General features: G+C 33.9%; 6 protein-coding genes across 8 annotated transcripts in view; 5 read left to right on the top strand and 1 right to left on the bottom strand.

The window, feature by feature from the left end:
• The window catches only part of LOC147390348 (G-type lectin S-receptor-like serine/threonine-protein kinase At1g11300), a 3,827-nt gene extending 2,858 nt beyond the window's left edge, over window positions 1-969 (top strand). Inside the window, exons 6-8 of the mRNA XM_086417313.1 lie at window positions 1-27; window positions 149-460; window positions 551-969. The exon at window positions 1-27 is cut by the window's left edge and continues 121 nt beyond it. Coding sequence (XP_086273439.1) covers window positions 1-27; window positions 149-457 — 336 coding nt within the window. The 3' untranslated portion in view covers window positions 458-460; window positions 551-969. The remainder of the gene's footprint in view (window positions 28-148; window positions 461-550) is intronic.
• Window positions 970-6,189: 5,220 nt separating this feature from the next.
• Window positions 6,190-15,887, bottom strand: LOC147390347 (G-type lectin S-receptor-like serine/threonine-protein kinase At4g27290). Its single transcript, XM_086417356.1, has 7 exons — window positions 14,435-15,887; window positions 9,596-9,721; window positions 8,287-8,444; window positions 7,972-8,179; window positions 7,565-7,802; window positions 7,308-7,458; window positions 6,190-6,690 (listed from the first exon to the last, which is right to left on the bottom strand). The coding sequence occupies exons 1-7, from the start codon at window positions 15,720-15,722 to the stop codon at window positions 6,382-6,384; spliced, it is 2,478 nt and encodes an 825-aa protein (XP_086273482.1). The 5' UTR covers window positions 15,723-15,887; the 3' UTR covers window positions 6,190-6,381.
• A 15,821-nt stretch (window positions 15,888-31,708) lies between these two features.
• On the top strand, window positions 31,709-38,195 carry LOC147390346 (G-type lectin S-receptor-like serine/threonine-protein kinase At4g27290). The gene is made up of 7 exons (XM_086457285.1): window positions 31,709-33,179; window positions 35,893-36,042; window positions 36,572-36,783; window positions 36,909-37,119; window positions 37,218-37,455; window positions 37,535-37,682; window positions 37,781-38,195. Exons 1-7 carry the CDS (start codon window positions 31,892-31,894, stop codon window positions 38,087-38,089), a joined length of 2,556 nt encoding a protein of 851 aa, XP_086313411.1. The 5' UTR covers window positions 31,709-31,891; the 3' UTR covers window positions 38,090-38,195.
• Window positions 38,196-39,102: 907 nt separating this feature from the next.
• On the top strand, window positions 39,103-43,542 carry LOC147390345 (G-type lectin S-receptor-like serine/threonine-protein kinase At4g27290). 2 transcript variants are annotated; one of them, XR_015182497.1, is made up of 7 exons: window positions 39,103-40,893; window positions 41,618-41,776; window positions 41,853-42,064; window positions 42,171-42,381; window positions 42,493-42,730; window positions 42,944-43,008; window positions 43,146-43,209. XR_015182497.1 is itself a non-coding variant. In XM_086457286.1 (7 exons), the coding sequence occupies exons 1-7, from the start codon at window positions 39,606-39,608 to the stop codon at window positions 43,440-43,442; spliced, it is 2,553 nt and encodes an 850-aa protein (XP_086313412.1). In that variant the 5' UTR covers window positions 39,123-39,605; the 3' UTR covers window positions 43,443-43,542. The 2 variants fall into 2 exon arrangements, 1 of the variants encoding a protein (XP_086313412.1); XM_086457286.1 differs by having other exon boundaries at window positions 39,123-40,893; window positions 42,861-43,008; window positions 43,146-43,542.
• Window positions 43,543-46,781: 3,239 nt separating this feature from the next.
• On the top strand, window positions 46,782-51,279 carry LOC147390344 (receptor-like serine/threonine-protein kinase SD1-8). 2 transcript variants are annotated; one of them, XM_086457288.1, is made up of 8 exons: window positions 46,782-46,966; window positions 47,818-48,778; window positions 49,401-49,559; window positions 49,636-49,847; window positions 49,954-50,164; window positions 50,277-50,514; window positions 50,646-50,793; window positions 50,880-51,279. In XM_086457288.1, the coding sequence occupies exons 2-8, from the start codon at window positions 47,986-47,988 to the stop codon at window positions 51,177-51,179; spliced, it is 2,061 nt and encodes a 686-aa protein (XP_086313414.1). In that variant the 5' UTR covers window positions 46,782-46,966; window positions 47,818-47,985; the 3' UTR covers window positions 51,180-51,279. The 2 variants fall into 2 exon arrangements, with proteins under 2 accessions (XP_086313414.1, XP_086313413.1); XM_086457287.1 differs by lacking the exon at window positions 46,782-46,966 and having other exon boundaries at window positions 47,001-48,778.
• Window positions 51,280-53,729: 2,450 nt separating this feature from the next.
• On the top strand, window positions 53,730-57,740 carry LOC147390343 (G-type lectin S-receptor-like serine/threonine-protein kinase At4g27290). Its single transcript, XM_086459881.1, has 7 exons — window positions 53,730-55,087; window positions 55,666-55,824; window positions 55,901-56,112; window positions 56,220-56,430; window positions 56,526-56,763; window positions 56,861-57,008; window positions 57,113-57,740. Exons 1-7 carry the CDS (start codon window positions 53,806-53,808, stop codon window positions 57,419-57,421), a joined length of 2,559 nt encoding a protein of 852 aa, XP_086316007.1. The 5' UTR covers window positions 53,730-53,805; the 3' UTR covers window positions 57,422-57,740.
• The last annotated feature ends 14,097 nt before the right edge of the window (window positions 57,741-71,837 follow it).

Below are 71,837 nucleotides of genomic sequence, written 5' to 3'. Positions count from 1 at the left end.
TCCGACTCTCACAATCTTATTGCATGTGTGAGTAACTAAAACTGACCCAATTTTTATCTTAATGGAGGCCTTTATACCATTGAATTTGTTATGGATTTTATCTTGAGCTATATTCCACATTGAATTGATTTTTTTAATTTTTTTTTAGGCATGGAAGTTTTGGAATAGTAATAGAGGGATGGAATTGGTGGATCCAATGATGGGCAATTCATATAGTATGGACATATTAACGAGATGTATTAATGTCGCGCTCTTGTGTGTCGAAGAGAGTGCAACTGATAGACCCACCATTTCAGATGTTGTCTCAATGCTTAGCAGTGAGACTGCTACTCTACCTTCACCTAAACATCACCCCTATTCAACTGGGCACGTACCGATGAATTCAAGCTCGCATACAAAGGAACCCAATCTTCGTTCAATAAATAATCTCACGATTACGGTGTTGGATGGTCGGTAGCAGGTCAGGCTTCCATGATAATTGGTTATAATGTGAGCTTGTGGTCTCTTTCTGTATGGCTGCTTTCCTTACTTTTCTTTTTTTCCTATACAGTTGGAGTTAAATATGCACAACCTGGGTGGAAGACCTAGCTTTAGTAATGAAAATTTAAGCTGAAGGAATTAGTAACTTTATGTTCAAATTCCTTGTTTATAAATTTCATTGACCCAAGCCTTGTTGGAGGAGCTAGACATAGTAGTCTTTTTATTTATTACATTTAGCCCTGAATCTGTCAAATAATTTGCAGAAGGTATCATGTCATGTCCATTTATATTTTATTTTTTTCATTATGGGTTCTGTGTACAGCTGACCATGGGCTTTCGTCAAGCCAAAATATATCCAAATGAGTGTGATAAATCTAACTCCCCCACGTGGCATACTCTCTTGATGTGGCATGTCACACAGGGAGAATATTTTGAGTATACACGTGGGGGAGTCAGAAAATCATTACTCTATCCAAATTTGCATAATTTTTTTGATGAATAATGATTTTTTGACAACCCCACATGACACATTTAAAATACTCTTTTGATGTGGCATGTGCTAGAACCATAGATATTGTTCCTCGAGATACACAATTGCACATATTTATGAGGATGTGTATCCTGAGGCATAAAATCTATGGCTTTAGCACATGCCACATCAGGAGTGTATTTTGAGTATACCACGTGGGGGAGTCAGATTATCACGACTCTTATTAATACAAAATTGTCTGAATCCAACAGTGTGGCACTATTGTTCCATTTCAAGCTATTGAACATTGTCAACGTTGTAACGATCTCTGACCCATTGAATATTGCAAGATTACCATAGTTGGTGATTGTTAGAAAGCTGGAGGATGTTAGTAGGGCGTTCCTGTAGCAACCCATACTACAGTTTGCAGTGGAATCTTGTTGAACCATATATACCCAAGTAGTAATTCTTGTAGTTTGAAGGGGGAGAAGAAACCCAATTCAAAGTTTACACCAAAGGATACAAGGGTCTTTATGTTTTTGATTTATTGGCCTTATTTGATTGTATCTATGGCTAAAGAGAATTGGAAGAAAGATAAAGAAAATAATAAAAGAAAACCATCCCATAACTGTATGGAAAATGACTGATGGATTGTTGGATTTTGTGTTTATAAGGTTGGGATCATAAGTTGGTAGGATTGGGTATGAAAATATGGAACACAATATAATTACATAAGAATGCTTTTCAACCCCATCAAGCCTAATTGACTTAGTCCTGTCCTAATGTACATCGGTTGAGTTGATTTTTTTGGCCTCATACAAATATAAATTAATTTACTTTTTGAAGTCATTTAGATTTCATGCTACTTTTGAATTTTGATCAAATGAAGTCATTTATATATTTATTATTATAAAGAGAGAAGGTGGAGTAGAAGTGTCAAAATTTGAATCTCACAAATGCCTCCATCTTCACATTTAAACTAAATATAACTAAGGTCATTTAATTAAAAAATCAAGAAAATTGCAATCCATTAGACCACTACCTTATAATCATGTTGGTTAAATTTTAAAATTACAAAAATATATATTTTATTGTGTAATCTTCAAAAAAAACCTTTAATAAATTTTTTAAATTATAAATAAACCCTTTTGATACATACACATTTGTACATGCCATCTTCTAGTACAATATAATAGTAGACCAGACCGAATTGGGTTGGGAAATATTAAGCAAGGTCATTTTAATTAAAAACCAAGATAATTGCAACCCATTAGGCCATCACCTTATACTCATGTTGGTTAATTTTTAAAATTACAAAAATAATCATTTTACTGTGTAATCTTCAAAAAATCCTTTAATAAATATTTAAATTATAAATAAGTCCTTTTGATACATGTGCGCTTTGCACATGCCACCCTTCTAGTACAATATGATAGTGGACCAGACCGAGTTGGGTTGGGAAATATTTAGCCCTTGCCCAAACTGAATTTAGTGGCTGGAAATTTTTAAACCCAATTCTATCTTAAAGGCTCAAGATCATGCCCCTAAACCTAGTTCTTTTTTTAGACAGTAGGGTTAGAGGGCCAAATAGCCAATTTGACAATCTAAGTGGATGTAATACTCATAAAATTTATACTTTCCACTTTACGCAAAAATAATTTTATATCCACATTCACTATCTAAATTCATGTTTTTTTTCTTGCCTTTTAACACCTTCAACTAGCATATTCCTCCAAATTGAGATTATAATCAATTTTCGTTGAACTTGTTTAAACCATCTTAGTCGACTTTCTTTTTAATTTATCACCTACTGAAATTGAGTCAGTCTAGCTTGACTAATTTAATAAGATTTCAAATCTTACTAAAGGTTGTGAGCTTACAAGTTGGCATTTAAAAAAGTGATCCAATGTCATAGGCTTGTAGAGGATGAAATTCTAATAACTTAAAAAAAATTATTTTTCACCATTGAATTATAATTATTAGGAGTTTTGAGAGTTTGGTAGATGTCCATTTTCAACACTTTGGATGAAACTAAATTTTTTTTTTTTGTTATTTTGTTATTTTTTAATTGGAGTTTTTCCATGAAATCTAGAAGGCTATGTTGGATTGCCAATGTCCATGTGGGCCCAACTTCCCTTAGTAAGATTTGAAATCTTACCAAGTTAGTAAGGAAAATGTTTTTCATTTAAATTACTCCTATATTTTCTTTTTGAATATATTCACTTTTGATTTGATCTTTCTACATTGTTTCCCTCATCCACGTAAATTATCATCATCTCTATTATGCTATTAATATTCACTACGTGAAATTGGAAAATTTGATAGAAAAAATTGATGGGCCAAGGTCCATGGATTTTAGAAACTGAATTTTGATTGTCTAGGACTGTTGAAATTCTTGATGCTCCCAGATTTGACGGCTTAGAATTGTTGAATTTCTCCCATCCTTCATTAATTTGATAGTTTCGACCCATCGAAAATAAAAAATTGACAATAAAAAATTCGATGCCAATTCGACCCCTAAGTCCATCAAATTTTATGAAATTTGTCGGCCCAAGGCCGTCAAATTTGGCCTTTTTTCACATTATGATTCATCTTCACAAATCACTATAGCTCTTATACTAATCTTATAATTTTTATTTAGACCAATCCAATAAGTATAGGACCCAAACCCAGTCCAATAAGAATTGGATCAGACTCTTATTGGTTATCTTTTATTTATTTATTTATTATATATAATAATAATAATAAGAATCCTGATAATCTGACTTACCCATGTGGCATATTCAATGAACACCCCTGACCTAACATGTTAGGGGAAGCGTAGATCTGTATGCCTCAGGATACAAAACAGCACTTCCCCATAAAAGTGTATCCCAAGGAGTACAAATCTAAGATTCCCAAACATATCACGTTAGGGGTGTCGATTGAGTATGCCAAGTGGGTAAGTCAGATCATCACAACTCTAATAATAATATTGGAGTCTTGTATTATTAGAGTCTAAACCCATTTGATAATTTATCGGATTGGCAAGATATCAAATGATTTCATTAACAAGTTAAAAAAAAAAAAAAAAAACAACTTCACATACTTTTACAAACTATATATTATAGATTAAATAATTTCTCACCTTTCATTGGATCAGGGCCTATCGGATTTAGACATGATTGATCCATTGTGTTATCAAATCAATATTTTTTATAGGTAGAATCAGATATTCATCAAATACAATCGTTATCAAAATCTAAATCCTTGATTTAGATACAAATTTATCAGATTGAAATGGATTGGATTTCGGGCCCAACCTTATCTATTTAAAATCTTAAATATTTATTATTTTGTATATTTATTATTTTGTTAGGACACAATTTTCCTTATCAACTTTATATTTATAACATGATTTTTAAGCTTTTAAATATTGTTTTTTTTGGTCAAAAGATCACTATCCAAAGAAAATAATCCCAAAAAATAGATTTTCCCTTAAAATATTTGTATTTGTTCTATTATACATCTAGGAAACTTTCAAATGGAGTTGTTTTTATGTTTGACCTTGCAGGTAAAAAGAATTACCTCACCACATACTCAAATTTTGATGAAGATCTCATTTTCAATTCCTATAAAAAGTCTTAAATTTGGGAGGGATTTTCATATTAAGACCTTCCGACAATTAAGTTAACAAGAATCCAAGAAGGCTAAGTTAGAGAATGAATAAAAAGTCCTTTACTTGTATATTGATTCTGATATTTATAGACTCAAAGACTCCTTTTTCTTTTCGGTGACCTTTCTAACGTAAATCTTGTAAATATTGTGATTATGATCTTTCTATTCTTATCTTCGTCCATTACGTATTGTATTAGAATTCTTTTTCATCTTCATTACTTGTTGTGTAGCAACGTAATTTTTGACTATGGAAAATCTTGTTTCCAGCTTGATTGGAGTCGCCATTATTCTTTGATAGAAAATGGTGCAACTAGACACTCAAAAATGACTTTAAAAATTTGATTTTTAAGGCATTATAGTGACTCGTACGGATAGGGGTTGGTCAATCTAAAATCTAGGTAAGAAGGTTCGGTTAGAGAATGGGGAAGATGTTAGGCACCCCATTCTCTCCACCCAATGGTAGTTACCTTTTTCTTGGCCATTTTCAAAAGAAGGTTTTTGAAGGTTAAAGAAAAGATTAGTGGTAAAATGCAAATGCAGGCATGGAATGAAAATGTATAGGCATGGTGGAACTTTATAGCTAAATGTGCATGAGTGTGTATGCATGTGATGTTATCTAGTGACATAAAAAGGGGTTTGATATTTATAAGAAGATATACGGATCATCCTATGGAAGATGATGCCCTTTTGGCTGGTGTCTTCTTTTAAGATGCATGCATGGATAAGTGATGATGTTGGCCTAGGCTTTTAGGTTCATTCCATGTATGGTATTCCCTTAATACCATGGTCTTTTTGTTGTAAAATGTATGGGGATCATCTCATGAAAAGAGATAACTTTTTTTTTTTTTGGGAAAGTCATCTGGATTGAGGCAGTCCTAAACCAACAACAACATAAGAAAAACAAAGAGAAAACAATCACATCCTTAGGTACCTTGTACCGCTACAATCCTGATTCATGAAGGAGAAACATATGTCATTATTATGCGTTTTATGTATGCAGGCTTATGTAGACATGATTAGAAATTTAGTTGTCTTCCACATAAAGAGGGACTCCATTTATCATCATTGCCATGAATAATGAATACATGAAGAGTGTGCATATATATGATGAAGATGGTGAGATGACATAGGACAAGAGGCTGCAACCCTCACCCTTTTCAATTAAATGGCCTTGCACATTTCATGCACAAGGTTTAGGTCTAACCTATTTTTGGAAGGAGGGTTTTCCATTACATCCTAAATCTAAGAAGAAAAATAAGTGGGTGAGGAAGGTAGAAGAGGGAGACGGGAATGCAACATAGCTAAAATGTAAACAACCCTAACTCACCTTGGAGATTTGAACTCCTTTGTCCTCTTCTTCATTTTCTTCTATGACTTTAATTGGGGTGAAAAGTAAAAAAGTACTACAAATGATCCGCTCCCCCTTCAATGGCATCAATTATTTTTTATGTTAAAATAAGTTATGTTTATCTTGAGATGACACATGTACGTTAGGGGATAAAATCTTCTGTGCTCCCACACATTTTATAAGATGGCGTTTAGGGATTTAGGCATAGAGTGCATGCCTGAAATAATTTCAACTATTTCATAAGTTACAAGCTTTATTATCACGAGTCGTAGGTTTTCGGGATTAATACAAAGGTGTAAGTTGTTTCAGAATTAAAAGCTTATCTTCCCTAGTAGAAACATTCAGTTAAGATATATACATTTGTGGATGGCCTAATTCAGATCATAATCATCTTGTACAACTGCTATTTGTAGCCCAAAACAAGCATTTACCGACCCTCCAACAACGTAACAGTTATATCACTCGAAGCGTGAGATTCTTGATCACTTAAATTTGGATTCGCTTTAGTGGAACTCCTTTCAGTGAAAAAACCTGGTTGTTGAGGTTGGGGCAGCACCACACTTTCACTACTCAACATCAAAAGAACAGTTGACATAGTTGGTCTGTCTTCTATACGTTGTTGAACGCACAAAAGACCCACATGAATGCATCTTAACACTTCAGGCCTATAACATGAGTCGCCCATCCATTCGTCCACCAATTCCATGGCCTTGTCTTCACTCCAAAGTATCCAAGTCTAAAAAAATTAAAGTTAAAGACTCCTAAAAATGTGAATTTCAAGTTTATGATTGCATATCGTTCCTAGAATACTATTTTTTTTTTTTTCAAGGACGAGTTCTCCTTAGATGGGAAAATGTTTTCCCATTCCATCACCACCAATAGGGCTTCATCCCAAAGATTTGGGGCTGACTAAATGAATCCTTGTCCTATATTCCAATTTGTCCAGGGCCAAGTCTTTTGTTATTGACGGAGTTGATAACTACTTTCATTGTCTCCATTCACATTCTTTCAGGTCTTCCAATTAGTTGTTTAGGAAAATGATATTTTCATTATTTTCCACGGAATTCATTTTCTCTCGATGATGAATTTCGTGCAATCATATATACCCCAAATTATGCCATCTGCCAATATGCGATGGCATATTTTTGTGTGCGACAGCATATGCGATGACATAATTTTTTCAATTTTTTTTCTTGCAATATATGCCACGGCTTAAGTGATGTGCGAAATCGTATATGCAAACAAATTTTGCTGGTCGCACATAGTCGCATATGCCATTTAACAACATGGGTAGAGACAACTATTCATTTACTTTGAGAAAGATGAAATAATATTTTCATTTGCCAGACTTACATGCCCGAGAAGGTTAAGCTGATGGTCAGGATGATAGAACCCTCTATTCTTCTTGCCGCTCACTATTTCCAAAACTAGAACTCCGAAGCTAAAGACATCGGATTTTACAGAGAAGTGCCCATCAACTGCATACTCGGGAGACATATAACCACTGCATGGCATCATGACATAGAAAAAAAAAAATCAAAATGGTCTCAAAATATGGGGATAATAGATTCTTCAATCTTCATGATGTAATAATATTAATATATACTTACTATGTTCCAACCACTCTGTTTGTATTTGCTTCAATTTGATCTCCTCCAAACATTCTTGCCATGCCAAAATCTGATATTTTGGGGTCCATCACGCTATCGAGTAAAATGTTGCTTGCTTTGAGATCCCTATGAATAATTCTTAGTCTCGAATCTTGATGAAGATAAAGGAGTCCTCGAGCTATTCCCACCACGATGTGGAAGCGCTTTTGCCAATCAAGTAATATGCTTCTTACTTCATCTGTATCAGTTTTGAAGTCAATGGTTTAGTTTTAGGGGATTAGTAGTTTAATGATTGTTTTGTTCATTTACATGGAAATTTTTTTCCCAAGAAAAAGTTTTCCAATCTTGAGACTCTTGGTGGGAAAATATTATTTGACTCATCTGGACAAGAAGTGCAAGGAACGAACCGAAAATAAATGAGTCCAAGCTTCTGTTGGGCATGTACTCATAGATTAGCATCTTTTCTTCACCTTGAATGCAACAACCGAACAGTTTAACAAGATTTCTATGTTGAAGTTTTGAGATTAATATAACCTCGTTCTTAAACTCGTCAAGGCCTTGTACAGATTTCTTCGAGAGTCTCTTCACAGCTATTTCTTTTTCTGGTAGAGTACCCTAGAGATTATAATTAAATTAACAAAATTAATTAATGTTCAAATATTAAAGAAGAAATGTCTCCTACATTTGCATTATATATAGTGACTAAGCTAACAACAATTCACCTTATAGACAGGGCCAAAGCCACCTTCTCCAAGCTTGTTTTCTTCAGAAAAGTTATTTGTGGCAACTGATATGGTTACCAAATCAAAGAGAGGTAATTCAAGCTCATCATTTCTACTATCATCCATGCAATCTTTGTCTTCAATGTTCTCCTTGTAACCTATAACTCAAAAGTAGGAAGAAAATGAATCCTGAATTGTAATTAGACTTCTCAGGCATGTTTGGGTTCAAGTATAGTGTGAGAAGGATATTCTAGAAATATATATGGCACATTCAAATCTTGTTTAAGACAAAAATAGGGCTTTTGGTGGTGATGCATTGTTTCTAATAATTGCAAATAAATTAAAATATGAAACTTTTCTTTTAAGTCTGTATGTTGTAAATGAATTTATTTTCAAGGGAATATGAATTCCTTGGAAAAATGGTCATGGGAAAATGAATTCCCCCCTAAGTGGTTTTTAGTTTTTGGCCTCGTGACAGGATAACATTAGGAGGAGGGAAAATCATTTTCTTGGGGGTGTGGGAATGGAAAATATTTTCCGTCCCAGCTTGAAATATCACTTTAGGTGGGAAAACGAATTCTAGGAAAAATGCATAATCATACATTTGAAAATTGACTCAAATCTTTAGGAAAATTATCAGCTTTCCCCAAGAATAACCCTCCAGCTTTGAAGCGGCCAAGTCGATTCAAAATTTTTTGGAGGAACCATCATGTGCAGTTTTTGATATTTTCATCAATATTTGAAATACCTCCTTGGAAATGCCACATTTAAACCAAAGGAGAGGGTTCTACAGAAATTTTGAGGTGGGAGAGCTATTTCAAACTTTTTTCCACTTTATGCTCTTTCTTCTTTTTATCCCTTTGTTTTTTTGGTCAAAAATACCTTTCAGTTTTATAAATTGTTTTTTCTTTTTCAAAAAGTACCATTTTAACTTTATTGCCTTTCCTCTTCTACCCTTTAACCTAGAGAAGATGCCCGTGCCTACTATCATTGACATACTCTAGTTAGTTCATAATAAAAGTCAGTGTGCCAAACCCGTCTTTAAAATATTATGCATAAGGGGTGTATTCCCTTTTCAAAATAAATCTTTTTCATCATTTAATTTACTTAAACCATTCTTATGAACTTCAAATGAAGTACATTTGTAAAAAGTTCAAAAGAACAAATATATATCCTTTTTTTACTTCCTTCACATTGAAATAACCATTTTTATGAAACTAATTATCAACTTATAAGTTATAGCAATGGAATGGATAAAAGGGTAAAATAAATATACTAAGCATAATGACAAGAAATAGTGATCGTGTACCTTTGTGTTTTCTCTTCTTCTTCCAAATAAAGTAGCTTAAGAAAAGCATCCCCATGGTAGCTGCTGTGATGGTGGCGATCATTATTATTTGTTTCTTCGTATTTGAGAGGCCACCCATGGAGTACTCTTCATATCCAAATAAGTTTTCATTAGTAGCACTTCAACCTCAATGAGTTGTGCTGGAGTGACCTCAAGTTTGTACCTCATATCGAACATCCTGATGTGAAAGTGTATATGAAAAGCATCTATGGTTCGTATACACTTTCATGTCAGGATGTGCGATGTGAGGTACAAACTTGAGGTCACTCAAGCATTATTTAATCTCAATATATGCAAATAAAAGAATATGATCATCCGTGCATTCGGTGTAGCTCAGATTAAATGATCTCTCTCTCTCTCTCTCTCTCTCTCTGTTCTAGGAATAAAAAATAAGGAAGACAACCAGCAAGAAATGGAATGAAATATCAATACTGCTTGTGATTCATACATCCAAGAATAGAAAACAACATCGAATCTAATCATCATGGCTTGATGGAAGTTATTTTATTTTTGTAGTTACATCAATAAATCCAACGATGTGGTATTAGCTAGAACTCCAGTGCTCTAGACCATGGTGGTTGACTTATTTTTTATGTTTTAGGGTTTCTAAGAATATAGATTAAATTTTAAGATTCCTATGGATTTTAAATAGCAATACGTTTGGGGTTTAAATAAAATAAGCTTTGTGTGCAATTATTGTTTATTTTAGATGTTAGGTTGTACTAATTATTTCTTATCCATTACTCCAGGTAATTTTGATAAGAATAATGATAAACTAACTCTTAAAAAGATATTTAAATATACTCAATTGACGTAGGACCATATATTTTTTTCTTGTGTATCTCAAGGAAAAAAATCTATGATTCTGTGCACATGCCATGTCAGTTGAGTATGTTTTTTTTAGTTAGTTTATCACGACTCTTTTGAAAAAAGTCATATAACTTTGATTTTTTCCTCCAAATACTTTGAAAATATTTTTTTTTAGAAAAAAAGCAAAAGGGTTAGTGGCTAGTAATCAGTTGGTGAAGGTGGGTTTTAAACCCAGACCATTTGGCCGTCGACTGGACCCCCGTTGATCGATGGAATGCTAGACCACCATCAAAGACCATTTCCGATTGGCTGCTAGTGTTCCACGCATCCAATTATGGCCTTGATGAATAGGGTTTCCAAAACCCTAGCACTGTATGGAAGAACACAGGAAAAGGGCCTTAATTGGCCCATTAGACATAAAACTAATCCAACTTGGTCACGGATCGGTTGACTAGACTCAATCTGTTCCAATGGGTCTAACTTTCACCTAGATTGTATATAGAACATGTGGATCGTATCAGACTCATCAACTTGACTTGTGATTAATTTTGTTATGTAAATCTAAGAATCCATTAAATTTGTTAATGTAATCATGTTTTGATAGTTTTCGGTATATCTATGTTTTGATTAATGGACTTTTGACAAACTATTCATAAATAATTATGTTACAGAAAGTGTTCATTTAAAGAAAAACAACTATATCTAGATTAGTGGAAGGCAATACTCATTAGATAAGCGGGTGTCAGCTAGCTTAATTGATAAAGTCTTTGAGTGATGATACAAGAGATTTGGGTTCAAATCCCACCAACACCGAGTTAATGAACTCTTTAAAAATAGGCTTACCAGTCAAAAAAAGAAAAAAAAAATCACTAGATGATGAGTATGCTTCCATGATCAATATATTGAGTTGCATTAGGTCTTGTGGTTCCATTGATCTATGCATTAGGTCTCGTGGAGATTCAAAGATCTCTTTCCTTATTTTAAGAAATAAAAATAAGGATCTCACCCTCCCCAAACATTCTGATTAAACAATTCCACACTTTTATGCAAACAACATGAAGCAACACAACCCCGAGGGGTAGGCTCAATGGCAATTTCATACCGATAAGCAATTATTGCCCATAGGTCATGAGTTTGATACCTGGTATGAGCATTAATTCCTTTGGGACCACCCACAAGGGCGCATCCTCACTTACCTGGTGCATGTGATTTGTGGGGGTTGCACATGCCCTAGAACTAGTCCTTGGACAAGACCATGGTCTATGGATGGGCAAAGCCCATATATGGACCCGGTCCACTGTCTACAGGAATACCTAGTTATCAAAATATATATATATATATACAACACTATCAAAATTCTAGCCATATCTGCCCGAGACGAACTTATTAAAGATGAAATTGTAATAAAAGATATCAAACTACCCAACAAGCTTAGCTCTCAAGTCCGAGCCTGATGCTAACTAAATGGGCCTACATGATTTTATGTGTGTTTAAGTTGGTGGGCCCAAAATTGGTGGAGTGTACTATACGTTGGATCTGGAGTCCTTTTCTCTAATCTTCTAGGATGTATAAAACACATGCAATGGGCCCTAAATTCCTGTATGTTCTTCGAAGGATCATCACTTGTATTAATTTCGAACTACCCATAGTTATTGGGTGTACCATTTTGAGGTTACGTGTATTAATTGCTCAAGACTTCAACCAATTTCCATGGTTTGTGTGTCCTGCTTTTTCTTTACCTTTACGAGAAGAAATAGTTTAATACCGTAAAATATCCTTTTCGAAAGGTTAAAAAATGTGAATCTTCATCAAGTGTACACATGACATTAAATGAGTACCCTTGAGCATGGTGACAATGATAGAATATCTTCAAGTCTATTCAAATTTAGATGGACAAGACACATGGAAAGACCATTCTAAGGTGGATGGGACCTTAGAAAAAAAAAGAAAAAAAGAAGATATGCTGAGTGACCTCAAGTTTCTGTCTCACATCGCACATCCTGACGTGAAAGTGTATAGGAACGATACACTTTCATCGTCAGAGTGTTCCTATACACTTTCACATCACGTTAGGATGTTCAATATGAGGTACAAACTTGTGGTCACTCCAAAAATATTCAATCTCAATATATGCAAATAAAAGAATATGATCATCTCTGCATTTGGTGTAGTTCAGAGTAAATGATCTCTCTCTCTCTGTATTCTAGGAATAAAAAATAAGGAAGACAACTAGCAGCAATGGAATGAAATATCAATATTGCTTGTGATCCATACATCCAAGAATAGAAAATAACAACGAATCTAATCATCATGGCTTGATGGAAGTTATTTTATTTTTATAGTTAAATCAATAAATCCAACAATGTGGTATCAGAACTCCAATGCTCTAGACCATGGTGGTTGACTTATTTTTTTATGTTTTAGGGTTTCTAAGAATAATGATTAAATTTTAAGATTTCTATGGATTTTAGATAGCAATACGTTTGGGGTTTAAATAAAATAAGCTTTGTGTTATTCTTTCCTTGTGTGCAATTATTGTTTATTTTAGATGTTATGGGGGTAGTAATTATTTCTTATCCATTACTCCACGTAATTTTGATAAGAATAACGCTAAACCAATTCCTAAAAAGATATTTAAATATTCTCAATTGACGTAGAACCATATATTTTTCCTTGTGTATCTCGAGGAAAAAATCTATGATTCTGTGTACATGCCACGTCTGTTGAGTATGTATTTTTAGTCACTTTATCACGACTCTTTTGATAAAGTCATAAAACTTTGATTTTTTTCCTCCAAATACTTTGAAAAAATATATATTTAAAAAAAAAAACGGCAAAAGGGTTAGTGGCTAGTAATCAGTAGGTGAAGGTGGGCTTTAAACCCAGACCATTTGGCCGTCGACTGGACCTCCATTGATAGATGGAATGCTAGACCACTGTCGGTGACCATTTCCTATTGGCTACTAGTGGTCCACGCATCCAATTATGGCCTTGATGATTAGGGTTTCCAAAACCCTAGCATTGTATGGAAGAATATGGGAATAAGGACTTAATTGGCCCATTAGACAGAAATCCAATCCAACTTGGTCACGGATCGGTTGACTAGACTCAATCTGTTCCAATGGGTCTAACATTGTCATCTAGATTGTATACTTGTGATTAATTTTGTTATGTAGATCTAAGAATCCATTAAATTTGTTAATGTAATCATGTTTTGGTGGTTTTCGGTATATCTATGTTTTGATTAATGAAATTTTGACAAACTGTTCATAAAGATTTATGCTACACAAAGACCTTACTTTGTGACAAATTAATGACTTATTAAAGGGAGAATTTGTCACTAAGTTGGAGAATTTTTCATAAAGAATTATGGTACACAAAGACCTTACAGGATCAGATTACACTTTACAAAATAAAATTTAAAACTCCAGAAATATTAAGACAAACTATATTTACAGGATCAAGATTAGTGGAAGGCAATACTTATTAGATAAGCAGGTGTCAGTTAATTTAGTTGGTAAAGTCTTTGGGTGATGATACTAAAGACCTGGGTTTAAAATCTGTCAATACTAAGTTAATGAACTCTTTAAAAATAGGCTTAGTAATAAATAAAAAAAAAGGAAAAAAACTCATTAGATGATGTTGAAGAAAGGGATCCTAGCATATTCCAAGAATCACGAAAACGACGACGGTTACAACCAAACAAAACCCGAATTATATTAGAGAAGGCATTGCTTTGAGAGAGTCTACGAAACTTGGTCCATCCGTACGTAGAAAGAGAAAAATAATTTTATTCTGATCTAAACATGTATATTCTGTGAAATTGAAAATTAACTAGTACTTGACTTCTTGTAATTTTGTTAAAAAAGATAAGAGAAGACAACCAGACTAACAGAGTGACCTAATCATCAATGTCTCATAGCCCTATGAGTGAATTTTTATTATTATTTAAATTTCGGATGAAATTTTAAAAAAAGAAAGCACACATACCTAAATCAGAAGCTGCCATCCGAATATAGAGATCCTGTCCAGCATTGCTTAACTGTCTGATGTCTAAAAGATCACCAAACCAAATCACACAACCAGTACCACCTCCATCAATATCCGAATTAGTAAAGCCCATACAAGAACAATTCTTCAAACATTCAACCCTGCAATCGTCAAGATTCATGCTTGTGTTCACCCAAGTACGCTTCGTATCGGGCAATTTCAACCCTTTAAACTTCACAAAACCCTCTCCCTTACTGCAATCCAATGGTGTCTTATGTACACATCCCTTAGACCAATCCATGCCATTCCAATCCTTCGTTGTATTCGGCTTGAAACCCTTCAAACACTGACAAACCGGTGCATCATTCATGTCACAAGTACTAAATGCACCACAAAGCCTATAATGATCACAAAGATCTCTAGGAACCGATACGTAAAGAACCCAACTACGACTCCGATCGACCCATGTTAATCGCTGAAGTGCGCCACCATCAATGGTTTCGTTTAAAACCAACCTCGAAATCACAGAATTGTCGTTAAGTTCGTACATGAAATACACTTCATCTTCATCATTAATAAAACTGAATCTGAAAACCGGGTTTGGCTTCAATCCGGGTGCGCCACTATATCGAAGTCCATTCCATGGTCCACTTCGATAATACTCGATCGATTTCTTCTTCATAACTACTCCAGGATATCTATAAAGTTCAATCTCATAAGTAAGATCTCCATTAGATGGGTCATCAAAATTCTTCCACGCCGATAAATATCGGTTTAGCCCAGTCTTCAAATTCCATCCAAGTTTCATACCAGGTAACAAAGTATCTGAAGGATAATTGAAGCTTTCCCATAGATAGATTTCTGAAAATTTTCCATCATTTTTGTCTATCAAGACTAGATTTCCAGATTCTAAGAGCTCTACAACTGGATTCTGTGCTTTTTTCGATGAATTCGATGACCATATAATGGTTCTAGTCTGATTGAGAAGAACAAGATTACCCTTTAAGCCTATCATGAGAATTCCTGATGAATCATTAAGTGGGGAGTCTCTATTAGCAACCCAAACTACTGTTTGAATTGGGATTTTCTTGTACCAGATTCCTATGTAACGGTTTTTCGAATTAGTGGGACTGAAGAAGCCAAGTTCAAAGGTTCCATCTTTGGAAACTAAGGTTTGCCCATCAGTGAGAGATTGAGATGGAGTTATGGTGTGGGCAGGAATGGAGATATCTTGAGAGAAAACACAGAGTAAATTGGAGAAGAAAATAAGAAAATAAAGGAGACCCATTGATGGGTTTTAGCACTAATGATTCTTAAATTACAGATCTAAGAATTTGGAGATAAAATATGTTTCATTTTTGTTCACAAGATTTCCATGAATTGGCGTGTCTGGAAGTGCAAGTGAAGAAAAATAGCTGTTGACTTTTGTTGACCAAAAACTAGATCTAAAGTCCAAAGAAATACGGATGGTTGCAGGTAGGTTTAGTGGCTGTAGAAGCTTTGTCAAAAATCGGTACTACCTGGAAGATTAAAACTCAACCTGAATGGATTATTTCAACCATTGGATGGGCATCGAGATTTTTTTTCTTAAGATATTCTATGCCACATCAACTTTTACTAAGAACACCCCAATATGTGCTTTAATTCTTAAATGATATCATATGAATATGAGTTCTCTTAGCCAAAGTTGGTGCTTTTAGTAAAGAGTCGTGATAATTTGATTGTCCCCTCAGACATACGCCCTCATCACAAAATCATAGATCATTTGTCTAAGGATAAATAAGAAAAAGATTTATAATTTTACATATTTGAAGACAAATGATCTACGATTCAATGATAGGGGTGTAGGGGGGTGCATGTCAGAGAGGGGAGTCAAAAAATCATTATTCATAAGAGAAGAACGAGGTCAAGGAACATGTCATCAATGTTAAAACATGTGGGTATTTGATCAGAAAACGTGGAGGGGTGTGTGTCCTTCAAAGCTTTAAAAAAGGTATTTTAAGCATTTTTCAAATGTTGAAATGACACAAAGTATTTACTGCGATTCTCACAAGTCTAACGTGGGATGTGCACATAACCACAGATGTATTTCCTCGCGATATGAGTAAAAATCATCTATGATTATATATGCATGTCCACATCAGAATTGTGTGAATCACAGTAAATCCTATGTCACCCCAGCACCACTCTTTTTCAAATAATACTTATAAAAGTCTTTGTAAAGATAATGTTTTAAAATATGGGATTCAAATTGTCCGCATTTTATGCCGAGTGATCTTGCCATTCATAATTTAAAAAATATGATTTTTGAAGTCATTTCTTCACTATTTTTCAAAAGCCCTACTCTACTCTAATAAGGCATATAGTCCCAATCAGATTGCTAGCCCATAAAATGTAATAAGACATCATATTCCAATATCAATTCTATTGTGCTACGTACAACAATTATGATGAATAGTACAGAAAAGAGAAAAACAATTAAAATACAAGAATACACATATTTAACGTGATTTGACGGTGTGCCTACATCCACAAGAGCGAAGAGCTAAATTTTCACTATATGTCAAATTAGGGTAATATCATATGAATTTATAATAAATTCTAACCCTACAATAGGTATTAGAAAATTTTAATAATATGAATTTATAGTAAACCCTAGTCGTTCCGCTCCGATTCACTCTTAGCATCAGTCTGCTTTCTCTGTATACGTGATCTACTTAATATGAGCCACATACTACAACAAGTTCCCTTTTCAACCCTTTGAATTTGAGATATTTAAGTGGCTTTGTTTCGTGTATAAGAGCAACTTCAACACACTTGGGCTCGAGCTCTGTATCCTCCCCCAACTATCATTTTACTAAGTCAAAAGTATTCTAAAAGCACTCCAACACACTTAAACTGGGACTCTCTACTTTGAAATATTTTGGAAGGAGAAAGTAGGAGAGAGAAAGGAAGAGAGTAAAATTTTCTCTCTATCTGTTGGCAATAAAAAACAATGGCAATTGTGGAATGTTTTACGTAGTTAATTTTGTGGAGAGTTGTTTTGACTAATATAGTTAGAGTGCAAACCCCTTGAACAAGTAAAATGACTCCCAATAATAAAATACCTACAAATTATGCCTATTTGCATTGAAGTTGCTCTAAGCAGTTCATTGAGAAAAAACCGATGGATATTCACAATTTTCATCAAGTCAATCAAGTTTGAGCTTAATGTTCAATTTTCAAATCCTCTTGAATCCAATAATACATGTATTGTTGAACTGAGATACTCTTCTTTTCAGAATATTAGAATGAAAGCAATGAGACTAGAGAAAAGAAAAGAAAAAGAACCAGTCTTTGAGGCATGTGGCATGTTGAAGTCAGTGCTTTCTTTAAATGTTTTTTGCCCCCTTTTGGTATGAATCACAAATGCAAATTGAGTCGTTAGTAATTACATTCTAATGATACAACAACCACCGATCTCTTTTGTTTGACTATTTTTTAAAGAGTCGTGATCATATTACTCGTCAAGTGGCATATTCAAATGATTACATGACGCGACAAGTTTGGGTACTTTAGATCTGATCATCTTTGGATACACGATTGCACTTTCCCAAAAAATAGTGTATCCTGAGGGAACCGTATATCCCGAGGGAATTGTGTATCCCAAGGCATACAAATCTACGATTCCCAAACTTGTCCACGTCATGGAGTCATTTGAGTATGCCATCCGAGTCATATTATCAGAACTCTTTTTTAAATACATAACTAACGAGAGAATTTTTTTATTTTAAAGATTCCAATAATATTCCTTTTCAAAATTAAAATTATTAGAACATTTTCAAAATTTCTCTATTTTTCAGCACTAAAGGCTGCTAGTTTGGCCTTAATTATGGTTTAAGGAACAACTCAAAGAAGCCACATTGTTGATTATGTCATACTTGAGCTCAAGGGCCTGGTCGAACCTTTGCTAATTTTTTTTGGCTAATGATCTTGATGATCAGAGATTTGTTGTTTTGAAATTTATGTGCAAAGCTGAAGAACGAATGGCATGGCACCATGTGTACTAAAAAAGCAGTAAAATTCAAGCACTTAAACTCCTCCGAAACTTTCTCTCGAATTTTTTTCTCCAATATCCAATCACTGTTGCTTTTTCAATACACGTGGCACAATGCCATTGATTCATCAGCTTAGCACCTAAATTTCCTAACAGCCAATCTCTGTTCGACCTTGATTGGGGATCAAAATATTTCATGGGAGGAAAGACACACAATCACACTTACAAGATAATGCTTTGATGAGCAAATGATGAGAAACCCTTCCCTTAGGCAACATAGATATCTATATTTGATGCATCGATGTGGTAAAAAATAATTGAGTATATAATTGGATCGGAAATGTGTTAAATTGGTTTGATTGCAGTCAGAGCTTAATTTAATTTGACTGGCTCCATTTGGATTATTACAAAAATTTAAAAATATGTATCATTTTTCCGAAACTACCCAAATTTATTTTTCTGGCACTTCAACAAACTGAAGATTCATCAGATTTAGTCTAAAAATCTGGACACACTACTTAAAATATTGTATTGAAGGGACATGTTTTTGCCCTTATTTTGCTTGGCAATTTGGTATCTAGTAATTGTTTGGGATTTCTTGCAATAATCTGGGCCAAATGATTTGCGATTTTGCCTTTTAATAAAGCAATCACGGCCAACATGACATCTCTTAAGGTTATGATCTAACATATTGAAGGGATTTTGTTGAGTTTAGTCTCACATCGGACACTCATTTCTTGTCTCTCTCCTTATAAACTCCTTGATCTCTTCATTAATTTATTGTCAATTGATTTTGAGTTGGACCCATAAATTTATCATTATATCAAAGTTCAAGTTCCTCTAAGCACATCGATCTTAGTGTGCCGTTCTTCGATGATGATGCCACCTACATCGCCAAACCAAAATCATTTTTTTTAAAACTTTATTATTATTATTCTAGTTTTCTTCAATAAAACCACATCTCCTTTTTTATCCTTATAAATCTCTCACGTCTATCTATTCATCTTTTACGATCTCAATTTTTTTCTTATTTCAAATCTCTTCAATGAGAGTTCTTTCATTTAAATGTCACAATCCTAATTTTTATATTTTTGGGAAAGATTATAATAGACCTAATCTCGAAAATCATCGTCTTCGACAAATTAAAAAAAAATGGAATGCAACATTGATGAACATTATAAATATGCAGTGATCACCAAGAAGCACAATTGGATTTTGGGTGATATAATAGTATGTCACTTAATGAGATCAAGAGAAATTATTCAGAGAAATCAATTGCATATTATTTTTCAAAAGACCATGCAATTGCATGAGGGTATAAGAGAATATGATACATGAGAAATATTGTATCATTATCAATGTATCTCACAACTAAAGGAAGGTAGTGATAGAAAATAATATACATATATATAACAATATCTATATAACAATATCAATTAGGATATTCTACATTAAGAAATATTAATAAATTAAAATATTTATATTAAAATATTTTCATATTTTCGTTGATGTAATCTCTATAAATACCCTATTAGAGTTCATATATTAATTATCTAAGAATAAACTATTTCTTCTACATGCCATCAGAACAAGACTTTTTCTTCTTCACGTCACCTAATTCATATTTCAATGTGCTTTGGCCCAGTCCGGCCCACACATGCGGAGGTGTGTTGAGTTTAGTCCCACATCGGACACTCAATGCCAATTGATTTTGAGATTGACCGCAAATTTATCAAATTTGTTTTCACGTAAATATTATAGAATGAAACAAATTTTAAATCATACCTCTAATCATTATCTATTGTATGTTTATAGACTTGTGGAGCACGTGGGGTAAAGAGTCAAAATATTTCCATAGTCGGTGGAGAAAAATTTGAGCTAAAAATAAGGTTCAAGAGCCACACCCCAAAGATCAAGATGACTAAGATAACTACTTCCCACCCCGTCTTTGTCTAACAGTTTCTTTCTTTGATTTTCATGAGATAATAAATAGAAGGATAATCTAACATCGAAGTTAGGCGATTAATAGATAGTATTATTTAAGTAGAATGTACTAGACTTGAAAATCATACACTTCCGTCACATTACCTTTATTTTATAGATTTTATATCCTGACTCCTTTTTTAGAGTCAGATCCAGTTAATATTTATTTATTATTTTTTTAAAAACAAATACTTATTTGACTCAATTAAAAAATAAAAATATTTATATTTTTGTATTTTATATTTAAGGGAGAATGACTCTAAAGGACTCTTTATTGAGAATATTTATGAAATAGTCTCCTAATAAAGAATACAGATCATTTTAGTCCCACTTAATAAAATATTAATTTATTAAGAATCTTTTGAAAATTTTATTTAAGAAAAATAACTAAAATTCCCTTTCAACAATTTTACATAGTGTTTGATATAAAAGAATAAAGAGTCAAATAAAGAACTTGACCAATATATATATATATATATAATATTTTATTTATTAAAAATTAAATTCAATATAATTTTATTTGACTCATTTGTGCCGACTTGCTAATTTTTAAGTTGAGTCAATTAGATGAACATTCAAGTCGAGTTTTTAATTTATGTTTTAATTGTTTATTTATTTTAATAAATCTAATATACATAGATCAAATTAGTTTGATGATGATTATGTTCATCTCCATCATCATCATTGGTGTAATCATCATCATCTATATGATTTAAAGATTACTAGTTTTGGTAAGTGAAATATTTTTTTTTGAAAATTGATTTATAAGAGATGATCATAATTAATGGACATGTCATTAATTACAAAATATAAGAGTAACTCAAATATTCTTAAATAAATAGGTTTCTTTAATCTTTAAAAATCATTGAAAGGGTAATTTTGATAATTTCGTTTCAAAAATCTTTTTTAGACTAATATTTGATAAATTTGATACTAAAGAGTCCATGTTCCATATGTTTTTAAAAGGAACTGTTGGTACATATTTTAAAAAATAGGCCTTTGTGGTCATTGTCCCTATATTTTAAAGAGAATGAGACAGTTAAGAAACTTTCTCCTAAAAAGATAGTTCCACTTCGAAAAAAGAGAAGACTCTCCTTGAGGTTATATGGTATCTCTCATTCATCTATTTTGGTCATAATATAATCCGGCGCACTTTGCACTTGCATGTACACGAGTGAGTTTTTGCTCACAACCCAGCACCCGTTTGACATTTGGTGCATATGACATGAGCAATAAAGAGAAAATTTCTCTCCCCTATCTGTACTTCCTTTGCTCACAAATTTTATTTTAAGATTTCAAATTTTACAAAGGATTGTGGGACCCACGTAGATTATCATCTTGGCAATCGAACATCACAACCTTCTAGATTTCATGAAAAAACTTATGATCATTTCTTTTGTCGAAAAAAAAAAAAAAATTCAAGATTGATCCAATATGTTGAAATGGACGATTATCAAGCATTCATGCTTAAAATTAAAATTCATCAGTGAAAAATAACTTTTTTTTTTATAATTCATATAATTCGTCCTCTACAACTCTATGGTAATGGATCATGTTTTTAAATGCCAAAAGGTGATCTAATCAAGAAATTTGATATTTTCACCATAACAGGTGAGAGAATTTTCTCTCTTATTGCTCATGTCATCTGTGCCGTCAAATTGGTATTGGGTTGTGAGCTAAAAAATCACTCATATATACACATCTTTTTGGACTATGGGATTTGAGCATGTACAAACAACTTAACCATTGGTCAAGCACGTCATCTGCACCATATGTCAAATGGGCATTGGGTTGTGAGCATAAAATCACTAATAGATAACTGTGGGATTTGAGCATGTACAAACAACTTGACCATTGGTCAAGCACGCATCTGTGCCATTTGACTCAAATGGGTATTGGGTTGTGAGAAAAAAAAAAAAAATCACTCATAAATACACATTTTGTTGGACCAGGGGATTTGAGTATATACAAACAACTTGACCATTGGTCAAGCATGTGTTCTCATGGTTCATGAAGCATTCAAAGGCCCTAAGGAGAGTTAAACATTTTTCAAAATAGGGTTAGAAGTTTCGAAATAAGCTGATTTTTTGTGAGGATGATCTTTATGGTGAAGAGATCATCTTAATCAAAAATTGGCTTATTCTGAAACTTGTAATCTTACTTTACAAGTTGAATAATCGTGGACCGTCTGACGTTTGTAAATCACTTTTGAGGAGATCATCCTCACCCAAAATCAGTCTATTCCGAAACTTCTAACCTATACATTGAATAAATATTTGGTACAATGTTTGACTCTCTTTAGAGCCTCTGAATGCCACCCGTCAAATACAACTCTTTTATTTAAAAAAAAATACAAAATTGGGTATAATCATTTTTATAAATATTTAAAAACATTACTGATTTGATATTACATTTACAAAATATATAATTATTTTAATAATTTCGCCATTGTAGAACATTTGTCACACTTGGGTGCCTTACCTTAATGATTAAAATTCAACCTGGATGTGGATGGTTACAAACATTGGATGGGTATCTTATGATTTTTCTACATCTTGTCCACATTTTGGTGAATATTTGAGAGACACCCATGTTTTCAAACTTATGATATGCCTCCTTGACCTCTATCTACTTTGAAAGATTGATAGAAAATGACTTAAATGCCCTCATCTTCAACGTCAAATTAACCAAAACCCTTGATTTTTCTCCCAAATACTTGCCATCTTCAAGCTCTTCAATGCTTCATTTACTTTCATAACATCATGTAGTGCCGGCTCAAGCATAAGGCCACTTACGCAATCTCCCAAGGCCCCACAACTTGGAAGGCTCCCCCACCCCCCTCATTGTTATTTTTGGGACCGACAAGTTGCACACAACTAGTAGTTGGTTGCACACCAACCTTAAAAACTAATATTTTTTTATAACATCTATTTTAACCTACTAATTGCATTTCATTATTGGTAATATTAAGATTTAGGGTTATTCACTTTCTCATGATTTCGTCTTCTTTGCTAATGTAAATTGTAATCATACTTGTTATATGACCAAGTGTTTCTTACAAAAATTATTGAATCAACAATTATTTATGTGAAAATGATTGAAGAAGAAGAATAAGAACGAAAACAAAAAACAAAGGAGTGCAGTATTGTTATTTTAGTTTTGAGTGCAATCATTCAAATGAAATGCAAATGGAAATTTTTAAGTGATGGAGTGCAATTGGTAGAATGTGGTGTGCAACTAGTAACATTTTACCTCAAAAGTAATACAAATAAATTTTAAATATCATTTTATTATTTAAATAATAATTATTATTTATATTAATATATTAAATATCAAAAAGGCCTAAACCTATTTTTTTTAGATGGTAGGGTTAGAGGTCCGAAAGGCCAATTTGACAATCTAAGTCGATGTAATACTCATAAAATTTATATTTTTCACTTTACACAAAAAAAAAATTATATCCACATTCACTATCTAAATTCATGTGTTTTTTTTTTTCTTTTTTCTTGCCTTTTAACACCTTCAACTAGCATATTCCTCCAAATTGAGATTATAATCAACTTTCGTTGAGCTTGTTTAAACCATCTTAGTTGACTTTCTTTTTAATTCATCACCTACTGAAATTGAGTCAGTCTAGCTTGACTAATTTAATAAGATTTCAAATCTTACTAAAGGTTGTGAGCTCACAAGTTGTCATTAAAAAAACATGATCCAATGCCATAGACTTGTAGAGGACAAAACTCTTAAGAATTTAAAAAAATAAATAAATAAAATTCACCATTTGAATTATAATTATTAAGAGTTTTGGAAATTCAGTAGATGTCCATTTTCAACACATTGGATGAAGTTTTTTTTTGTTTGTTTGTTTTTGTTTTGTTTTGTTTTTTTGAATAGGAGTTTTTCCATGAAATCTAGAAGGCTATGGGGTGGCAATCCATGTGGGCCCAACTACCCTTAGTAAGATTTGAAATCTTACCAAGTTAGTAAGGAAAATGTTTTTCATTTAAATTAGTCCTATATTTTCTTTTTAAATATATTCACTTTTAATTTGATCTTTCTAAATTGTTTCCCTCATCCAGATAAATTATCATCATCTCTACTATGCTATTAATATTCAGCTTCATAAGTCATACTAGCTCTTATACTAATCGTATAATTTTTTATTTAGATTTGATTCTAATGCAACGGTCACATTAATAGGATGACTCTGGACCTCCAACTAAAATTCCAAGAAAACATCTACATCGACCTCTTTTATTTTTCTCTTTTTGATGACCGGGGGTTCCTACATCAACCTCTTTATGCTCACGAGTAAATTATTTTTAGATTAATGATAAATTGACTCGCTAAAACTGATGCGGTTGACATGGAATGTGCATAGAACCACAAATCTTTTTCCTTGTGTATCCCGAAGAAAAAGATATGTGGTTCTGTGCACATGTCACTTTAGTTGAGTGTATTTGGATGTCACTCTGTTAGCGTGACCCTATGTCATATACTTCTCTCTTTTTTCAGTATGGGTTCTGTCATGGGATGAGCATGGGCCAGGTTTTTGCTTGATTCGGCCCGGCCTGACCCATCATGGATTGGGTTTGGGTATTGGTTAGTTGAACAGGCCATGGTCAGAAACATGTTTAGGGTTGTGGTGGTCTGGCCCGGTCCAATTAGCTTTGCATTGTATATCTTATATGACAATGTAATACATCTAGAAAAATGGTTCACGGAAAGTTTTTTTCCTCAAAGGTCATTGGTTGTGGCTGGTCTGGGCCCGGTCCGATTAGCTTTGCATTGTATATATTATATCGCAATGTAATACATCTAGAAAAATGGTTCATGGAAAGTTTTTTTCCTCAAAGGTCATTGTTTCCAGTTTGTAAATGCATTTTTTAACATTTTTAAAAAAATAAGGCATATATATATATATGCTTGGGCCTAAAAGGAAAAATTGGCTTGAACATGGCCCATATGAATATCGGGCCAGGTCCAAGTCCAATCACCCCGGCCAGAAGCACATGAGACTCAGAAAAAGTTTAGAGGAAAAAACCAAATTACCAACTAGTTGGTAAAGTCTAGCAATAAGGGATGATACACGAGACCTCGGTTCGATTCTCCCATTAAGGACTTATTGACCTCACTAAAAGAAAAGTGTCACGTCGAGAACAGTAGATCTGTATGCCTCGGGATACACAGTTCTCTCGGAATATAATTAATATTTTTTATGGGGAAGTGTGGTCAAGTATCCCGAGGCCTAAAGATCTATGATTCCTGAACTTGTCATGTTAAGAAGTCGATTGAGAATGCCACCTAGCAAGTTTTATTATAATGACTCAAAAGAAAAAGAAAAAAAGCATATGGTGGGAACAGTTATTTTTAGGAACACAGCATGTGGACAACATAATGGCAGGTTAACTTTAAGATCATCATCTTTCAATGACTACAATTCTCTCTTCCTTTAGGTTTATATGTACCAGCGGCTTCCACCACTATGCAAGTCTTCAAACTTTAATTATTTCAGATTGTTCACTTATTTACTTTCCATTATTTCAAAAAAGTAATCAATAGTCAAAATTAAGAATCATCGAGTGGGGGGTCTCCTTCTAGAAAGGGAGAGGTCTTGAGTTTAGGCCTTCTCGTTGGCCACCTACCAGGACTTATCAATCTCAACTTTCCCAATCTATATTATTTGTGGGGGTATAACATATATTAGTGGAATTTGGGCTAGATATGGGGCTCCAAGAAGTTAGTTGTCTTGCCCCTACTTGTTAGAACTACGGGTCTAAACTTTCGAATAAGTTCACAAAAATTACGTAAAATATTAGGAAAAAAAAAACCGAGGATCATAAAAAATGACGTTCTTGGATTTCTTCCCAAGACCCATCATCTTCAACTTCCCTAAAAATCTTAACTTATTCTTAGATTTGAATGTTGAAGAAAATAAAATTTGTCGATGAAAGATAAAAATGTTACCATATTCAGTGATTAATCAATAAATTATTGATTATTTCATCCATTTGTCGATTTAACTGACTAGTCCCTTATTTCAGAGATTGTTGTATCTTCACCAACAAACTACGTTAAACCTCACAAATCAACATTTTTTCAATGCTTGAATAACATAATTCTCATACTTAAGACTCATAGAAAATGAATTTAAACGTTCACACACAGAGTGAAATTCAATGTTTGGGAAAAAATGTGTACTTGAATAATGAATAATGCTGAATTGACCTCATATCGCATATCCTGACCTGAAAGTAGGTAGGACCCATACATACTTTTTCATCAAGATACAAGTCAAAAAGCATATATGATTCCTACACACTTTCACATCAAGATGTGTGATATGAGGTACAATCTTGATGTCACTCCAACATGACTCTTGAATAATATACTGGTCTTTAAGATAAGTTTCAATCATTAGATTTTTATATTTACATGATCGAGAATGTATGTGAACATATAGATTTATTTTCATTAGTCCAGGGATCCAACCCTTTAAACAAATATTTTGATTTAGATTAACTTATCTCCAATGCCTAGAAAGTCAACGTGGCTGTCCACGAGTTCAAATTTCTTTGATACGGTTACTTATTGACTTCCAACAGTTGAATTTTATCACCTAAAAGGTCTTCAATACACATTTGCTATAAATAATATTTGAAAGAATTTGAGTTCAATATGGGTTACTTATTGACTTCCAACAGTTGAATTTTATCACCTAAAAGGTCTTCAATATACACATTTGCTATAAATAATATTTGAAAGAATTTGAATTCAATATGGGTCGCCTTACCATTGAAGACTTGAAGTTGTAGATTAAAAAGAAAGATTCTATTATCACACCAACTTTTGCTAAGAAAACCCCAATTCAAATGAAATCAATAAAGAATTGAGTGAATCTCCACTTCATTTGTTGAATATGAAGAAATTTCGATTTTGGTACATTGTTAATTTTAATTCTCAAAACATGCATTCTAGTGAATTTGTCTCTTTTATAACCTACTAACTCGTGAGTTTGTCACTTTTAATATCTATATATTCGTAGATTATAAAAGTGATGAAATCATTCGAAATGCATGTTTTGAGAATTGAAATGAGCAGTGTTCTAAAATTGGAATGTGGACATAAGTTACACATGTTTTGGAAAAAATCCCCAAAAGAATTAGCACAAATCTTAGGAGGCTCTTAGTAAAAGTTGGTGTGGCAATATAAGCACTCTTAAAGAAATGTCAGCCATTGAAAATCTTTGGTGATTGATCCCTACACCCCCAAAATCACATTTGATTTGAGCTATGGGAATTTAAATGGTTAGTGGGTCCAAGGAAAATGACTCTTGATGTAAATCCAATCATGGGTGATTCATATGGAAAGGTGAGTTTCATTAAAAAAAAGAAGATAAAAAACTTATTTAATGATGTCTATGATAGAGACTAATTTCTTTCTTAATGCACCTGACTTTTGGATGGTAGCTTAACAATCCATTAGAAAAATCAATCTTTCTTAATTCCCGTTCACCATTGTAAAATATCAAACTCAAATCGTCGAAGATCAATCTTCCATTGCTTGAATTGTCGAATTCAACAATTCATTTTCAATCGATGATTTTATAATCATTGATCATAATGGTTGTAAAACATCGGATTAAAGATTAATCTAAAAGATTTGAATAGTTCATCTTGACTATTCAAATAGGGAATTGGGGATGAAGGGGCATTTAACAAGAAATTCCTATGTCAGGGTTGACTAAGTAAGTTTCTTAGAAAAGATTCTTCCCCCATTGAGTGTTGAAATTTTAATTGGATGTTTGTATCTCAAGGTTTTTTTTTTTCTTGAAACCCAGGATTATCTCCACTTTCAACGAGACTAATCTCCCTGGGCCATACACACTTTCCCACCCAAATCACATGTTATGACCTAGAGAGTAATCCCAATCGTTTCTTACTTTCTTACCATCTCAGCTAATCCTGGGTGGGTGTATCTATTGAAAAATTATAAGATTATAATAAGAATTATTAGTATGATTTAATAGATTAGAGGTGATCATAATTAATGTGGATGCATGAGTGAAAAAGTTTAGGAAGATAAAATTAAAAATGAATATATTAAAAATAAATAAAAAAATATAGGAGTAATTTCAAGAGGTGATCAATTAAAGAAAAAAAAAATAGACAAAGATGATCTCTATGTGGAGAAATACACAAATTAAAGGTGTTAAAAAATAAGAAAAAAATACAAAAAGAATATGTATGTGGATATAAAATTATTTCTGTGTAAAAGATATGTATTATAACGATTATGTCTGTTAGAGAATAAAATACAATGTTAGAGAATAAGATGCACTGTATTAAAATGCATGAAATACATTGTATCATTGTTAGTGTATCTCACACAAATGGAAGGTTGTGATGAAGGATATTCTAGAATATATATTGATATTTAGAATATATCAATTAGGATATTCTATAATATTTATATTAGGTAGTTTTCATATATCTTGGTTGATGTAATGCCTATTAATACCCTATTGGGGCTTTTGTAATCTTCATCCAAGAATTCTCAATAAAATCATATTTATATATGGTATCAGAGCACAAGCTCTACTGAGCACATCGATCTTGGTGCGCCGTTCTTCGACGATGGCGGTAACGCCATCACCGAACCTTAATAATTTTATTTACCTTATTAGTATTTTTTTTTTTCAATAAAAATACCATCTTTCTTTATGTTCTAGACCTAGATATCTTATTTTCTTCTTTGCTATTATTTTAGTTTTTTTTTTTTCCAATAAAAATCACAATTTCTTTTATATCTCTACAAATCTTCCAATTTCACACATTCATGTTAAACGATCTCAATTTTTTTTTCCCATCTAAAATCTCTCCAACGAGAGTTCTTTCATTTAAATGGCACAATCCTACTTTTTCCTGCTTCTGGGAGAGATCATGACAGATCTGGTCTAATAAGCCACCGACTCCGATAAACTCAAAAAGAGCAGGATACGACAGTGATGGACTTCATAGACAGACGGTGACCACCAGTAAGCACGATTGGCACTTCGACAATCAATGAACATATCCATTATTGAGATCAAACAATTATTCAACAAAACCAATTGCATATTCCTTTTTCAAAGGACCATGCAATTGCGGGAAGATGCTAGAGAATAAGATGCACTATATTAAAATGCATGAGATACATTGTATCATTGTTAGTGTATCTCACACAAATGGAAGGTTGTGATGAAGGATATTCTAGAATATATATTGATATTTAGAATATATATTGATATTTAGAATATATCAATTAGGATATTCTAGAATATTTATATTAGGTAGTTTTCATATATCTTGGTTGATGTAATGCCTATTAATACCCTATTGGGGTTTTTGTAATATTCATCCAAGAATTCTCAATAAATCCATATTTTCTACAATGTCTACCTAGGGTTGTCAAATTGGTCCATTGGCCCACTAACCTTACTTGTTTGGAAATAAAAAATAAAAAAATGGTTTGGGCCTTAGTCTTGAGTTCTTCAAGGTAGATTAATTGTATATATGTTTCTATATAATTAGATTGGTTGGGATCAGTTGAGTCATGAAAAAAACACATAATCCCAAATGCTTAGATACAAAATCCAATAGTTCGGATTTAATCATCTCTAAAATTTCTTCAACAAAGGCCGACTTGATACACCATAAATTATCAACCAGGCATGTTTTGTCATGAAAAATTTGTTGTTGTTAAGTAATCGGGAAACATATTGCAAAATCACTTTTTGTGTTTGGTTGACAACTTGATATTTGTAATATAATTTTTTTTTTACAATGACATTATGGTTTCAAAACTTGTTCGAGACAGTCTCGGTATTTGGCATGGACGAACAAGTCAAATTTTTGAATGAGATATAAAATCCCATATTCGTTTTTATTTTTTTGAACGAGACATCTCAAACGTATCGAAAAACTTGTTCGAAATGACTCGATATTTGACATGGACAAGACGAGATAGGAAACTGAATTTTAAAACCATCAGTGACATTGATAAAATAAAACGTGAAAATGACTTTTACTTAATAGATCTAAGCAAAACAATTATTTAAATTACAAAAGTAACTTCGGTACTTTTTTTACTTTTTTTTTTTTTTGTAGAAATTTCTTAAGAACTTAAGTGATCTATGCAAATTTTTTGCAATAAACCATTTGCATTATATAGCCAAACATCCATAAAATTGATTTTAGCAAATTATTTGCAACGTACCGAGCAAGGCCTAAGATGGAAATTGAACCTCACCCCATTTTGATTAAAAGTAGTATTAAATGGCTCTAAATGACTTTAAAATGTGCATGAATTAGTATTTTTATAAGGCTAAAAAATAAATTCAACCCGTGTGTATTAGGATAGGGCTTGGACTAGTCGACTTAGGTGAGATGGGGTTAGGGTTCAGCTCCATCAAATCATCAAAGTGACCTTGATCTCGAGGAGGATGCTTTGCTGATCAAAGATTTCTAGTTGTTTTCAGAGTATGTCAGTTGACACACATTTCACAGATTTGTTCCCATTAATTCATTCTCTACTATTTGAATTTAGGGATTTTTTTTTTTTTTTTAATCTTTTCTCTCTGGAGTTGTTACTATTCATTTCTAAAGGTGGTTCAGAATTCGGGACTTTTTACAACTTATTTGGTAATTTTTGTGCACTACGAGTAGGAACTCTGATCAGTTGAATAACAGATACAAAAATTAAACCTTTATCTTATTTTGTATACCAAATCGGCCTACTATGTGTGGAATCAAAATCAGGATTCTGTGTTGGAGTTGAATGAAAAAAAACCCAAGTTCCAAAATAAGATTAAAATTGTCAATGAAATTGTGGAGTTGAATGAAAAAAATGAATCTTTAATGGCCCTTATCTTAGTTGGTATACCAAATCGGCCTACTAGATTGTGTGTTGGAGTTAAATGAAAAAGACCCAATTTTCAAAATAAAATTAAAAATTTCAACAACAGATAAAAATCTAACCTTTAACCATATCTTAGTTTGTATACAAAATTGGCCATATTTTGTTTGGAATCAAAGTCAGGGTTGTGTGTTGGTGTTGAATGAAAAATATCCAATTTTCAAAATAAAATATTAAAATTGTCAATGGAGTCGTAGAAAACAAAAATAAGAACACAAGAGTATCTCTATCCAATGGAGGCAATCATCCACATGTGTTGTATTTTAATCTTCAACAGGTATGGGTAGGACCCATGTATGACAAAGGATCTATAGTTAACACCTAATTCTCACATTTTTTTATCATGTAAAGCTATCTTTTTTGGTCAACAAAAGTTAACAGAATACATTGAGATCTTGTGAGCAAAATGAAACATAAATTCTCTGTACTGTTAGATCTGCAATTTTAGATGCATAAGAGCTAAAAAAAAAAAAAACCCTTCAATGGGTGCTCTCTATCTTCTTATTTTCTTCTCCAATTTTCTGTGTTTTTTCTCTCAAGATTTCTCCAGTGCTGCCAATATCATAGCTCCATCACAATCTATCAGTGATGGGCAGACCTTAGTTTCCCCATATGGAACCTTTGAACTAGGTTTCTTCAACCCCTTGAATTCGAAAAGCCGTTATGTAGGAATTTGGTACAAGAGAATCCCAATTCAAACAGTAGTTTGGGTTGCTAACAGAGACTCCCCACTTAATGATTCATCAGGAGTTCTACAGATAGGGTTAAATGGCAATCTTGTTCTTGTCAATCAGATCGGAAGCATTATATGGTCATCAAATTCATCGAAACAAGCGGAGAATCCAGTTGTAGAGCTCTTAGAATCTGGAAATCTTGTCTTGAAAGACAAGAAAGATGGAAACTTTTCAGAAATCTATCTATGGGAAAGTTTCAATTATCCTTCAGATACTTTGTTACCTGGTATGAAGCTGGGATGGGATTTAAAGACTGGGCTGAACCGATATTTATCGTCATGGAAGAATGTCAACGACCCTTCTCGTGGAGGCCTTACTTATGGGATTGAACTTCGTCAATATCCGGATGCAGTTATTAGGAAGGGCTCAATCGAGTATTATCGAAGTGGACCATGGAATGGTCTTCGATTTAGTGGTGCTCCCGGAATGAAGTCTAACACAGACTTCAACTTCAGTTTTACTAATAATGAGGATGAGGTGTATTTCATGTATCAAATCAATGATAATTCTGTTATTTCGAGGTTTGTTTTGAATGAAACGAGCGACAACGGTGTGCTTCAGCGCCTAACATGGGTAAACCAGAGTCGTAGTTGGATTGTTCACATATCAATTCCAAGAGACCTTTGTGACAATTACATGACTTGTGGTGCTTTTAGTGCGTGTAACATGAATGATGCACCGGTTTGCCATTGTTTGTCAGGGTTCAAGCCGAGGTCATTACAGAATTGGAATGCCATGGACTGGTCTCAGGGATGTGAACATGAGACACCATTGGATTGCAGGAAGGGAGATGGATTTGTGCAGTTTAAAGGGGTGAAATTGCCCGATACAAAGCGTACTTGGATTAACATGAGTATGAATCTTGAGGAATGCAGGGTAGAGTGTTTGAAGAATTGTTCTTGTATGGCTTATACTAGTTCGGATATTAGTCAAGGAGGTAGTGGATGCGTGAACTGGTTTGATGACCTTATCGATATCAAACGGTTGAATGATGCTGGACAAGATCTCTACATCCGTATGGCGGCTTCCGAAGTAGGTATGGATGCATTCTTTTTTTTTTTCTCTTAATCCCAATTGTTATTTATCATGGGTCAGAAACCAAGGTCATTTGCTATTGTAGAGACTGCATATTATTATTATTATTATTATTATTATTGGCAATAAGTAATTAAACAGCTGTTAACTAAGCCCTTGAACATAGCACGTAAAGCTGCCGATGTTGTTACAAGATTGGTCCAAGAGTAGGCCTATTGGTTATGTAGTTGCGATTGAAACACCTTATTTGTATGTGATGTTTGCCTGGTTTTGAACCACAGTTGATGAGAGACTTGGAGTAGGAATGATTTATTCTGTGGGTGTGTAAGGAGAATCCCTTGTCTTTCATTTAGGCTAGAGATTTGATTGGGAGCTCTCTCATTCAAGATGATTCAAAAGAGGGATTCATCTGAATATTTATCATGGTAAAGTTGTTACAACCAATATTTGGATAAATTTGCTTTTTCTATGAAAACTACCCAAGAAAGAATAAATGATAAATACAACTATTCTTCTCATTAGAGCCGTACAATCCCCTGATTATCTAAATTGTGGGATTGCATAAGAGATTTGAATGCCTATATGTCATCCAATATTAGTGGCCATGAGGAAACTTGAATCATCTCCATGCGTCTAGATTGAGAATTATGTATTACTCCCCCTTAAACTGGGGCTAGAGAGGTCAGTTTGACAGTCAATAGCTCAAACAGATGTTGTGCGGATAGGTTTAGTTAGAATGTCAACCTCCTGATTTTTAGAAGAGACGAATCAGGCAATAAGAGATCCTAGGGTCACCTTTCTCTGCCAATTTCAATGTGCTTCTTCTTGGCATGGAACACTGATTGATCATCAAATCACAAAACAAAGTCAGTGGCTGAACAAGATAGAGACCAATATTTCGCAATATAAATGAGATCCATATAAGTTCAACTATAGTAGAGGCAATGGCTCAATACTTACCTCCACATGAGATCTAGCAATCAATTGCAGATTGCTTCTCTGCACTCATGATAGACAGTTACCACCAAGATAGACACAAAAACCTATGGCATATAGCACTAATGGCTTATAGGAAAGGAGTCAGATACCATGGCAATTGTATCATGCATTAGTAGAAGGTCTGTTTGATCAACTTGATATTGAAAAATGATTGGATTTTGCATGAACTGACGCACATATCTGACAATATATGATACAATGGGTCTAGTGAAGGTTAGGTATTTAGATCATCAATTATACTGTAGTAGAAATGTGGATCATCAAAGGGAGTATTGCTATTAGGTAGGACTTACATTTCTGTGACCATGGGAGCAGAGATGTGTTGACAATTCTTTATTTAAACCTGTTCAAGAAAATCAGAGCATATTTGGCTTGGTTCTTAAAAAATTCGCCATAAGGGTGTTGCACCTCCACAACAAGAAAAGTATGAATAGAACTTAGATCTTTCATTGCAAACACTTGATTTAATTGATTAATTAAGCAATATATGACGGCTGTAGTGTCACCTGAAAGGATTATATCATCATCCTACAATAATAGAATTGTGCCATGTGAGCTGTGACAGATGAAGAGTGACGAGTCACTAGTGCTAAAATCCAACAGATGATAAAAAATATTGAATTCATTGAACCAGGCCCGTGGGGCTTGCTGAAACCTATATAATGCCCTTTCAGATGGCAAACATAATCAGCTAGGACAGGATGTTGCAATAAAAACTTGGTAGTTTTTCTATCATGGATCTCTTACATTTTAATATGATTCACCTCTATCTTAGCAAGTACCCTCTTCGATTACTCCAATCTCCATGGTTCGGGGGATCTATGTTGATGTCCTTTTCTGAGGCATCTGTGTGGTTGTATGGCGTGGAGACTGAATCTCTGCCAACCCATATTGTTCTCAGGAAAACTGAGTCCGTCATGGGAGTCAATCCGAAATCCCAACTTGGATGACTGAACCTTTTTGTTCCTGTGTTGGCAGTGGACTATTGACTTTCAGAGTCTTACCTGCTTTTATCAGTCTCTTATATCTTGGTGGCACGAGCGTGGTCCATGGGTAGACTGTATCTTCGACTCCCTCAGTTATGGTGGATGTTCAATGTGGGATGATCTTCTTAATCTACAGAAACTCTCTTACGATAACAGTGTCTGGGAAATCTCCATCCCCAGCTTACTGCTTCCAAGCTTCCTAATTTCGAAGGCAAGAAGACCGGAAGGTTTGGCTGGGTTATCCTAGGTGTTATAAGTGCATTAATAATATCAAATTCTCCTAAAAATTAGTGTCTCTTAGGAACAACAGTATTCAGACCCCAATTTCATGCATGAGGGGGTCTGGCACAGGGACTTAGTGCATTAAGTATGTCAAATTATCTAAAGGTAGTGCATTCTTTGGAACAACGGTGTTCAGACCCATTTTCAGGTGTATGTGGTAGTCTGGCACAGGGATTTTGAACCTTGTTCAAATTACGTATGGCAGACACTCTAAGCTCTCCTCAATGAGTCCTTGGTGGTCAAACATAATATCTGTTCCTTTGTGCAAATTTATTTTCCATTTTTATCATGTTTGCATACTGAACCTCATGATTTTTTTTTTTTTTGCCTATGGAAATGCAATTGAAGACATTCTAGTATGCATGAGAAATCTCTCCAGTCATTTTAACATCCTCCTGTTTTTCTGACTGTATTGGATATGTGATTCTTATTCTTGGACTAATTCAGGAAAAAATGTTCCTTCATCGACTGGAGGAAAGAAGGCTTCATCGGGAAAAAAGCATTTGTGGGCAATTGTAACAGTTCCCATTGTTCTGTCAATGATTATCTCAATGTATTTTATATATCGAGTATGGATGAGAAAGCTCAAATGGAAAGGTAAGGATATCACTATAGCCTCATACATACATACATACATATATATATATATATATAGGGTCCCGTTCCCCACCCTAAGCTTTACCCTACACTTTAACAAATGTGTTTTGTCCTACATGGGTTAGAAGTTTTGGAATGGGCTGATATTTGGTGAGGATGATCTCTATGGTGAGGAGATCATCCTCACCAAAAATCAGCTCATTCCAAAACTTCTAACCCCATCAAAAATGATTTACAAAAAATGGACGGTCCACGATTTTTCAACTTGTAAACATGGGGCTAAAAATTTCGGAATGGGCTGATTTTTGGCGAGGATGATCTTCTAATCATAGAGATCATCCTCACCAAAAATCAGCCCATTCCAAAGCTTGTAACCCATGTAGGACAAAACACGTTTGTTAAAGTGTAGGGTAAAGCTTAGGGTGTTGAACATTTCCCATATATATATATATTTTTGATAAGTCACTTTTGCCGCAAATGAAGAATCACTTTCTTTGCTTAGGAACTAATATCCACTTATTTGAAACAGAGAAGGAAACAAGCCAGGATTTGTTATTGTTTGATTCGTCTATTGAAATTATAGCTACAAATAATGAGCACACTGATTCAGATACAATTGGGAAAGGTGGGAAGAACAATGTGGATTTGCCACAATTCAGTTTTGCAAGCATTGCTGCTGCTACAAATGACTTTTCTCGTACAAATAAGCTAGGAGAGGGTGGATTTGGACCTGTTTACAAGGTAATCCATCTTTTTTTTTTTTTAAGAATAAGGAGTATATATACACATTTGTTTCCTGAAAGGAATTTAAGCTAAAATGTTTTTCTTAACCAACACGGTTTATAAATTAAGGAGCTCTATTTCAGGGAAAATTACTAAATGGACAAGAAGTAGCGGTGAAAAGGCTTTCAAGAAGGTCGGGACAAGGACATGAAGAGTTCAAAAACGAGACCACACTTATTGCCAAGCTCCAACATAGGAATCTTGTTAGGCTTTTAGGTTTTTGCATTGAAGGCGAAGAGAGTATATTGATCTATGAGTACCTGCCCAACAATAGCTTGGATTCCTTCCTATTCGGTATATGTTTTGTTCATTGTAGCAATTTTATATTTGGTTTGTGCTTCAAATATTTACCCACTCGTTGTTTGTAATTTTTGTATGCTTAATTGATTCAGATCCAAGAAAGAGAGAGCTATTAGATTGGAGGAGCCGTGTACACATTATAGAAGGGATCGCTCAAGGACTTCTTTATCTTCATGAATATTCTAGAGTACGAATTATTCATAGAGATCTGAAAGCCAGTAACATTCTTTTGGATAGTGGTATGAACCCCAAAATATCAGATTTTGGCATGGCAAGAATTTTCGGAGGGAACGATTCACAAGCAAATACAAAACGAATTGTTGGGACTTAGTAAGTAAAATAGAACTATCTTTTTGCAAGTAATATCCTTTGCAACTACTAACAAATTTTGTTGAATGATGAAATCCAGTGGTTATATGCCCCCCGAATACGTAATCCGAGGCCATTTCTCCATAAAATCTGATGTCTTTAGCTTTGGAGTCTTGCTTCTAGAGATTCTAAGTGGCAGGAAAAACAGCGATTTTTGTATTTCGGACTCTTTCAATCTTCTTGCATATGTGAGCAACTCTAATCAACCCAAGTTTTATCTAAATTGAGGATTTGATGCCATATAATTTTATCTCGAGATATAATCTGTATTGATTTTTTTTTTCAGGCATGGGAGTTGTGGAAAAGTGATAGAGGGATGGAGTTTGTGGATCCAATGGTGGGTGATTCATATAATATGGATTTGTTAATGAGATATATTAATGTCGCGCTCTTGTGTGTCGAAGAGAGTGCAACTGATAGACCTACCATGTCACATGTTGTCTCAATGCTTAGCAGCGAGACCACTACTCTACCTTCACCTAAACATCACGCCTTTTCAATTGGATATTCTCCGATGGATTCATGCTCTGGCACGAAGAACCCCAATGTTTATTCAATAAATGATGTAACGATTTCCATGGTTGAACCTCGGTAGCAGCTTAGATTTCCATGAGAATTTGTTTTCAAGAAAAACTCTTGGAAATGTACAGTTCAAATATTTTATTTTCTGATTGTGTAAAGGGAATTTTTTTTTTCTTACATATTTTATTGTTAGATAACCTTTTTGCCTATTTTGCAATTCTCTTCAAATGAAATTAGTTTGCAAGTCTCTTTCCAAGGAAGAAGAGTCCAAATTTGATGCCAAGGCTTCACGTCTTCACGCAAAAAGGAGTTACTCATGATTCAAAGTCACGCTTGACAGCCACATCAGCGTTTGTTATTGAACACTCCACTATCTCATTTTTTAAGTATAGCAATTGACTTAAATACCCCTAACTTCAATCAATAACTAAAAGAGTTGTGATAATCTGATTATCCCACGTGGCACACTCAATCAACTCTCCTGATGTGATAAGTTTGGGAATCATATATCTGAATGCCTCGGGATACACATTTTTATGGGAAGTAATTTGTCACGTTAGGAGAGTCGATTGAGTGTGCCACGTGTAATAGTCAGATTATCATGATTGTAACTCAAAAAGCCATGTTTGTTCTTTTTCTAAAGAGTCGGTGCATCGTGTCGTTTTATCATTTGTCTTCTCGAATTGTGATAAATGTAGGTTGTTGACATGAGACCGTGTATGTGTCAATCAGCATCATTTTATCATTAGCATTTTTGAAAATTAGTCTCATGTTCAATTTCATTTTTTTTTATTTTTTATTTAAAAAAATATATATTTTTTGATATATTCCAAAACCTGATTTGAAGGGGATAGAATCTTAAGATTGAAGACGAGTTTGCCTTAGAGGAGAGAAAGAGAGATCATATATAATTTTAGAGTCGTGATTTTCTGACACCCCCTTGGACATACGTCCCTTGATGTGGTATGAGCTAGAACCTCAGATCTTTTTTCTTGAGATAAACTACTGCACATCCCCATAAATATGTGTAATTGTGTATCCTTAGAAAAAATATCTATGATTTTATTACATGCCACATAGGGGACGTATGGGAGGGTATGTCAAAGGGGGCAGTTCGAAAATCATTACTCATGGTTTTATTAAGGTTCCTATGAATTTCTCATCAGAATCATAACCCTCACTTTTCAACTCATCCACTCAAACTAAAAAAAAATAAAATAAAAATGAAGATAATTAGCTTCCACGTTGTTTCCTTTAATACTTATGAGAAAATTTAAATTTCTCAATCAATTTTTGAATTATCTTCTTCTATGAACATAATTATCTTCTCCTTCACGCGTGATGCCAAAGTATTGCCGACAGCCGCTTTTGCTTTATATTCATGTTTTAAATTCAAATTGATAAATTATATATTGAATGTTAATCTTCTAAGTAGGACCATGGAATGGATGGACAATTTATTACTAGCTACACCTATTTTTCTAAAGTTAGTGATTGGTCAACACAAGTTATCACAATGAAAACTATACTATCTATCTCTACTTTACTATTTGTGACATTTGAGAAGCATTTGAGCTACAGAACCATCAATGGGTGGCCTTTTTTTTCTCATGTTATTCTTTAATTTTCTCTGTTTTTTCTCTCAAAATATCTCAAGTGCTGCCAACATCATAACTCCATCACAATCTATCAGTGATGGGCAGACCTTAGTTTCCACATATGGAACCTTTGAACTTGGTTTCTTTAGCCCCTCTAATTCGAAAAACCGTTATGTAGGAATTTGGTACAAGAGAATCCCAATTCAAACGGTAGTTTGGGTTGCTAATAGAGACTCCCCACTTAATGATTCGTCAGGAGTTCTAAAAATAGGCTTAAAGGGCAATCTTGTTCTTGTCAATCAGATTGGAAGCATTATATGGTCATCGAATTTATCGAAACCAGTGGAGAATCCAGTTGTAGAGCTCTTGGAATCTGGAAATCTTGTCTTGACAGACAAGAAAGATGGAAACTTTTCAGAGATCTATCAATGGGAAAGCTTCAATTATCCTTCAGATACATTGTTACCTGGTATGAAACTTGGATGGAATTTAAAAACTGGGATAAATCCATATTTATCGTCTTGGAAGAATTTCGACGACCCTTCTCGTGGAGACCTTACTTATGGGCTTGAACATATAGAATATCCTGATGCAGTTATGAGGAAGGGCTCGATCAAGTACTATCGAAGTGGACCATGGAATGGTCTTCGATTTAGCGGTGCTACTGGAATGAAATCTAACCAGGCATACTTTTTCAGTTTTACTAGTAATGAGGATGAGGTGTATTTCATGTACCAACACAACGATAGTTCTCTTGTTACGAGGTTTGTTTTGAATGAAACTAGTAACAACGGTATGCTTCAGCGCCTAACATGGGTAAACCACAGTCGTAGTTGGGTTGTTCACATATCAATTCCAAGAGACCTTTGCGACAAGTACATGACTTGTGGCGCTTTTAGTGCTTGTAACATGAATGATGCACCAGTTTGCAAGTGTTTGACGGGGTTCAAGCCGAGGTCACTACGGGATTGGAATGAAATGGACTGGTCTCAAGGATGTGTACATGAGACACCGCTGGATTGCCAGAAGGGAGATGGGTTTGTGAAGTTTGAAGGGGTGAAATTACCTGATACAATGCATAGTTGGGTAAACATGAGCATGAATCTTGAGGAATGCAGGGTCGCGTGCCTGAATAATTGTTCTTGTATGGCTTACACTAGTCCGTATATTACTCGAGGAAATATTGGCTGTGTGATCTGGTTCGGTGACCTTATTGATATCAAAAAGATGAATGTTGCTGGACAAGATCTTTACATTCGAATGGCGGCTTCTGAACTAGGTATGGTTGCGTTCTTGTTTTCTCTTAATCCCAATTGTTTTCTAATGATGAGAGTGTTGGAGGAAATCTCTATCTCCAACTTTCTGCTTCAAAGCTTTCTAATTCTGAAGGTAAGAAGACAGGACGGTTTAGTTGGGTTATAAGTATATTAAGTGTCAAATTCTCCTCACAACCATACCATATTATGGAAACTACCCAAGAAAGAATAAATGATATATGAAACTATTCTTCTTATTAGAACCATACCATATCCTTTGGTTATCTAAATTTGTGGATTGCATAAGAGATTTGAAAGCATGTACGATCATGGCTATATGGTGACTTGAATCATCTCCATGTGGTCTAAATTTATAATTGTATACTCCCCCTCAAACTGGGCTGCAGAGTTGGGTAGAGAGGACTTGTTTGTCCCTCAATAGCTCAACTCGATATCATGGGAGAGGTTTCGTCTGTGGACACTCTTATCACTCCTCGACATAGAACTTGGTAATCAAACACAATATAGCTGCCTTTATGCAATGCTACTTTCCATTTTTAGCCAGTTTGCATATTGAACTAGCAATCCCTTTTTTTTGTGTGTGTGTGTAAATGAAGATGAAATTGAAGGAATTCTAGAATAAACAAGGAAATCTCACCAACCATTTTAACATCCTCCTTTCTTTCTGATGTTATTTGATGTGTGATGGTTCTTCTTGGACTAACAAAGACTTGGAGTTTGGTTCAGGAAACAAGATTCACTCATCAACTGAAGGAAAGAAGACTTCGGTTTCAGATTTGGGAAATAGGCATATATGGGCATTTGTTACTGTGCCCATTCTTATAACAATGTTTATCTCAATATCCTTCATGTGTCGTGTATGGAGGAGAAAGCTCAAATCGAAAGGTAAGGATATCATTTTGGCAACAAATGATGAATCAATTTCTTTGCTTAGGAAGTAATGTCCATCTATTTGAAACAGAGAAGGAAACAAACCAGGATTTGTTATTGTTTGATTCGTCTATTGGTGCTAAAACTACAACTAATGGACGCACTGATGTAAATAAACTTGGGAAAGGTGGGAACAACGCTGTAGAGTTGCCGTTATTCAGTTTTGCAAGCATAGCTGCAGCTACAGATAACTTCTCTGCTACAAATAAGCTCGGAGAGGGTGGATTTGGGCCTGTTTACAAGGTAACCATTAGAATAAGTTTGATCCTCTTAGTATGCAAATTAAGAAATATATGCTAAAATGTTTTCTTAATCAGCACAGTTAATAAATTAAGGAGCTCTATTTCAGGGAAAATTACTGAATGGGCAAGAAGTAGCAGTGAAACGGCTTTCAAGAAGGTCTGGACAAGGACTTGTGGAATTCAAAAATGAAACCACCCTTATTGCTAAGCTCCAGCATAGGAATCTCGTTAGGCTTTTAGGGTTTTGCATTGAAGGCGAAGAAAGTATATTGGTCTATGAGTACATGTCCAACAATAGCTTGGATTCTTTCCTCTTTGGTATATATTATGTTCATTATAGTGGTTTTCGATTTGATTCCCATTCTATGGTTGTGCGTCAAATATTTACCAACTCATTGTTTATAATTTTTTGATGCTCAATTGATCTAGATCCAAGTAAAAGAGAGCTATTAGATTGGAGTAGACGCATACACATCATTGAAGGGATTGCTCAAGGAATTCTTTATCTTCATGAATATTCTAGAGTGAGAATTATTCATCGAGATCTGAAAGCCAGTAACATTCTTTTGGATAGTGATTTGAACCCAAAAATATCAGATTTTGGCATGGCAAGAATTTTTGGAGGGAACGAGTCACAAGCAAATACAAAGCGAATTGTTGGGACTTAGTAAGTAAAAACGAACTAACTTTGAAACCAATTATATGCACATACCATGCAAAACACTTCCACATACATCTCCAAGAACAGTAGTATCATGTACAACTACTTAATGATTTTATTGAATGATGAAATCCAGTGGTTATATGCCCCCCGAGTATGCCATACGTGGCTGTTTCTCTACAAAATCTGATGTTTTTAGCTTCGGAGTGTTGCTGCTAGAGATTCTGAGTGGCAGGAAGAATAGTGATTTTTGTATTTCTGATTCGCTCAATCTTCTTGCATATGTGAGTATCTAAATCGACTCTTCTTTATTATTATTATTTTTATCTTTTTTCTGAATTGATGATTTTATGCCATCTAAATTTTATGGATTTTATCTCTGGCTTTAATCCATATTGAATTGATTTTTTTTTTTTTTCAGACATGGGAGTTGTGGAAAAACAATAGAGGAATGGAGTTGGTGGATCCAATGATGGGCAATTCATGTACTATGGACGTATTAATGAGATATATTAATGTTGCGCTCTTGTGTGTTGAAGAGAGTGCAACTAATAGACCCACCATGTCAGATGTTGTCTCAATGCTTAGTAATGAGCTTACTCCTCTTCCTTCACCTAAACATCATGCCTTTTCAATTGGAGATTCGATGGATGCCTTGAGGAAACCCAATGTTTTTTCGACAAACAATGTAACAATTTCCGTGTTGGAAGCCAGATAGAAGTTCAAATTTCCACGAAATTTTGTTTTTGAGGAAAACTTGTGGAAATGTACAGTTCAGATAATTTGCTTTATTATCTAAACGGAAAATTCTTTGTCTATATATTTGAGAGAGAGAAAATCTTTTTAGAGGGATATACTTGCTAGTTAGTAACATTGTTTCCTTGATCTGTTAAAGAGTTTGCAGATTTCAATATTAGTTTTTGAGAGCTAAACTGGGTAGTTCTTCACAAGTATCAAAGTTCTAGCTCCATAATATAAGTTCAGAGTCAGCTACACTGTCTGGAATTTGGGTTGTGCACCATCCAAGAGTCAAAATTAAAATTAGTTTGCAACAGTTCCTTTCCAGCTTTCAGACTTATATTCCTGCTTTGTATAACTGAAGGTGAGTTTCCAAAACACGCTAAAACCCATTCTCATCTGGGACAACACATCGCATTTGGCATTCCAAGCTTCTAATATGAAGTCTATTTTTTACCTTTATCGTACCAAAAATCTCTTTGCATGTTATTCTTGTTGTGTAAATGTCTTGTATTCTGTTGCGCTACGTAAAGCTGTTGGGATTTCTGTTTTGGGGAGTTTTACATGTTTTGGCAACTCTCGGTCATATAAATAGAGATCTGTAGGACTGTAAAACTTATGAGAAAATAGTAATTGTTCTTCTTTTATTCTGTGGATGTAGGCACACAGCCGAACCACGCAAATCCTTATGTTTTTTGTGTGATTTGTTATCTTTGCTATTTTGATTTCTTCACAATTCTTTTTCTCAATTATGTTCTTATCAATGTGTATATGGATTTCTATTCTATTCGAGAACTTGAATGTAGGGGTTTCGATATGAACCCATCTTATACACCAAAAGCAACTAGACTTCAAAAGTGGAGAAAATGAAGCCCTTTTCTCTTTGAGGTCGTAATACATGACTGTACTCCGCAACCAACCTTTGCAAAATGTCCATTTCGTGACAGATTTTACTCTGGTACTCTTATCCGGTGTCAAGTTGTTATTTCCCCGTAGTTGTCCTTTTCCTTGGTTGGTTCTTCTGAGGTTTGAGTCTCTTGTACTAGCTTTGATACCAAATGATTGTAACGGGTATTTGTAGTATCAGCTCTGGTTTCGAGAATTTTAATACTCGAAACAGAAGTCAAATTGATGAGTTGACCTGTTCTACTGTAAAAGTCCAAGGATAGGTAACTTAAATGCCATTATCTTCAACCCTTCATTTTTCTTTCATAATCCACACAACTTTAACCATAGATTTATTTTCTCGGGATGCAAGTTAGAAAATCAACAGTTCTCTATGCATTGTCAGGTCAACTCAGTTGGACCCAGTATCCAAGGCAGGCAGTTTAGCATTTTCCCTTCTCAATCGTGAGAAATTTACGTGGCAAAGGCACATAACCATAGATTTTTTTTTTTCGGGATACACAAGGAAAAAGATCTACAATTCTATGCCATTGCCATGTCAGCCTCGTATGTGTCAGCACATCATTTTATCATTGGCCTTTTTGAAAACCAGTCTAATGTTCAATCTTTTTTTTCATGAGTCGTTCTTTTTGGACTCCCCCCTCTGGCATACTCCCCCATACTCTTTTGATGTGGCATGTGTTAGAACCATTGACTTTCATCGGGATACACAACTGCACATCTCATAAATATGTGCAATTATGTATCTCGAGAAAAAAAAATATGATTCTAACATATACCGTGTCAGGAGAGTATGGGGGAGTCAAAAAATAGAATCTTAAGATTGAAGATGAGTTCTCCCTAGAGTAGAGAAAGATGGATCATATATAATTATATCAGGGTTCATGAATTTCTCATCAGAACATGCATTTAAATCTCGTCCAAGACCGAGACGACTTGTCTTGGTATCGTCCACTAACGAGATGGATAGACAAGTCAAAAGTATCAAACGAGATTTAAAACCACGATTTATTTTTTGCATTGTTGAACGAGAAGACTCAAACGTATCGGAAAACTCGTCCGAGATGACTCGGTCTCGTTCATGTACGAGACACATCAAAACAAGTTTTAAAACCATGCATTAGAATCAGAACCCTCAAATGGTAGTTTATTTGCTTTATTTATTGAAGATTAAGAAATTATAAAACAAAAACAAAAGAGTTGGAAAACTAAGGGGTCTTCTCCCTACCTATAACACAATTTTATCAACTTGATGGCATGCTCAGAAAAGTAAGAAAAATCCTCACTTTTCAACTCATCCACTCAAACTAAAAATATAAAACATAAAATAAATGAAGATAATTATCCTCTACTTCATGCATGCTTCCACGTTGTTAATTTCTTTTAATACTCATGAGAAAATTTAAATTTTTTAATCAACTTTTGAATTTTCTTCTCCTTCGGGTGGTTTTACTGTATATTCGCTAGAGGTAATAAACACGTTTTAAATCCAAATTGATAAATTATATATTGAATGTTATTCTTCTAAGTAGGACCATGGAATGGATGGACAATTTGTTACTATCTACACCTACTTTTCTATAGTTAGTGATTGGTCAACACAAGTTATCACAATGAAAACTATACTATCTATCTCTACTTTAATATTTGTGACATTTGAGAAGCATTTTAGCTAAAGGACTATCAATGGGGGCCACCCTCCCTCCAGGGTCCTATTACTCAATCTATTGCATGTAGGACTTTTTGAGGGGGCGGTGTGTGTGACAACAAATCTAGTCCCACCCAGAGGGTGGGAATACCCACGATATCAAAAATAAAATATTTAGATCATTTCCATTTAGTCTATAAGAGAAGACCCAAGTCAAAAGGCAATGTCAAATCAACAGATATTTAAGACCATCCAATCAAACTTCTGTGTGTGTGTGGTGGGTGGGGGTGGGGGTTCTATTGGACCTCATATATATATATATATATATATATATCCGAATTTCTTTATCTGGATCTGAATTTGCATCTGATTTGGATCCTACTGGGGGTAAACTATATCCGAACCATTGTAATTTCACTTAATTAGGATCTAGATCTGATCTGACCAAATTGCTTGATTTGGGTCTGATAATTGCGGATAGTTCAACATTTTTCTTTTATACTTCTTTATTAATTGTTATACTATTCTATTTTACCATTTTAATCATTTTATTTTATAAAAAATCATGTTACATGAAAGTAATTATAAAAACCTAAAAATATAATTTTCAAAGCAATATATAATTCGAATCTAGACAGATATATGGATGGATCCGTATCTAACTCGGACCATCAGATATCAAACAACATCCAATCCATTTTTATTTGGGTCTACTCCAAGACCCAAACCAACTAAATTCAGATTTCAGATACAATCTGACACAACCACAATCTGAATACAAAGATACCTACCCACCCACGCACAACATTTTTCCGATACCTCTTACTATCCAAAGGGATGTTTCCCATATTTTCATTCACAAAATCCATAACTTGCTTCCCACCACCTTGTAGTTGCATAATGGCACTCTTTTACAAAAATAATGATGGCGACTCCAAATCCATATAAAGGTACTCTTCGGATTCGAAAATCACGTATCTATGATTATAACTTTGATTATTTCAGTATTAGGTATTGCATTGGAAGTCCAAATGAACATTACTTTGACTATATTCTAGTTTGTATACCAATTCAGCCCAGATACAAATCATTTGGTGATCCTATTCTAATTTGTACACCAAAATGGCCAAATTTTGAGATGAATCATTGAGTTTTAGAACTATGTTTTGAATCAAAATCAAGTCTGTGTGGTCTTTATTCAATAAACAGGACACAATTGTCAATGGAATTGAAGAAAATAAAATCAATAAAAACAAGAGCATATCTGTTCAGTGGTTGCAGTCATCCCAGTAGGTTGAATTTTAATGGTATAGGTAGGACCCATTTATGACAAAAGTGTCAAGTCTATGAAGTCAATGGCCAATGCAATTTAGCAGAGCAGTTTAATAGATATGATGGAAATCTTTGTGAACAAAAAGAATGCATATTTGATCTTTTCTTTAAGATCTGTGATTTTAGAAACATTGTAACTAAACTACTAAAGACCATCAATGGGTGGCCTTTATCTTATTATTTTCTTCTCCAATTTGCTCTATTTTATCTCTCAAGATATCTCAAGTGCTGCAAACATCCTAACTCCATCTCAATCTATCAGTGATGGGCAGACCTTAGTTTCCCCATATGGAACCTTTGAACTTGGTTTCTTCAGCCCCTCTAATTCGAAAAACCGTTATGTAGGAATTTGGTACAAGAGAATCCCAATTCAAACAGTAGTTTGGGTTGCTAATAGAGACTCCCCACTTAATGATTGTCAGGAGTTCTAAAAATAGGCTTAAAGGGCAATCTTGTTCTTGTCAATCAGATTGGAAGCATTATATGGTCATCGAATTCATCGAAACCAGTGGAGAATCCAGTTGTAGAGCTCTTAGAATCTGGAAATCTTGTCTTGACAGACAGAAAAGATAGAAACTTTTCAGAAATCTATCTATGGGAAAGCTTCAATTATCCTTCAGATACTTTGTTACCTGGTATGAAACTTGGATGGAATTTAAAAACTGGGATCAATCGATATTTATCATCGTGGAAGAATTTCGATGACCCTTCTCGTGGAGACCTTACTTATGGGCTTGAACTTATAGCATATCCTGATGTAGTTATGAGGAAGGGCTCGATCAAGTACTATCGAAGTGGACCATGGAATGGTCATCGATTTAGCAGTGCTCTCCGAATAACGCCTTTCAGTTTTACTAGTAATGAGAATGAGGTGTATTTCATGTACCAAAACAACGATAGTTCTGTTATTACGAGGTTTGTTTTGAATAAAACTAGTGTCAACGGTGTGCTTCAGCGCCTAACATGGGTAAACCGCAGTCGTAGTTGGGTTCTTCGCATATCAATTCCAAGGGACCTTTGTGACAATTACATGACTTGTGGTGCTTTTAGTGTTTGTTACATGCATGATGGACCAGTTTGCCAATGTTTGATGGGGTTCAAGCCGAGGTCACTACAGGATTGGAATGAAATGGACTGGTCTCAAGGATGTGTACATGAGACGCCGCTGGATTGCCAGAAGGGAGATGGGTTTGTGAAGTTTGAAGGGGTGAAATTGCCCGATACGACGCATAGTTGGGTAAACATGAGCATGAATCTTGAGGAATGCAGGGTCACATGCTTGAATAATTGTTCTTGTATGGCTTACACTAGTTTGTATTTTAGTCAAGGGGGGAGTGGCTGCATGAACTGGTTTGGTGACCTTAACGATATGAAACAGTTGAATGAGGATGGACAAGATCTCTACATTCGGATGGCGGCTTCCGAACTAGGTATGGATGTGTTCTTGTTTTCTCTTAATCCCAATTGTTTTCTATGTGTTTTAAGTGTATCAAATTCTCCAGACAACCATACCATATTATGGAAACTACCCAAGAAAGAATAAATAATATATGCAACGATTCTTCTTATTAGAACCATACCATATCCTTTGATTATCTAAATTGTGGGATTGCATAAGAGATTTAAAAGCATGTATGATCATGGCCATATGGCGACTTGAATCATCTCCATGTGCTTTAAATTGAGAATTGTGTACTCCCCCTCAAACTGGGCTGGGGAGTTGGGTAGAGAGGACTTGTTTGTCCCTCAATAGCTCAATTCGATATCTTGGGAGAGGTTTCGTCTGTGGACACTCTCATCACTCCTTGACATAGAACTTGGTAATCAAACACAATATCCGTGCCTTTATGCAATGCTACTTTCCATTTTTAGCCTGTTTGCATATTGAACTAGCAATACCTTCTTTTTTTTTCTAAATGAAGATGAAATTGAAGGAATTCTAGAATAAGCAAGGAAATCTCACCAACCATTTTAACATCCACCTTTCTTTCTGACGTTATTTGATGTGTGATGGTTCTTCTTGGACTAACAAAGACTTGGAGTTTGGTTCAGGAAACAAGATTCCCTCATCAACTGAAGGAAAGAAGACTTCGGTTTCAGATTTGGGAAATAAGCATATATGGGCATTTGTTACAGTGCCCATTCTTATAACAATGTTTCTCTCAATATCCTTCATGTGTCATGTATGGAGGAGAAAGCTCAAATCGAAAGGTAAGGATATCATTTTGGCAACAAATGAAGAATCAATTTCCTTGCTTAGGAAGTAATGTCCATCTATTTGAAACAGAGAAGGAAACAAACCAGGATTTGTTATTGTTTGATTCGTCTATTGGCGCTAAAGCTACAACTAATGGACGCACTGATGTAAATAAACTTGGGAATGGTGGGAACAACGCTGTAGAGTTGCCGTTATTCAGTTTTGCAAGTATAGCTGCAGCTACAGATAACTTCTCTGCTACAAATAAGCTCGGAGAGGGTGGATTTGGACCCGTTTACAAAGTAACCATTAGAATAAGTGTGATCCTCTTAGTATGCGAATTAAGAAATATATGCTAAAATGTTTTCTTAATCAGCACAGTTAATAAATTAAGGAGCTCTATTTCAGGGCAAATTACTAAATGGGCAAGAAGTAGCAGTGAAACGGCTTTCAAGAAGGTCTGGACAAGGACATGAGGAATTCAAAAATGAAACCACACTTATTGCTAAGCTCCAACATAAGAATCTCGTTAGGCTTTTAGGTTTTTGCATTGAAGGCGAAGAAAGTATATTGGTCTATGAGTACATGTCCAACAATAGCTTGGATTCTTTCCTCTTTGGTATATATTATATTCATTATAGTGGTTTTCTATTTGATTCCCTTTCTATGGTTGTGTGTCAAATATTTACCAACTCATTGTTTGTAATTTTTTTGATGCTCAATCGATCTAGATCCAAGTAAAAGAGAGCTATTAGATTGGAGGAGACGCATACACATCATTGAAGGGATTGCTCAAGGACTTCTTTATCTTCATGAATATTCTAGGGTGAGAATTATTCATCGAGATCTGAAAGCCAGTAACATTCTTTTGGATAGTGATATGAACCCAAAAATATCTGATTTTGGCATGGCAAGAATTTTTGGAGGGAACGAGTCACAAGCAAATACAAAGCGAATTGTTGGGACTTAGTAAGTGAAAACGAACCAACTTTTGAAACCAATTATATGCACATACCGTGCAAAACACTTCCTCATACATATTCAAGAACGTTAATGTCCTGTACAACTACTAAATTATTTTGTTGAATCATGAAATCCAGTGGTTATATGTCCCCCGAGTATGCCATACGTGGCTGTTTCTCTACAAAATCTGATGTTTTTAGCTTTGGAGTGTTGCTGCTAGAGATTCTGAGTGGCAGGAAGAACAGTGATTTTTGTATTTCTGACTCGCTCAATCTTCTTGCATATGTGAGTAACTAAAATTTACTCAATTTTTTTAATTTTATGGTTTTTATCTCCCGCTTTAATCGATATTGAAATGATTTTTTTTTCAGACATGGGAGTTGTGGAAAAGCAATAGAGGAATGGAGTTGGTGGATCCAATGATGAGCAATTCATGTACTATGGATGTATTAATGAGATATATTAATGTCGCGCTCTTGTGTGTAGAAGAGAGTGCAACTAATAGACCCACCATGTCAGATGTTGTCTCAATGCTTAGTAATGAGCTTGCTACTCCTCTACCTTCACCTAAACATCATGCCTTCTCAATTGTAGATTCGATGGATGCCCCGAGGAAACCCAATGTTTTTTCGACAAACAATGTAACGATTTCCGTGTTGGAAGCCCGATAGAAGTTCAGACTTCCCCGATATTTTGTTTTTGATGAAAACTTGTGGAAATGTACAGTTCAGATAATTTGCTTTGTTATCTAAACAGAAAATTCTTTGTCTCTATATTTGAGAGAGAGAAAATCTTTTTAGAGGGACGTACTTGCTAGTTAGTAACATTTTTTCCTTGATCTGTTAAAGAATTTGCAGATTTCAACATTAGTTTTTGAGAGCTAAACTGGGTAGTTCTTCACAAGTATCAAAGTTTTAGCCCCATAATACTAGTTTAAAATCAGCTAAACTGTCTAGAATTTGGGCTGTGCACCATTAAAGTGTCAATCTTTATCCTACCAAAATCTCTTTGCATGCTTTTCTTCAATTATGTTCTTATTAGTGTGTATATGGTTTTTGATTCTATTAAAGGTGAATTTGAATGTAGGGGTTTTAATATGAGCCCAACTGATTCACCTAAGGCACCTAAATTTTATTAGTGTGGAAAGTGAAGCTCTTTACTCTTTGAGGTCGTAACACACCACTGTACTTTGCTACCAACATTTGTGACAGTCCATTCCATGGCAGGTTTTACTCTAGTACTCTTCTCAGCCTTGAAGTAGTTGTTTCCCCTGATCACCCATTTCCATTGATGCCTTGGTACTCACTTTGTGATGGTTTTCACTTTAGTACTGTTTGGGGCGGAACCAGGATTTTCTTGTAGTGGGGGTAAACTGTAGTTAATGATACAATTAAAGAGCTTGAAGATGAATGGTTTTGAGGAGAAGTAAGGTATTCGAAACCCCACAAAGCTATGAATTTCTTGGGGCCACCCTCCTTCTAGGTCCTGTTGACCATTGACTCAACATGTTGCACATAGGACTTTTCGAGGGGGTGGTGCATGTGACCGCGAGATTAATCCCACCCAAAGGGTGGGGATACCCATGAAATCAAAAGTAAAATATTTAGGTCATTTCCATTTAGTCTATGAGAGAAGCCTAAGTCAAGAGGCAATATGAAATCAAAGGATATTTAGGACCATCCAATCAAAGTTCTGTGGGGGTAGCTACCGTTATATTGGACCTCAAAGTTGACATTTTCCTAGGTTTGCTTTTTCTGAGGTTTGAGTGTGTGGTTCAAAAGCCTTTGAACCTAAGATGAAATTTTTGGAAGATGATGGAATTTTAGATTAAAAAAATGTAAAGATCTCGACACATAAGAAAAGAAAATAGAAGAAAGAAAATAGGGGAAAATGTGAGCAAGTCAAGGTGGCCTGACCTCCTAGACAAATTCAACATATCAATCTCTTAAATCCAAAGGATTTGATTATTATTTTTCCTTCCTATTCAAATCAAAATACATGAAATATTTAAGTGAGGTTGAAGATGAGGCCATTTGGGTCATTTTAATTAGCCAATATGACACATCAAAGATGAGACTGAGGCCAAGGTAGGGCTTAAAATAGGTTGGATTCAACTCGGATTTGAGTATATCTATATATAGATCCGAATTTCTTTATCTGGATCTGCAACTGATTCGGATCCTACTAGGTAAATCATATCCGAATCACTTTAACTTCACTTAATTAGGATCCAGATCCGATCTAACCAAATTGCTTGATTTTGGGTCTGATAATTGCGGATAGTTCAACATTTTTCCTTTATACTTCTTTATTAATTGTTATACTATTCTATTTTACCATTGTAATCATTTTATTTTATAAAAAAAATTTGTTACATGAAAGTAATTATAAAATCTTAAAAATATAATTTTCAAAGTAATATATAATTTGAATCTAGGCAGATATATAGATGTATCCGTATCTAACTTAGATCATCAGATATCAAATCATATCCAATCCATTTTTATTGAGGTCTACTCCAAGACTCAAACCTACTAAATTCAGATTTCGGATACAATCTAACTCATTTTATGCCCTAGGAGGATGGGGGGGGGGGGGGATTTCTTCAATTTAAAAACATGGGGGGCTTCTCAAATATTCACCAAAAACTCAATCACAACCACAATGTGAATACAAAGATACCTACCTACCCATGCACAACATTTTTCTGATACCTCTTACCATCCAAAGAGATGTTTCCCCTATTTTCATTCACAAAGTCCATAACTTGCTTCCCACCACTTGTAGTTGCATAATGACACTCTTTAAAAAAAATAATAATAGCGACTCCAAATCCATGTAAAGGTAATTTTCAGACTCGAAAATCACGGATCTACAATTATAACTCTGATTATTTGAGTATTGGGTTTTGCATTGGAAGTCCAAATGAACATTAATTTAACCACCAAGACTCAAATCATTTGGTGATCCTATCCTAGTTTGTACACCAAAATGGCCAAATTTTAAGATGAATCATTGAGTTTTAGAATTATGTTTGGAATCAAAATCAAGTCTGTGTGGTCTTTTATTCGATAAGGACACAATTGTCAATAGAATCATCACAGTTGGTTGAATTTTAATGGTATAGGTAGGACCCATTTATGACAAAAGTTTCAAGTCTATGAAGTCAATGGTCAATGGAATTTAGAAGAGCAATTTAATAGATATTATGGAAATCTTTGTGAACAAAAAAGAATGCATATTTGATCTTTTCTTTAAGACCTGTGATTTGAGAAACACAGTAACTAAAGACCTTCAATGGGTGGCCTTTATCTTATTATTTTCTTCTCCAATTTGCTCTATTTTATCTCTCAAGATATCTCAAGTGCTGCAAACATCCTAACTCCATCTCAATCTATCAGTGATGGGCAGACCTTAGTTTCCCAAGGTGGAACCTTTGAATTTGGTTTCTTCAGCCCCTCTAATTCGAAAAACCGTTACATAGGAATCTGGTTTAAGAGAATCCCAATTCAAACAGTAGTTTGGGTTGCTAATAGAGAATCCCCTCTCAATGATACAACAGGAGTTCTGAAGTTAGGCTTTGATGGCAATCTTGTTCTTGTCAATCAGATTGGAAGAATTGTATGGTCGTCGAATTCATCAAAAACAGTTGAGAAGCCAGTCGTAGAGCTCATGGATTCCGGGAATCTTGTCTTGATAGACAAGAAAGACAATTCAGGAATCTATCTATGGGAAAGCTTCGATTATCCAACAGATACGTTGTTACCTGGTATGAAGGTGGGGTGGAATTTGAAGACTGGGCTGAACCGATATTTATCGTCGTGGAAGAATTTCGATGACCCTTCTCGTGGAAACCTTACTTATGGGATTGAACTTCATAGATACCCTGAGGCAGTTATGAGGAAGGGCGCGACCGAGTACTATCGAAGTGGACCATGGAATGGTCTTCGATGGAGTGGTTCTCCCGGAATGAAGTCTCACACGGGCTTCAGCTTCAGTTTTACTAATAATGAGGATGAGGTGTATTTCATGTATCGAATTAACGACCCCTCTGTTATGTCAAGGATGGCTTTGAATGAAACTATTGAAAACGGTGTGTTTCAACGCCTAACATGGGTCAATCAGAGTCTTAATTGGGTTGTTCCCATGTCGATTCCAAGAGACATTTGCGATCGATATCAGTTATGTGGCGATTTTAGTACTTGTAACATGAATGATGCACCAATTTGCCAATGTTTGACTGGTTTCAAGCCTAGGTCACCACAAGATTGGAAGGCCATGGATTGGTCTAAAGGATGTGTACATGAGATAGCTTTGGATTGCGAGAAGGGAGATGGGTTTGTGAAGTTTGAAGGGGTGAAATTGCCCGATACAAAGCGTACTTGGGTTAACATAAGCATGAATCTTGAGGAGTGTAGGGTAGAGTGCTTGAAGAAATGTTCTTGTATGGCTTATGCTAGTACGGATATTAGTAAAGGAGGTAGTGGTTGTGTGATCTGGTTTGGTGATCTTGTCGATATCGTACGATTGAATAATGCTGGACAAGATCTCTACATTCGGATGGCTGGTTCCGCAGTAGGTATGGATACATTCTTGTTTTTCTCTTAAATCCCTTTGGGTCAGAAATTGAGGTCATTTGCTCTTGCAGAGACTGCATACTATATATGATTAAGAGTCGTTCTGGAGTGACCTCAAGATTGACCTCACGCGCTTTCCTGATGTGGAGGTCCACACAGAACCATAGATGCTTTTCACTCATAACTCGATGAAAAACATCTATGGTTCATACACACCTCCACGTCAGGAATATGCAAAATGAGGTCAATCTTTGAGGTCACTTCAGTATTGTTCTATAATTAATAATGACCCTAGGGGGTTGGCCCAGTGGCAAGCCGAGCCTTGATAAGCTCCTTGGGAAGAGTAGGTCAAGTGTTTCAAACCCCAAGAAGCAATGAATTCCTTGAGACCACCCTCCAGGGTCTGATTGACCCTTGACTCAACCAGTTGCACATGGGACTTTCAGAGGGGGACGGTGTGTGTAACCGTGGGATTAGTCTCACCTAAAGGGTGGAGATACCCATGATAAGCAAATATATACATATATATATATATATATATATATATATTAGACTAACAAAGACTCAATGTTTGGTTCAGGAAACAAGATTCCTTCTTTAACTGAAGGTAAGAAGACTTCAAATGCAGATTCGAGAAATAGGCATTTGTGGGTAATTGTTACAGTGCCCATTGCTCTAGCACTACTTATCGCAATATCCTTTATGTGTCGTGTATGGATGAGAAAGCGCAAGCAAATAGGTAAGGACATCACTTTAGCGACAAATGAATAATCACTTTCTTCACTTAGGAAGTAATGTCCATCTTTTTGAAACAGAGAAGGAAACAAGGCAGGATTTGTTATTGTTTGACGTGTCTATTGGCCTTAAAGCTAAAAATAATGGACAAACTTACGCAAATAAGCTCGGAAAAGGTGGGAAGAACGTTGTAGAGCTACCGTTATTCAGTTTTGCAAGCATAGCTGCGGCTACAGATAACTTCTCTGACGCAAATAAGCTAGGAGAGGGTGGCTTTGGACCCGTTTACAAGGTAAGTATTAGAATAAGTGTGATTCTCTTAGTATGTGAATTGAGAAATATATGCTAATTTTTTTTCCTTAATCAACAAAGTAAATAAATTGAGGAGCTCTACTTCAGGGCAAATTACTTAGTGGACAAGAAGTAGGGGTGAAAAGGCTTTCAAGAAGGTCTGGACAAGGACATGAAGAGTTCAAAAATGAGACGACACTTATTGCGAAGCTCCAACATAGGAATCTCGTTAGGCTTTTAGGTTATTGCATTGAAGGCGAAGAAAATATATTGGTCTATGAGTACATGCCCAACAAAAGCTTGGATTCCTTCCTCTTCAGTATGTGTTTTGTTCATTGTAGAATTTAATATATGGTGGTGTGTCAAATATTACTAATTCGTGGTTTGTAATTTTTTGACGCTCAATTGATCCAGATCCAAGTAAAAGAGAGCTATTAGATTGGAGGAGACGTATACACATCATTGAAGGGATTGCTCAAGGACTTCTTTATCTTCATGAATTTTCTAGAGTACGAATTATTCATAGAGATTTGAAAGCTAGCAACATTCTTTTAGATGATGATATGAGCCCAAAAATATCAGATTTTGGCCTGGCAAGAATTTTTGGAGGGAACGAGTCAGAAGTAAATACAAATCGAATTGTTGGGACTTAGTAAGTGAAAAAGAACTAGTTTTCGATAGAAATTATATTCAATATTTTTGAATTGTTGCTAACTGATTTTCTTTTTTGAATATTTTATTAAATACAGTGGTTATATGTCCCCGGAGTACGCCATCCATGGCCATTTCTCTATAAAATCTGATGTCTTTAGCTTTGGAGTCTTGTTGCTAGAGATTTTGAGTGGCAAGAAGAACAGTAATTTTTCTATTTCCGACTCTCACAATCTTATTGGAAATGTGAGTAGCTAAATTAAATCAACCCAATTTTGAATTTAATTTATGCGATCTAATTTTTGTGGATTTTATCTCGACCGATTGAATTGATTTTTTATTTTTTTCAGGCATGGGAATTGTGGAAATGTGATAGGGGGGCGGAGTTTGTGGATCCAATGATGGGTGATTCATATAATATAGACATCATGAATAAATACATTAATATTGCGCTCTTGTGTGTCGAAGATAGTGCATCTGATAGACCCACCATGTCAGATGTTATCTCAATGCTTAACAATGAGCTTGCTACTCTAGCTTTACCAAAACATCCTGCCATTATAACTGGGAATTCTCAGATGGATTCAAAATCGCTAATAAAGGATCGCTCTGTTTCTTCTATAAACGATGTCACGATTTCAACGTTGGAAGTCCGATAGATTTTCAAACTTCAATGCTAATTTGTTCTAATGTGAACTTGTGGTCTCTTTGTATCTACTTTCCTTGTTTTTCCTACACAGTGGGAATTCGAAAAGCACAATCTGAGTTGAAGATTAGTTTTAAACGAAAGGAAATGGTAACTTTGATTTGCAAATTCCTTGTTTATATATTCAATCGACTGAAACCTTTTTGTAAGGCTATATTTTTGTAGTTATTTTGTTACATTTAGTCCTCTTTATGTTAAAGAACATGATGAAGATATCATTGTAATATCCTATGAAACTATTTAGTTGAATAATGAAATCCTGTGGTTATGTATGTGTTGAGTTTAGTCTCATGTCCGATAATCATTGCCTTGTCTCTCTCCTTATAAGCTCTTGCGCCTCTCCACTCATTGCCAATTTTTTTTTAGTTGGACCCCCAAATTTATCAATTTGTTCCCCCTGAATGTGCCATCCGAGGCCATTTCTATGTAAAATCTGATGTCCTTAGTTTGAAGTATTGCTACTAGAGATTGTAGTGGTTGGAAGAACAATGATTTTGTATTTCTGACTCTCTCTCAATCTTCTTTGCATATGTGAGTAATAATTAAAATTGACTCAATTTTTATCCAAGTTGAGGATTTTATGCCATCTAAATTTTTTTTATGTATTTTATTTAAGAAATAATCCACATTTAATTAATTAATTTATGTTTATTTTCACAATATCAGATGTTTTAATGTATATATCAAATGAGCTTACTATTCTGCTTTCACCTAAACATGATGGTTTTTCAATTGGACATTGGACATTCGTCGATGGATGCAAACGCAAGCATGAAGAAACCCAATGTTTGTTCGATGAACAATGTAACAATTTACGTGTTGGAAGCCCAATAGAAGTTCGTGCTTCCGTGAAAATTTGGTTACAGGGAAAATTCTGTTTTATATGTTTGATTGAAAGAAAACCATTTTGGAGGGCTAAAACTGGGTAGATAACCATATTGTTGAATTACTTACAATCAATGGTGAAATTCACATAATTGTAATATGCGTCACAACTGAATCCATTTTGCGATATTTGGTCTATTCGTCCTTTTTATTTTGAATAATGATAAGTTGACTCCCCCTTTGACGTGGCATGTGCATAGAACCATAGATTTTTTTTCTCAAGATACACAATTGCACATCCCCATAAATAAGTGCAGTTGTGTATCCCGAGGAAATCTATGGTTCTATGCACATGCCACATCAGGAGAGTAGAGGGGAGTTCGAAAATCATTGACTCTTTCATTTTTTTTATTTTTATGATGGGTGTCTAGGCCCCATTAGTAAGGGTGAGGCAACTAGTTAGCCAGGGGCGGATTTAGACTGGGGGTACTTGCCCCCACAAGAATTTTCAAAGTCTAAGAATTAGTGAGCTATTACGACAGATTTTAGCAAAAGATAAAAAAATCTGCTACTATTATCCCCACAATTTTTCTTTTTCCAATCTTAGTTGCCCCCACAATTATAATTTTTTTTTTTTTTCACTTTTAGTTGTCTTCACACAAAAATTTCTACTCTTGGTTGCCCCCACATGGGCAAAATCCTAGCTCCACCTATGTAGCCACTAACCTCTTAGAACACCATATCTATCCTAAATACCCCACAAGTTACACATACTTGGTAAGTCAAAATAAATCTTTGTGAGTGGCTAACGAGAGGTCTCAAAACATTTTTGGTCTATTGATCACCACACCTTTCAATTGGTTTTTCTTCTGTTGGAATTCTCGACAATTTTTCAAATGCCAGGAAATTACTCCCTTTATATTTCATTTCAATTTTTTTAAAATATTTCAACTAGGATTAGTGTGTTCTACAAATTTTCTTTGCAAATATACACTATTTTCTTTGCCTCCACATCACCACTTAATGCAACCGTTACATTAAGGCTATGTTTAGATTGAGAGAAGAGGAGAGAAGAGAAAATCATTATGAAAAGATTAGAGAAATTCAATTTCTCTCCACCATATTTGGATTGACAAGTGAGAACTTGGGACAACTTCGAAATTTTAAAATACTTTAAAAAGAGATCTAAGGGCAGAATTGAAATTATAAAATATTTAAAAAGAATTTCTCTCCATTTATTTCCTATTCTCTCCACTTTCGGAGAGGAAAACTTACTCTTTTTTTTCTCTCCTCTTCTCTCCAAATCTTTTTCTCTTCTCTTCCCACTCAATAATCCAAACAAACAAGAGAAATGGAGAGAAATTTATATATTTTCTCTTCTATTTCTCAATCCAACAAAGCCTAAGTGGCACAAACAAAAGTGATGAAGATTTGGTTTGAAAATATGAACAATTGAATTAAATGGTACAAGTAAAGAAGATTTCATGTGAAAATATTAGTATTATTAACTTGTAAAGATCAAAGATGTTTCCCCTCTATACATTAAGATCAGATGTTTTTCATGTCGGTTTGTTTTTTATTGCTCTAGATTGGTAGATGGTGTTGGAGAAGAGTTGACTAACTTTCACTTTTTGTTGCTTAAGGCGTAAGAAAGAAAAAAAAAACCAATGACAGCTTTGAAACCAACAGAGAGGTTTCACAACTGAAACCTTTTAGTTTCACACGTGTTTTCTTCCCTTCACCTCCAAAAGTTATCAGCTAATTCCCAATTTCTCGCACCGCACATTTTACCCTCTTTCGTAAGTATTGGTGTTTTATAAGTTAAATTTGATGTGCCAATAGAACCTCCCTTTCACTATTTTCAAGATATTATTTGGTAACAAGGACCCACCTCTCGAAAAAAAATTTCAATCGAAAAAAAAGAGAAATCAAAAGGATTAAAACATTTTATCTATATGTATTTATACGAAATTAAGAATAATAAAGAATTACTAAAATAAGTTCGGGTCAAATTTTTTTCGAAACAGATTGGGGTAGATTTAAATCCAATCTGAAATTACTTTGGATCTAAGATTCCAATTGAAAAATCCATTTTTTTTCATGTTTTTTGGATCAGACCAAATTGAATATCAGGTATATTTCGAATCATCCATTAAAATATGAAATCCAACATTTGGGATTCATCTTAGATATATGTGATGTGTCATTGAGATACATGTTTATCTCGACCATTGAATTTCATATATCAATAATTGAGACTACATATTTTTTGTGAGTATATGGATCTAACACCATAAAATGCTAAGAACTGATAAAGATATATTTTTTTTTATAATTGTTGATTAACAAAATTTAAATTTGAGATTTCAGTGGTCGTCCATTTTAAAAGTTTTAGATTCGACATAAAAAAGATTTCTTTTTAAAATATTTAAACCTAATTTTTTGAGTTCAAGACCATGAATCCTAAAAGGCGAACATGTCATCTGAGCCAATGTGCCAACCCACCTAAACCTATACACAAATGATGTATATTTATATTTTACATTTCTCTACTAGTCTAACCAGATCCAATTTTGAGACTTTCATGTGATCATTTTTAATGATTTTGGATTCAATTTCCTTTGGTGTAAGTAATTCCAAGATTTTAATTGGGAATTAATTTATAATGGAACATCTTAGTGTTAAGTTTGAAAATTTGTGGACATTAAATTTATCATTTTTCAATATTATATTTAATAAAAGAGTAATGATTAAATGACTCCCCCACATGACATATTCAATCGACTCACCTGACATGACATGTGTTCGAATCATAGATATGTACTTCTCGAGATACATAATTGCACATAATTTTAGGGATGTGCAATAATGTATCTTAAGGAATACATATCTACGATTCTTGCACATGTCACATCAAGGAATCGTGATAATATGACTGTCAAAGGGTATATTCAATCGACTCTCTGACATGATAAGTTTGAGAACTGTAGATATGTCTGTCTCGGGATACACAATTGCACTTCACTATGAAAATTGTATCCCAAGGTGTATAGATCTACGATTCTCGAATTTATCCACATCAAGAAGTCGAGTGAGTATGCCACATGGTGAGTCATATTATCAAGACTCTAAAAATGATAACAAAAGAAGAAGGTGGTTGGGAATCGGATCCAATTCTTATCGGATTAGTCCTAATTCGCTCCATTCTTATCCGTAAGTTCTATAATTCATGATATTTTGACAATTCCCGATGGTATTTTCGTCAATTTAAAAAAAAAAATATATATGTTCTTCCAGTAAATTTCCACGCAACATCACCCCCACATCACATGTCGGTAAATAGCTATCCAGCCATGACAAAGAAAAGTTATTAAAAGAAGCGTAAAAAAAGGATTAGAGCTCTTTTCTTTATTAAATTCCAAATATACCCTTAACGACGTTCTACGAAAGCGAGACGCAATTTACAGAACCGTCGGCCTTCAAACAACTGTACTAGAGTTGTCATTCTTAGCCTTCTCTCCCTCTCCTTCCTTGAAAAACGCTCCCTTTTTTTTTTTCTTAAATATCTCTTATTTAACTCTCCATATCTCCTCATCTCAATCTCAACAACTCACTCTGTTTATCTTCTCTTTCTAACACCAAAATTTCTCAAATGGCAGGTCAAAATACAGTCGAATTCAAGGATTTCTTGCCAAAAATGGCAGATAAATTGGGTGGGGAAGGACTTATTGAAGAACTCTGCAATGGGTTTCGATTATTGATGGATGTTGATAAGTGTTTGATAACTTTTGAGAGTTTAAAGAGAAACTCTGCTCTTCTTGGGTTACAAGGTTTGAGAGATGATGAGCTGTTGAGCATGTTGAGAGAAGGGGATATGGATGGTGATGGAGCTCTTAATCAGATGGAATTTTGTGTTTTAATGTTTAGATTGAGTCCTGATTTGATGGAAGAATCGGAAATGTTGTTGGAAGAAGCTTTGCAACAAGAATTGAAACATGGATGATTTGTTGTATTTGTTCTTTTTTTTTTCTTGTCTTGTAGTCTTGTTGCTTACTTACGTGGGGAGAGAGGTACCCTTTTTTATAAATTTTATTATATTTATTATATTATGTCAATTATCAATCGATTATACTTCTGAAAACAATGTTTAGGACCATAGTTGAAATCAATGAACCAAATATTGCCCCACCAAAACATTGAATGTTTCAAAATATAATTATAAGGGTAATTACATGTTTTCTTTTGACCAAAATATTGTTTTTATTCTTAAATGGGCTTTATATTGATTGAAACAATGTTTTGAGATGAGATTTTAAACTTTGCACAGTTGGTTTAATTGATTTAAAAGTGGGCCAAAGCCAAGTCCTTCGACATGGTCAAGTCATGGATTTGAAGGATAATTTGATGGGTAAATTATCATTTCTTGAGTCAAATTTGATGAATTTACCATTCTGATTAACTATTCATTCTAATTATCAAAACGTGACCGTGCGAAATCGCAGGTTTAAAGTGATAAACTCGTTAGTTTTTTTTTTTCCTCTCTAAAGGACAATCTTGCTGATTTGTATTGCGACGATTTCACTTTTTCCTATCTTTTTTTCGTTTATCGTGGGTATTCTCACCCTTCGGACGAGACTAATCTCAAGGTCACACACACCGCCCCCTCAGAAAGTCCTACGTGCAATTGGTTGGATCAAGGGTCAACCGGATCCTAGAGGATGTAGTGACGATCTTGCTAAAATAATGAAACCTACAAGATAGTCACTTGACACCTGCGAGATTGCTACTTTAAACCTGTGAAATTGTCACTTCAAAACCTTGCATGTCGTACACGTTCATATTTTGGTAATTAAAATAATCAATAAGTCAAAATCATAAATTCATCAAAAGTTGATCACATTTTCATAACTATCTCTAGTTTACGAAAGTGAATCTGGGAACTAAAACCAGGTAAAATCATTTTTTTTTTTAACTTCAGCCAAATTTTATTACTCAGCCGAGTCGAACAGTTTGGATCATACTTTTAAATATCCCATCATCAAGAAAACTCCATGGCATCCAATCAGGATTTAAAATCTAATTTCTTTATATCAGTTGCTCATTTGAAATCCAAATTATCTCAAATGAGATTTTGATAATTTCACCCTAATGATCTCGGTCTCATCCCAAATTCAAAACATTTAAGATTTCAAGCATGTGCTTTGATTATAAAAAATAAAAAAATTTGAAGATTTCAACATCCGGAGGGTTGGTCCAACAGAATCAAGTAGGTATGTGAAGATGATACCATGAGACATGGAAAATTGGAGTTGAAGACCGTGTTTTGGATTAGTTTTGGTGTTTTTTCCTTTTCTAATCTAACTTATGTAAGTGTTTTTTAAGAAACTTTAATTATTTGTGAGGAATGTAAAATAAGATTTTCTATTCAATCTAATGCATGCACACCAAGGAAGACCGAACTAACTTGCTAAGTTGGTTAAAATATGTTAGAATTGGTATTAGACATAAGTTCAAACCCAACTTCACCTATTAATCATCGAGTACGAATCTAAAAAAAATCTTTGAAATCCCACTTCAAAATTTCGAAGGAATCCTCTCTTTTGAATCGCATTTGGCATTTCGAAGAAATATTCTAAATATTAATAAAAATGTATGGTGTAAAATAAATACAAAATGCCACGTGTCTTACAAGAAGAAATAGGGGTGGAGCCAGGATTTGAGGGGACAATTAAGAGTGGAAATTTTTTTTTGTGGGGACAATAGTGATAGACTTTTTTATTCACCCGTTAAAATCTATCACAATGACTCACTGATTCATAGATTTTGAAAAATTTTGTGTAGGCAAGTACCCCCATTGTAAATTCATATCTGACGAGAAGAGTTCCTTAAAATTTGAGGTGGGTTGACCATTTCAGAGTCGGATTCCTACTAATGTTGCTAGTCTAAATTTCTTAATTTCTAAAAGAATTCAATTTTTTTAATATATAATATTGACTAATTATAAGGACTATTATGTCCTTAGAAAGTAGCATATTTACAACCTTCACCTGTGTGGTCAACAATTTTGATGTTTATATTTGAGAAGAACCAAACAGTTTATAATGAGCAAGAGAAATATTCAATGGTGACGCACGAGGCATGATGTAACCTCTCCAAAGTCTTTATCTATGGAACCTTTGATTAAAGAAGATAAGGATTGAGTCTTCTTCCTTACAATAAAGCTTTTAATTCATTAAAAAAATAAAAGTAGATTAAAAATTCTTTAATCCAAAGATAAGAGATTCTCAATCATGATTTCAAATCTCAAACGAGACCAAGATAATTTGTTTCGATATGATTCAAGAATGACATGGACATCCAACATGAAATACTGCATGATATCTCGTTTGAACTATGAATTGTCTTGGATTATATTTTGAAAATCTTGGCCAAATCAATAAAATTTGGCCAAGTCAACTAAGATTTTGTATTTTTTTATTAAAATAACTAAATTTATAACTTAATCTAAATAAGAATATGACATTGTGATTAAACATCTTTTAATCTATCTTATTTTACAAAAATAATTATAATTATTTATATATCTATAATAAAACATAATAATAGACTATACTCCTTTTATCCCCCTCACCTCCACATAAAGAGGGGTTGGGATTTAATCTCAATAAAAATCTTGAGAAAAACTTTTAATTTTTTTAAGAAGAGTGCTGATTTTCTAACTCAATCAGAAAGAGTAATTCAAAAATTCACTGACATGGCATGTGCAAGAACCGTAGATTTTTTCCCTCGAGATACACAACTACACTTGTTTATGGAGATGTGAAGTTGTGTATCTCGAGAGAAAAAATCTATGATTCTTGCACATGCCACGTCGATGAGATTTTAAGTTATTATGTTAGAGTTGAGTTAGAAAATCATTATGCTTCCAAGAATACTCAATCAACTTTATTGCATTATTTTTTTTTGCACCCCCTCTCTAAGAATACCCTTCCAATCTTATATATTAACTTTCATTTTCTCCCTTCTTCTTTTTCCACTTTTAACATTTTGAACTTAAAGAGACTAGGGCACGAGCAAATTTTAGTAAATAAATATATCATTCAATCAAATATAAAAGGAGTTAAATAACCTCTCTCATCTAAAACAAGATGACTTGTCTAAGACAACTTGTTCTTGTCATGAACGAGGCGAGACACCGAATTGAAATTTTAACCCATGTCTGATTGTGTTGGAATCCCAAAACCTAAATGTAAGAAAATAAAATATTTTTAAAACTAGTAAATGTGTGCATTATAATTAAAATATTTTTAAGATATCATCAATTTAAATAATGAGTTGTACTACTCTGACTTTCTACAACATTTCCCCCAACATTGTGTTTACAGAGAATTGCTAATTTTGAAATTGGTGAAAGCCAGTTAACCATTTTTTCTTAAAAGTCGTTCTAAACTGATTTCCTTGGACAATGTATTCAACATTGTGCTAATGTAGTAATATGCAAAAAAACTGTATATACTTTTTCTCAAAATACAAGTTAGAAAATATATGGTTCTCTACGCACTGCCACATCAACACAATGTTGTATTCTGGTTCAACATTTTCCTTTTCTTATAATAGTAATTTTGATAAAGTTATAACATGTAACCTTACTCTTAGGCAATGAAACGTGAGAGAGAATGTCCTACAAGAACAATTAAAATGGCATTAATTGGACTACTTAATCGGTATCAAAGCTTGTTAAGGTTTATTTTTTGGGCACTTATGAAAAAGATGTTCCATGTAAAAAGAAAGAAAAGAATGTTTAATCATCCCTCAATTATATCACAATTTGACCTACAAGATAATATATTTGTTGACAACACTTTAGAGTTAAAATATTTTTAACAAATAATTGAATTTACAATTTTTTAAAAAGAATGTTCCCGACAACGTTTGAATTCACGACCTCATTTAACAATTGAATAACTTAATTGAACCATGTTTTCACAATTGATTCTAATCATTAATATACTTTATCCAAAATAAATAAGTTAAATTTCATTTTATGTTTATGGGATATTTAACATATAATTGTGAAACAAGTGTTAGTTAGCTTAGTTGGTAAAGTCATTGGGTGATGATATTAATGACTTGGATTTAAATATTGTCAGCACAGATTTATTGAATTTATTAAAATCAGGTTTATTGATAAATTAAAAAAACATATAAGGTTGAATATAATCTTCTAGCATACAACTAAGTTAGGTTATTTTGTTCCTAATACCATGTAAAAGTTTCATCTTAATACAAAATTTTAATATATTTAGGAATGCTTTCTTATTTGTTTAGAAGAATATGCGGTGCCCTATGAAGTGGATACTTGTGGAGTGGTGTCATAGTTGCACTTGTTAGGATGTTAAATTTTTAGCACCTATAAGTCGTGAACTGCAATTAAAAGTAAATAAATAAACAATGAGGGTTTGGAAAATGCACTAAAATATTTTTTTTAGAAAAATTTATTTAAAGAACCTTGACGGAGGGATTTTTTTTCTAAATAGTCCCTAAGTTTTCTACAGTCTCTTAATAGTCTATTTAGTAAAATTTTCTTTTCTTAACAGTCATTGGACCCCATCTCCCATATTTCTCATGATTGAATGTCCTAATTGGTCAAACTCATCGTTTTCATCCAAAAATTTTGAATTTTTGATACCTTAATCGTATTTCAAAGACTCCATTATGTCGGAAAAGATTTAAGAAGGAAGAAGAAGTCATTTTCAAAGGATTTTTTTCTTAATTTTTAGATGAAAACCAATCAAGAATGATTCTTTTAATTTGAAATCTTATAAACAAATTATTATCTCAAGTTTTTAATCGATAATTCCATATATATAAAAAAAAATCTCAAAAATTGGAAATAGGTTGATTTTACAAATGTCAAGTTTGATAGTAAATAAAAAGTGGTGAACTTAACAGCAAATAATTATGAGTTCAACAGTAATAAAAAAAAACGTCGAATTCGACAATAAATAAAAAGTGGTGGGCCATGTCCAATATACAAAACATGACACATGTAAATGATCATTTTTAGGTGTGCCTGGTGTGGGCTGATTCCCTGGATTTTGGCAAGTACTTACATAAGGCTATATCAATCAACTTTACACGTGGACATTTATGTGGATAAAAAAAAAAGTAATTGTAGATCTTTGATAGAGTGAGATGGCGTTCTTATCGATCACAAAATGTATATATAAACTCCTACAATTTTAAAAAAGAATAATGAATTTTTTTTTTACATCCCTTCTAACACACACGCCCCTGACGTGGCATTTACTAGAATCATAGACTCTTTCGATCACATATTTATGGGATGTACAGTCGTGTATCTAAAGAAAAAATTACATTTCTAACCCATGCCATGTCGAGGCGTCGAAAAATCAAATACTCTTTAAATAATTATTTTGGGATAAGAGCTCCCCATGGAAAACTTGCCCCTTCTTGTTCTTGAGGTTTAATGAATAGAGATAGAATCTTTAGATTTAAGATGAAAGTAAAATTTTGATATAAAAGTTAAGATAATGAGTTAAAAAAAAATGGAAGTATTTTACAAATTTAGAAGTTGAGGGTATTTTAGTCATTATAGTTAGTATTTTTTGAAAGACCACAGTAAAAGGGGTACAGCGTGGAGTATAAAACATAGAGGGTGTCTCTAAAAGTAGAGAAGTCTCCATAGTTTGATGTTATATGATACAATGATATGTAATCATTGATATGCTGACGCCCCATTTGATAGGAGGTGGGCCCCTCTCTAGAGTCTAGACCCCACCACATGAATCACGTTTGCTGTAATAAGAAAAACGCTTATCCAAAGGATAGGTGGATGAAACGCTTCCACCTGTCCCATTCTCTCTCTCTCTCTCTAACTTTCTCGCTCTTATCTCCTTTTTGTCTTTCTCCAATAATACTAATTTAACAATTCATGCCCTCCATCGCTTTCCATCTCTCACATATTTTGCTGACACGTACTCATATACAGTAGTCGCTATTTTATTATATTTTATTATAGATACACCCTCCATGTTTTGGTGAATAATTGAGATACCCCTGTGTTTTCAAACACGCACCCTTTACTTTGTTCGAAATATCCTCATTTATTACAATCCCCTGTCAAAATCCTTTGATTTTCCTTGAAAATACCTATCTTCTTTAATTATGGATTTTGTGGTAAAATTTGTGACTTATTTTTATAAGTGTAATTGATTTTCGAACAGCCGATCAAACACAGACACACCTCCATCACAAAATCATAAATCATTTGTCTTAGAATATACATAATCATAAATCTTTTTCTTACGATTCTATAATAGGGGCGTGTCTCAGAGAGGGGTTTTTTTTTTTTTTGAAAAAAATAAAATCAAGGGTTTATAAAAAGCTTGGTAATCAAGTTCAGATTTGGTGGACAACATTATGAATATTTCATATAATTTTAGAAAAAAATCAAAAAAAAAATGTTGGGCAAAGGAATCAAACAAAGAATTTATAAACAAAAAAAATTGTCAATTATCTCTGAAATAATTTATGAAAAAGTAATAATTTTTTTTGAAATAATTTGTTATTTAAAAAATATTTCTTTTGAACACAATCATTTTTGTTTGAAAAAATTATAATTTTACCCAATTGCTAATTAAATTTTGAATGAGATTAGTTTGACTACCTTAAAATCTTACTACTAAGAATTGTGAGGGCTCACATGGACTATCTATTGGCAAAATACCACATCAACTCCTCTAGAGTTCTTAATGTAGATTAGAGGAAAAAAAATAATATATATTGAGAATGTTAATGTTCAAAACCTAATAAGGACGTCAACATTCTCCAATATTTTTTCATTAAAAGACAAAACGATGAAAAGGTATTATTGAAAAAAAAAATTAAAAAATGCTAAAATCCTCATGAAGTAATAAACATTAACATTCCATTACATATATATATATATATATAGACTTGTCCCAAGGCTAAGAAGATGTATAATCATTAAAATCCAAAATTTAAAGTTAAAATCTAACAGAGAAAAATAACTTTTTGGATGCCACAACAAGATGCAATCAAGAAACTTTCTTGACAAACTTAATTAAAAAACTATTTTTCTTCAAATTTTCTCTAATATTAACAAATTATTTTTTACTATGATGAAAAGAGGTTGAAGATGAGATTCTTTAGATTATTATTATTATTAACTTGGTTTTAAGAAAAACACAATCAGGGTATATCATGAGTTTGAAAATATAGGGGATATCTCAAAATATTACAAAAATCGAAGTGGGGGGCAATAAAAGGTCCAAGCACACGAATTTAAATAATTGGTGTGCACGCGAAAGAGGTACTTACGATCTGCATCTGAGAATTCCCGTTTTTTTTCGTATAAAGTGATCGAGTGTTAGACGTAGAAATTGCCTACCACCTTCATTGGACTTGGTCAGCATTTACTATTATTAATTCCAAAATATTCTTGAGTTTCCAAAATTACCCTTTTTGGTATTAAAATATTGCCTTTTTTCATTTATTATCCCACAGTGGAAAGAAATGATGACCTACCAACTTTGATAAAGAAGCCAATTTTTTTCCTTTGTTTCTGGTAAACGCCCACCGACACAACAATTAAAAAACGAAAATTTATTTTCCATATTTATACACCTAACTTAAAAGGTATTTTAAAAATTAAATAAAAATACAATTATTTTATGAGAATGAGAAATGAAAGGAGAAGCAAAATAGTTTGGACATATGTTACCTGGTTGGTGGGTTCGTTCAGATCGAATTTGGGTTTGTGATTCATGATTCGTGATTTGTTGTTCGCTAGTTGAGAATGAATCTTGTTCGTAAGAGTAGATAGAGATGTTGAGGGCATTTGAAGGTTGAAATGATGAATATGATAATAATAATAAAAGAAGAATGTATTTAATCAATTTTCATTAATTTATCAATAAAGATCAAGGACAAAGGGATATTCTATCGATTTAAATATAAATATTTATGGGTATATCTTAATATGTGAAAGGGTGTAGAGAAATTAAAGAAAAATAAGTAATTCGTTTGGTTGGTTAACTTTCACTTGAGAACTAATTGTCTTGCGAATTTGTTTGGATCGAACTGATTTGTGATTCATTACCACTTTACTGAATCTGATAACTCAGGTTTGGACAATTTCGCGAAATGATAATTAATAAGTACCATAATTTTAAAAAAAAAATCTTGTTTAATAACATTTTATAGTGAAAGATTTTTCTTCTTTTTTTGTTTTGAATAATGATAAATTGACTCTCCCTCTACTTCTTGACGTGGCATGTGCATAGAACTATAAAATTTTCCTTGGGATACAAAATTACACATTCTCATAAAAGATGTGCAATTATGTATCTCGAGTAAATCTATGGTTCTATGCACATACCATGTCAATGGAGAGGGCACAACTCTTTTATTATTATTTTTTTGATAAGGATTGTAAGAGTGCGTAGGAGTTGAAATCATCATCAAAGTCTTACATTGAAGATTATGGTTGATTAGACCAAATATTGCTCCTCTATTTAATATAGAGTTGTGATAATATGACTCGCCAGGTGGCATATTCAATCGAATCCATGACTTGACAAGTTCGGGAATTGTAGATCTATACGCCTCGGGATACATGATTTCACTTCCCCATAAAAAGTGTATCCCATGGGAGCCATGTATCCCGAGGCCTACAGATCTACAATTCTCGAAATTATCCGAGTCAGGGAGTCGATTGAGTATGCATCCTAGCGAGTCATATTATCAAGACTCTTTAATATATGGTAAACATTAGAAAGGAATCCATTTTTGTTGTATATGAAAAGCATCCCGATAAAATTTTTCTTAATTTATCACATATTAGAGTTGATCATATTTCTTCACGGATACATTTATTTGTAACTTCATCTTCTTTTTTTTCTTTTTCCAAATTTTTTCACTCATTTATCTTAGTGTCTGTATCTCGGATTGATTATCCCTAATAAGAAATTTCTTTTAATTTTGAAATGTACAAGATTCTATGGACGATATGTAATGAATTTTTAATCCACTTTACTAATATCTAGAAATCAAATCGGCATTCCAATCAAAGATGAAGTACTTAAAAATTCTATGATTTAAAATTTTACATACCCTTTTGAAGATAATGAATGATCGATCAGGATAAACAAATATAGATCTTACCAAACAAATAATAATGATTCATTAATCTTCAATGGGTGCATAACCCAAGATCAATGAGAAACTATACTCCAACACCTTGTAGCACGATACAAATAGATGCGAACTTCAAGCTTATATTTTTCTCTAAGCCTCTACCCATCATAAAGGTTCAAACAATTAGGAATCACTTCTTCAAAACGTGGTGATCACTCCTATGTTCTGGCATTGCTAATAAAATGATTGTACACTCTTCAATTCTGATAATTCTAATCAATCCCTTATTTTATCACACGTTTTTTTTTTTTTTTTTTGTCAAAATCGAAAGAGTTTGGATCGTCCCACAACTTTTGTGTCAC

Source organism: Akebia trifoliata, chromosome 11 (genome assembly GCF_017979445.1).
Source record: "Akebia trifoliata isolate Shusen 1 chromosome 11, ASM1797944v1, whole genome shotgun sequence".
In the NCBI taxonomy this organism is placed as follows: Eukaryota; Viridiplantae; Streptophyta; class Magnoliopsida; order Ranunculales; family Lardizabalaceae; genus Akebia; species Akebia trifoliata.
This window is presented reverse-complemented; position numbering and strand designations above follow the sequence as displayed.

Bases quoted from the DNA above. Each gene is read 5' to 3' on its own strand.
- LOC147390346 (XM_086457285.1), top strand. From the start codon at position 31,892: ATGGGTGCTCTCTATCTTCTTATTTTCTTCTCCAATTTTCTGTGTTTT. The intron at 33,180-35,892 runs GTATGGATGCAT...GGACTAATTCAG, and splicing joins TATGGCGGCTTCCGAAGTAG to GAAAAAATGTTCCTTCATCG. The intron at 36,784-36,908 runs GTAATCCATCTT...GCTCTATTTCAG, and splicing joins GATTTGGACCTGTTTACAAG to GGAAAATTACTAAATGGACA.
- LOC147390343 (XM_086459881.1), top strand. From the start codon at position 53,806: ATGGGTGGCCTTTATCTTATTATTTTCTTCTCCAATTTGCTCTATTTT. The intron at 55,825-55,900 runs GTAAGGACATCA...TTTTTGAAACAG, and splicing joins GAGAAAGCGCAAGCAAATAG to AGAAGGAAACAAGGCAGGAT. The intron at 57,009-57,112 runs GTGAGTAGCTAA...TATTTTTTTCAG, and splicing joins CTCACAATCTTATTGGAAAT to GCATGGGAATTGTGGAAATG.
- LOC147390347 (XM_086417356.1), bottom strand. From the start codon at position 15,722: ATGGGTCTCCTTTATTTTCTTATTTTCTTCTCCAATTTACTCTGTGTT. The intron at 8,180-8,286 runs GTGAATTGTTGT...TATAATCTCTAG, and splicing joins GCTTTGGCCCTGTCTATAAG to GGTACTCTACCAGAAAAAGA. The intron at 6,691-7,307 runs GTAAGTCTGGCA...TAATTTTTTTAG, and splicing joins AGCTTAACCTTCTCGGGCAT to ACTTGGATACTTTGGAGTGA.
- LOC147390345 (XM_086457286.1), top strand. From the start codon at position 39,606: ATGGGTGGCCTTTTTTTTCTCATGTTATTCTTTAATTTTCTCTGTTTT. The intron at 41,777-41,852 runs GTAAGGATATCA...TATTTGAAACAG, and splicing joins GAGAAAGCTCAAATCGAAAG to AGAAGGAAACAAACCAGGAT. The intron at 42,065-42,170 runs GTAACCATTAGA...GCTCTATTTCAG, and splicing joins GATTTGGGCCTGTTTACAAG to GGAAAATTACTGAATGGGCA.
- LOC147390344 (XM_086457288.1), top strand. From the start codon at position 47,986: ATGAAACTTGGATGGAATTTAAAAACTGGGATCAATCGATATTTATCA. The intron at 49,848-49,953 runs GTAACCATTAGA...GCTCTATTTCAG, and splicing joins GATTTGGACCCGTTTACAAA to GGCAAATTACTAAATGGGCA. The intron at 50,165-50,276 runs GTATATATTATA...CAATCGATCTAG, and splicing joins CTTGGATTCTTTCCTCTTTG to ATCCAAGTAAAAGAGAGCTA.